The sequence below is a fragment of the Carcharhinus amblyrhynchos genome, chromosome 26, assembly GCF_965287045.1.
Source record: "Carcharhinus amblyrhynchos chromosome 26, sCarAmb.v2.hapA, whole genome shotgun sequence".
NCBI classification, from domain to species: Eukaryota; Metazoa; Chordata; class Chondrichthyes; order Carcharhiniformes; family Carcharhinidae; genus Carcharhinus; species Carcharhinus amblyrhynchos.
The window spans coordinates 16,622,764-16,694,852 of NC_137349.1; the positions used below are offsets into that span (position 1 = coordinate 16,622,764).

The 72,089-nt window shown below is 42.5% G+C and overlaps 1 protein-coding gene across 1 annotated transcript; it reads right to left on the reverse strand.

The window, feature by feature from the left end:
• Positions 1–20,437: 20,437 nt before the first annotated feature.
• On the reverse strand, positions 20,438–49,439 carry atp5f1d (ATP synthase F1 subunit delta). The gene is made up of 5 exons (XM_080212826.1): positions 49,226–49,439; positions 43,185–43,338; positions 38,230–38,318; positions 30,763–30,897; positions 20,438–20,547 (listed from the first exon to the last, which is right to left on the reverse strand). The coding sequence occupies exons 1-4, from the start codon at positions 49,355–49,357 to the stop codon at positions 30,775–30,777; spliced, it is 498 nt and encodes a 165-aa protein (XP_080068952.1). The 5' UTR covers positions 49,358–49,439; the 3' UTR covers positions 20,438–20,547; positions 30,763–30,774.
• Positions 49,440–72,089: the final 22,650 nt, after the last annotated feature.

Genomic DNA, 72,089 nt, shown 5'->3' on the forward strand with positions numbered 1-72,089 from the left:
AAATCTGGAATTAAAGGTCTTAATGATGGCCATGAAACCATTGTCGATTGTTGCGAGAAACCCATCTGATTCATTTGTGTCCCTTTAGGGAAGGAAATCTGTTGTCCTAAATGTGACTTCAGATCCAAAACAATGTGGTTGACTCTTAATTACCCTCAGGGGTGGGTAATAAAAGCTGGTCCAGCCTGCAACAACCACATCCCACGAACGAATTAGAATTTTTAAAAATTCAATAGCCTGTTGCCCTTGTTACGACCCCTGGGCGTACTGGTAAGTTTTAGAAAGATATTCAAATTTAAGTTTTAAGACTTTTACTGCAATGAACAAATTTGACAATGTCAAAATAACATCCAGTCGCAATCTATACACGAAACCGCAGAAGAGTAGTAATCTGGCTTCCTACACACTGATATTCTTCCTGGTGATACAAGCTGCATTGGGATTGTTCCGGCTAAATTGGGATTGCTCCTGTTGGATATAGGCCGCACTGGGACTTGAACCGGGATTTATGTGTTGACGTGGATGAAGGGAAGTCTTTCTCCATTGAAATGTGGCAAATGGTGAACGTAGATGATAGGAGCAGGAGGAGGCCATTTGGCCCTTTGAGTGTACTCCACCATTCGTTACAATCATGACTGATCATCCAACTCAGTAGCCTAATCCTACTTTTAACTGACAGAAAATCTTCCTTCACAGTTAGACCTTATTATATCAATGGACACCTCATTCTGCAGGGGCCAGTTCAAAGTGTCTCTAAACTCCAGGCTTACTCCCTTCTCATTCCTTTCGCAGCCCAGCAACTCCTAATCCCAGAGCTGATTTTTATGGTGAAGGACAAATTGGAGATCCTTCCCTCCAGACAAATTACGCAAATTTTCCAGTCTCATTTAAATCTTCACAAACACAGTCTCTTCAATCTGAGTGTGAGCCGCCACCACCTGTTTCAGCCAGTACAGTGGCACAATGGTTAGCACTGCTGCCTCACAGCTTCAGGGACCTGGGTTGAATTCCCAGCTCGGGTTACTGTCTGTGTGGAATTTTCACATTCTTCCCATATCTGCGTGGGTTTCCCTTGGGTGTTCTGGTTTCCTCCCACAGTCCAAAGATGCATGGGTTAGGTGTACTGGCCATGCTAAATTTCCCCTTAGTGTCCCAGGATGCATAGGTTAGAGGGATTAGCAGGGTAAATATGTGGGGTTATGGAGATAAGGACTAGGTGAGATTGCTGTCGGGGTAGGCTGGATGGGCTGAATGGCCTCCTTCTACACTGTGGGGTTTCTATGGTTCCTATAACTTGCTCTCTCTCTTTCAGATTCTTGCATACTGACCTGAGAGGCTCAGGGATTTCTTTAAAAAATAACCTGTAAGTTGAGACTACAATGGCTTTTTATGGTCCATTTCCCTCTCAAAGCCCATCTCTATGGCAACATGAATCACATGGGCCTGGTATCCAGATAGAAATGCTGATCTATTATCTTCTAAATCCCCAATTCCATTCTATCTTGGAATTAAATGCATAGTTTAACGTATAATTATTTACAAAAACTGACATTTCTGACACCCCAACATAGCTTGAAAGCTAACAGTCCATCCACCACTAGCACAGCTGCCCAGGTCATTATTTACACGTTTGAACATCTTGCACCTTCTTGCCAATAAAACAATACTTTCCCCCTTGAATCTTTAACAACAAAGTTACCTTCGCCTGTTTCGTAGAGTTCAGCAAGAAGTCTCACAACACTAGGTTAAAGTCCAACAGATTTATTTGGCAGCACAAGCTTTTGGAGCATTGCTCCTTCATCAGGTGAGTGAGGACTTATGTTCACAAACAGGGCATATGTAGACACAAACTCAATTTACAAGATAATGGTTGGAATGCGCCTTTACAGGTAATCAAGTCTTAAAGGTACAGACAATATGAGTGGAGAGAGGGCCAAGCACAAGCTAAAGAGGCGTGTATTGCCTCCAGTCAGGACAGTTAGTGAGATTTTGCAAGTCCAGGCAAGTTATGCAGGTTACAGATAGTGTGATATCAACCCAAGATCTGTGTTGAGGCCTTCTTCATGTGTGCTGAACTTGGGCTATCAGTTTCTGCTCAGTAACTCTGTGTTGTCGTGCGTCATGAACACTGCCTAAGATCAAGTGTAGTATCGATATGCTATGCTTGGTTGAAGTCATCAGGTTACATTTTAGCTTCATTTGAAGCAATTTTTAAAAGCAGCATCTCAGCCTTTTGGCTAAGATGCAACTGAGATCAAGCCTTGGAGAATGAGCTATAACTACTCCAATCAGCTTGGATCATGTAGATCAAGCCCAAGATAGGAGGTGAGAGCCCTGTCTTGTCAACTTGGATCGGGAATGTCTCAACTTATTGACACTCTAAATTGGACTTGATTTGATTGAATTGGAATAAAAACAAAAAAAAAACACTTACCCGAAGATTAAAGGCTGAATGCCTGTGACTGCTGAAATGTTCCCGACTGGAAAGGAACACTTCTGCCTGGTGATTGTCGAGCAGTGTTCATCCATCCGTTGTTGTAGCATCATCATGGTCTCCCCAATCACATTGTCTGTGCCTTTAAGACTTGATTACTTGTAAAGACTCGCATTACAATTCATCTTGTAAATTGAGTTTGTGTCCATATAGGCCCTGTTTGTGAACACAAGTCCTCACTTACCTGATGAAGGAGCAGCGCTCCAAAAGTTGTGCTGCACATAAACCTGTTAGACTTTAACCTGGTGTTGCGAGACTTCTTACTGGGCTTACCCCAGTCCAACGTTGGCATCTCCACATCATGGTAGAGTTCGGAACAGGACACACAACCTCTTTCACATTTTACCCTAAGTTAAAGAGACTGTTCCAAACATGATCTTACAAACTTCACCATTATTTGTAACAACTTCACCATTAAGACTCACACATGAAAAGAGAAACTGGCAACAATATTACACCTTTCATGATCTCAATGTTTCAAAGTGCTTTACACCAAATTAAGTGCTTTCTGAAGTGGATCCAGTGTTGTAAAGTACACAGCAAGCTCCCACAAATAGCAATGTGATAACATCCATATAATCTGTTTCAATGGTGTTCACCAAGGGATAGAAAAGCTGTTGAACACTGGAGAGAATTCTCATGTTCTTTTTCGAGATAGTGCAATGGGATCTTGGCCGCCCACCTGAGAGAGTAGACAGGTTAACATCTCATCAGAAAGGCCGCACCACTGACAATGCAGCATTCCCTGAATTAGATTTTGTGCTCATGTGAATAATGATGTTGGTCACCTGGGTGAATAACCGGAGAATGCCCGGTGACTTATGAAGTTTTTTTGCAGCAACAAGTCAATTACTTTCGGGTGAGGACAGAAAGCTGGCAAAGGGAAACACAAGTGTTTGCTTAGCACTGTTAAAAATCTTCGCTTGATCTGAGCAATCCAAATGGACACAAGGCTGCATGTTCAAACACGACTCTGGATAGCCTTATGAGACATTGACCAAAAGAAGGGTGTTGACCAAATACTCAAGTTCCATTGTGGCAACAAGGAGGGATCTCTTTATTGTCTCGTACCCAGATGGAAATATTTCAGAGACACAGAAGGTAGAAAAACAAGGTAGTGTCTCAAACAGAAGCAAATGTCAGTTGCCTTTCATACTGTCATCATATTGGGCAATACAGTGGTTTTATATCATGGAGAATAGTGCCATTAAAGGGAATGTGTTTAGCAAATGAGAAGTTCAACTCAGGCCATCCATATTATGCCTGAAAAACAAGCGGGCAGGAATTAAAATTGGGCCTCTGCTGCTCCAGACCTATAACAGCCATATTCAGACCAGCTTTTAGATCACTAAATGGGCACGAGGCTGCTATGCTGTGCAAACTATGCAGTGGTTAGCATTGCTGCCTCACAGTGTCAGGGATCCAGATTCAATTCTGGCCTCGGGTCACTGTCCGTGTGGAGTTTGCAAATTTCCCCGTGTCTGCATGGGTTTCCTCCCACGGTCCAAAGATGCGCAGGTTAGGTTGATTGGCCATGCTAAATTGACCCCAGTGTCAGGGGGATTAGCAGGGTAAATACGTGGGGTTATGGAGATAGGGCTTGGGTGGGATTGTTGTCAGCACAGGCTCGATGGGCTGAATGGCCGCCTTCCCCACTGTAGGGATTCTATGGTTCTATGAAACCAGGATCCTGTGCAATTGTATGCTCCAATGCAAAGTTCAACTAAGTCTTGAGCAGCTTAATCAGTGAGGGCACTTGAGAAAAAGGCGCAATAACATTGACCGGTGGAGTATATAGACCACCAACTAGTGAAAGGGATGTGGAGAAATAAATTTGCAAGCAAGTTACAAGAGACATGAAAGAATTATAGACTAATTGTAACGGCAGACTTCAATTATCCAAAGGTCACAAGCTTATAAGAAATGGGAGTTCTCCTTTTTAAGGTGGAACTTATGAAACAGATTTTTATGGAGCATTTATACCACGGCCACACTCTGCCTCTGAGATCACTTCCCTTCCAATAGGCCCTAATCATTGGCAAGCCCCATGCAAAAAACAACCAACTTTCAGCCATGCCAGCCATACCAAGCTGAAAAGTGGCCATTTGGCCCCTGTAGTTAAATTGTTTCAGGTCCTCCACCAATAATATTGTGCTCATCTGAGATTCAGCTTGAAAATCTCCCCCTGAAATGAGAAGAAAGAACAAAGAGAAGTACAGCACAGGATCAGGCCCTTCGGCCCTCCAAGCCTGCACCAATTATGACGCCTGTCTAAACTAAAACCAAATACACTTACGGAATCCACATCCTTCCTCTCCCATCCTTTTCATGTAGTCATCTAATTATCCCTTAAACGCTGTTATCATACCTACTCCCACCACCAACCCGGGCAGCGCGTCCCAGACATTCACACTTTCTGTGTAAAAAAACCTTCCTTGCACATCTCCTCTAAACTTCTCCCCACTCATCTTAAACCTATGCCCCCGAGTAATTAACTTTTCTATGTTAGGAAAGGGCATTTGACTATCCACTCTGTCCATGCCACTCCTAAGCTTGTAGACCTCTATCAGGTCACCCCTCAACCTTCGTCATTCCAGTGAGAACAAACAGAGTTTATTCAACCTCTCCTCATAGCTAATCCCCTAATAGCAAAATAAGGTTCCCCACCAGCAATGTCAAACTGGAAAATGATGCTGAGAATGCCTATGTCTGCTGCAATCCCATTCCCGGGTGGTGGATGGCTGGAAAGAAGCTTCATAGTCACCAGACATTCTCCGGTTATTCACCTAGGTAACCAATAGTATTATTCACGTGAGCACAAAACCTATGTTGAAACTTTAGTGCAGTGGAGTGGGTGGAAGCAAGCACATTAGCAACGTTCTTGACGGACACATGAACGGAAGGCGAACAGAGGGATAGAAACTGCATCTGGAGAGCAAGTAGTGGGTCCGAATAAGATTAGGAATTGATGCAGGCTTAGTGGGCCAAGGGGCCTGTTCCTGTGCTGTGTTGATCTTTATCCAAATTTGTTTTGTATTACAGGCAGCAAGATAGGAAGAAGATTTACATCTTAACACGTGAGGGCTTGAATCAAACCCAAACCAGGAACTGAAAGGACATTGAGCTGATTCTCGCAGCAGTTGGTTTCAATTTCAGCATGAATCATTTTGTTTTCAGATGTGGAAGCAACACTTTGCAGAGACTAACCGCAAGCTAGGGCCGCAGGATTGCTCAGTGCTTCACTGCATGTAAAATGTACTGTCATTGGTTTAGAAGCATTTTGCTTTGGGACCCTTACTTTCAAAGTGACGAACCAGCGATGCGATGCGCTCCCAATTGGAATGGGGGCTCCGATTTTATTGCTTTACGTCAGACTGCCGCACGGCTGGTATCACACTGCTCACCGCACAACAAACACTGAAAGTTACAACCTTCTTTCACTGAGTGTCGAACGTTGTGCCAATTCATTCAGCAGGGGTAATAAGACACTGTGGGTTGAGCATTGCAGGGCACCGATCTGCAGATAATGCAAACTAAGTGCAGATAATGGGTAGAACCAAGACCCAGTCTCCATCTAGCCTGGAGTCTCATTCATATCGCTGCCTGCTTTAGGGGTGGCACGGTGGCACAGTGGTTAGCTGCCCCACAGGCCCAGAGATCCAGGTTCGATTACCAGCTTGCGTCTGTGTGGAGTTTGTACATTCTCCCCATATCCGCCTCCGCGTGCTCCAGTTTCCTTCCACAGTCCAAAGATGTGCAGGTTAGGTGGATTGGCCATGCTAAATTGCCCTTAGTATAGTGACTAGCTAGGGTAAATGCATGGGGTTATGGGGATAGGGCATGGGTGGGATTGTTGGCATGCAGACTCACCAGGCTGAGTGGCTTCTTCCTGCACTGTAGGGATTCTATGATTCTGCTTTATGCCCCCCGAGCAGGTTGTTGGCAGGTGACTAATTTCTAGTGGCTGGGGCTGTCATTTGGAAGAATCTATCGGCAGCACCTTGGCCATCTAAACAAAACAGCCTCATAAGTTCGATTTGATTTGTCACACGCACTGGGATGCAGTGAAAAATATTGTTTCATGCATGAGATACAGACAAAACACACTATTCATAGAGTACACAGGGGAAAAAGGATAAGATAGGGTGCAAAATACAATGTTACAGTTACAGATAGGGTGAAGAGAAAGTGTACAGATGGCACCAACACAGATTGGACACAGGCGATTGCTCTGTTAAAGAAGTATACTTTGCATCTAATTTGCACTGAGGAGGCAGGTGTAATGCGTACCTCCTATGGCTCCTTTATCGCTGAGTGGCCAGTTTCCAGCAGGGAGGAATTTTATTTGAGTTTGGGTTTTATTTTTAAGATTTGCGTAAATATCAGGTTGCTTTGCAAATATTAGTAGCAAGCACTCTTGAAGGCAGTGATCTCAATTCCAACTCTTGGCAGCATGTTTCACCTGTGTTTGGCAGCAAACCACCATCAGCAGATACAGTCCATCAAGTTGCCTCATTTGCGCAATTGGTCTTTGGATATTTTTAAAAGCAGATTTGGGAGGCACAGTGGAAAGCACTGCCGCCTCAGCCAGGGACCTGGGTCCAATTCCGGCCTCGGGTGACCATCTGTGTGGAGTTGGCATGTTCTCCCCTTTTCTGTATGGTTTTCCTCCAGATGTTCGGTTTCCTCCCACACTCCATTTAGGTTGACTGGCTATGCAAAATTGCCCCTTATTGTAAGGGGGTTTAGCAGGATACATATGTGGGATTACAGGGATAGGGCTTGGGTAGAATTGTCATTGGTGCAGAATCAATGGGCTGAATGCCCTCTTCCACCATTGTGGGGACTTTATAGTTCTATGAACTATCAAACACTTAAGTGACAAGTATGTCCATTGCAGGACAGCACGGTGGCACAATAGTTAGCACTGCTGCCTCACAGCACCAGGGACTGGGTTCAATTCCCAGCTTGGGTCACTGTCTATGTGGAGTCTACATGTTCTCCGTGTCTGTGCAGGTTTCCTTTGGGTGCTCCGGTTTCCTACCACAATTTGAAAGACTTGCTGGTTAGGTGCATTGGCCGTGCTAAATTCCCCGAAAAGGTACCAGAGTGCAGCAACTGGGGGATTTTCACAGTACTATGTTTCAGTGCTAATAAACTTGTGACTAATAAACTTTACTTGTTTTCCATTGCAAGGGAGGGATTTTTTTCCAGCAAATAAGTGAATTTGATACGAGTTTACTTTGAAAAATATTGTGGTATTTTGTCTATATATATCTTTTAAAATGACATTAGGCCCATAGAGAACTCTGCCTTGAGGCTACCACTATCAGCATGAGCTCAACTTCAACTCCCAGGCATGCATGCCTGGATGGTAGCAGGCAGCTGTTAGCAAGCGCAGAAGTAAAAAATAAAGTGAATCTGACCAGACATGATATTTGGGAGTTGTGCACATGATTCACTGAAAAAAAAGTAAGACTTTTGCACATGGCAAGACCTTGCTTCTCTGCTGCAAATCATACAACACGGGGCTGGTTGTCACAGTGGTTACCACTGCTGTCTCACAGCGCCAGGGTCCCGGGTTCAATTCCAGAGTTCGGGTCACCGTCTGTGTGGAGTTTCCCCGTATCTGCATGGGTTTCCTCTGAGTGCTCTGGTTTCCTCCTACAGTCTAAAGATGTGCAGCTTATGTTGATTGATCATGTTAAATCGACCATAGCGCTAGGGGATTAGCAGGGTAAATTTGTGGGAGTGAGGCCTGCATGGGATTGTGGTTGGTGCAGATTCAATGGGCCAAATGGCCTCCTTCTGCATTGTAGGGATTCTATGATGATATGATGTGGGAGCTTTGAGCTGGATTTTATCTGGGTGTGTTCTAGCAGCAATTCATTAATTAACTCTCCATTTATGGCTTTGCCTTGTAATTAAAACTGCACTTCAGTTGCAATAAAATCAAATGGAAAATGACTTGAGCATGGCTCATGGGTTCAAACACAAAGATTTTTCTATATTTAACAATGGATTAAGCGAATTTTCCTCAAAGCTCTTCTAATGCAAGTGATAGGAATTTTAAGAGCCTTGTTCTGTTTAATAGCTCAATGAACACTTAAGGCAATTCAAATTTTCAAAGGCCCTGCAATCAGCAAGTTGAAAACTGAAATCGAATGCAGTGCTCAGAGTGTAAATGTGACTGGGTGAACCACTCCAAACTTCAGGCCTACACCCTGTTCCAAATCCCTAAGGCTCAATCACAATCACTCATGTACGATTCACCCTCTGCGTCATTGAAATAACATGGTGGGTTCCAGACCTTTGTAATGCATCACAATAGAAACATCCTTTGGTGTCTGGAGCGGCATTGCTATACTGGCGTGACTGCCCAGCCAAGGAACCCACAATTTAATTTGGGTGTGAACAGCACACATTGACTCAGTGCAAACAGTACTTAGAATGTTCAATCACTTTCGCAATAAGAGCTTTGCCGCTTTTTTTCATCCCTTTCAAAAGGCACCCAGTACTCTGAAAGGCTGAATTTGCTGAAATTTGGGGAAAGACCTGCAATCCTACCCTACAAATGCTTTTATCTATTTTGACTCCTTATAAAAGGTAACTTCAAAACACACCCCCTGTTCAGGTTGTGGTAGAAGTGCTAACTGTATCAGCCCAGTTGATTTACCTTAAAGATGGACGCAGGAAGGAGGCCATTACAAATTTCATCTTTGTCAGAAGCGTTTTTGTTTATACTTTACACCCCAAAAGCACACATTTGAAAAAAAAGCACACAGTTTGTTCTCCTTTAACCATCCTAAGCACTCACAGAAGTTGCATTCATTTCTGGCCAAGATGCAGAAATGAAATTTAAACAACTTCTATTCGTATAGTCTCCTCCACAATGTCAGAATAATCCAAATAACATATTTCCTTATTTATTAGTATCATAAGTAGGCTGACATTAACATTGTAATGAGGTTACTGTGAAAATCCCCCAGTCACCACACTGTTTGGGAACACTGTTCGTGCCTGTTCGGGAACACTGAGGGAGAATTTAGTGTGGCCAGTGCACCTAACCAGCACTTCTTTCAGACTGTGGGAGGAAACCCACGCAGACACGGGGAGAACGTGCAGACAGTGGCCCAAGCTGGGAATCAAACCCGGGCTCCTGGCATTGTGAGGCAGCAGTGCTAACCACTGTGCCACCAATTTAAAGTAATGCTGGAAAATCTCAGCAGGTCTGACAACATCTGTGGAGAGATATTAGGGCCAATGTTTCAAGTCTGGGCTAGATTTGAAACATTTAGCTCTATTTTCTCTCCACGGATGCTGTCAGACCTGTTGAGATTTTCCAGCATTTTCTGCTCCGGATTCCAGCACCCTCAGTGTTTGCTTTTATCAGATCCAAAGTACTTTGAAAGGGTGGCCAGTGTTGTTCCTTGGACGAATATGCTGGTTAATTTCACACCAAGTCCCACAAACTGCAAAAAGTTAGTCTGCTTGGATAATGTTAAGGGACAGATGTTAGCCAGGAGCTCTTGAATATGGCCAGAGGATTTGGTGGGTTGCATTCACCAGAACAGGCAGTAAGTGCCCTTTAATGTCTCGTAAACACCTCCAGCAGCACACCGAAGGGTAAACCCAGATTATGTGAAGCCCCAGAAAAAAGGTGGGAATATTGTGGAATATTCTCATGACCGTGTTACTCAGCTCAGAGTGTGACCAGCCAGCCAAACTGACTGCACAGGCTCCTAATATCTTTTGATATTCTATTAACAAATTCACCCAAAGCTCTTCTTTCACAATGTTACACAATTGTTAATCATTTAAAATACAGTTAAGAACTGCGTTAATCAAAGTGCGTCTACAAGGATGTTGCCTGGACTAGTGGTCTTGAGTTGCAGGGAGCAGTTGGCCAGGCTAGGGCTTTTTATGCCGTGGAACGCAGGAGAATGAGGGGCGACCTTATTGAGATGTATAAAATCATGGGGGGCATAGATAGGATGAACACACATGCTGGAATTTTACCGCCTGGCCCATTCGAGCTTTGTAATATCGCACCCGAGGCCAACAGAGAATGCCAACCTGCGAGCCTCGCCCGCCCCACCAGTAAAATTATGGCCATAGTCTTTTTCCCAGAGAAGGGGAATTGAAAACTGAATGGCATAGGTTTTAAGGTGAGAGGGGAAAGATTTAAAAGGGAACCTGAGGGGCAACTTCTTCTAGCAGAGGGTGGTGCATATATGGAATGAGCTGCCAGTGAAAGTGGTTGAGGCAGGTTCAATCACAACATTTAAAAAGCATTTGGATACGTACGTGGATGGGAAAGTATTAGAAGGATATGGGCCAAACGCGGGCAATTGGGTTTAGCTGGGAGAGCACCACAGTCGACACAGGCCAGTTAGGCCTAAGGGCCTGTTTCCATGTTGTATTATTCTATGACTCTTTGCATCAAATCCAGTAAGCAACTTGTTAGAGAAAATTAAAGTCTGCTGCGTTGAACCTTACTCGGATTGTAACAAAAGTTCTCACCTTCAAGCTACTGTGGTGTAAATAACATTTTTGAATGTCAGGATTGTGTTAAAATGGAACAAATGTAGGATAGAAGCTGATTTCTTCAATATCCATAAATAGTGCTGAGTTAATTTATCATGAACGGTGGAACAGGCAGATCATTTAACATGCATAGTTTCACATATTATGAAGGTGCAAGAAAAACACATAAAACTGCCACTGATCTACCAAGGGCGGTGCAGAGAAATTTTGAAATCACCCTCAGGACAGGAGTGGTGAATAATCCAATGAATATAAACGTGAATTTTAAGAGTGTGAGCAGTGCATTGCCAGATTCCCAGCCTCCTGTGCAAATTCTCTGAATCCAAAGATGTGGATTGGGCCAGTGCTTGGCTTCCTTGAAGGGAGACAGATGAGCAGATTTTGATTATGAATAAATTAAACTGTTAGGACTGCTGAATAAACAGAGACACCATATGGCTGGGCATGCCAAAAGCTCTGATAAGCTTTAAGGGTTCGGTGTGATGCATTGAGGTCATTTAAGTGACTGCTTAAACTACAATATTCAGCGCATAATTCAACTGGATCGTGTCTTGCTATAATGCAAACCTACATGATTGCAGCCATGTTAGATTAGATCAGGTTAGATATGGAACTAGAGAAAGTCAATAATTGATTTAAATATCTAAGACTGGTCGTTGTAGTACATGTGGGTGCCGGCGACGTAGGCAAAGTGCGGACTGAGGATCTGCGGAGGGAGTATGAGAAGCTGGGAATGGAATTAAAAAGTAGAACCGACAAGGTGGTCGTCTCTGGGCTACTGCCTGAACTGAGTGCAGACGGGCGTAGGGTTGACAGGATAAAGGAAGTGAATGGGTGGCTCAGGGATTGGTGTGGGAGGAATGGGTTCGAATTTATGGGGCATTGGCACCAGTATTGGGGTAGGTGGGACTTGTTCGGGCGGGATGGGGTTGGTCTGAATCGTGCTGGGACCAGAGTGTTGGCGAATCGAGTAAAGAGGACTGTAGACAGGGCTTTAAACTAATTAGGGGGGGGGAGGGTGCGAGGGTAGGTGACGCTACGAGGTCTAAAGTTAAGGATAGGGTACAGGTAAGGGAAGAGGCCGAGGATGTCCCAATTGGTGGCGTTACGGCAAATAGGGTCCAGGTGAAGGCTGGGATGAAAGCGCTTTATCTGAATGCACGAAGCATTCGGAATAAAGTGGATGAGCTGGTGGCGCAGATCGACACAAATGGATACGATCTGGTGGCCATTACAGAGACGTGGCTGCAAGGTGACAGGGACTGGGAGATGAATGTACAGGGCTATCAAGTGTTTAGGAAGGATAGGCAGGAGGAAAGAGGGGGTGGCGTAGCTCTGCTGATTAAGGATAGTATCAAGGTGGTAGCAAGGGATGATATCGGAGCCAAAGAGCAGAACGTGGAATCGTTGTGGGTGGAGATTAGGAACAGCAAAGGGAGGAAGACGCTGGTGGGTGTCGTCTATAGGCCCCCGAATAATGATCTGGAGGTGGGGCGGGCTGTTAACACGCAAATAAGTGCGGCGTGCAGGAATGGGACGGCAGTAGTTATGGGAGATTTCAATCTGCATATTGATTGGTCGACCCATGTTGGACGAGGTGGGCTCGAGGAGGAGTTCTTGGAATGCTGCCGGGATAATTTCCTTGAACAGTGTGTGTTGGAGCCGACGAGGGAGCAAGCTATCTTGGATCTGGTGCTATGTAATGAGGCGGGTAGAATTAGGGACCTTGCGGTGAAGGATCCTCTTGGAGAGAGTGATCATTGTATGGTGGAGTTTCTGGTGCAGATGGAGGAGGAGAAAGTGGGTTCCCGGACACGCGTCCTTTGTTTGAATAGATGGGAGTATGGTAGGATGAGAGAAGAATTGGCGAATGTGGACTGGGGGAATGTGTTGGAAGGTAGGTCTGCTGAGGAGCAGTGGAGGATCTTTAAGGAGATCTTTCTTGGTGCTCAGCAGAAATTTATTCCGATGGTTAAAAAGGACAGTAGGAAGAGAGGTAATAAGCCGTGGATAACGAAGGAGGTGAAGGAAAGTGTTAAATTAAAAGCGGAGGAATTTAGAGTAGCTAAGAGCAGTGGGCGAGAAGAGGATTGGGAAAGGTTTAAATGTCAACAAAGATTGACAAAGAAGTTGATAAAGGAGGGTAGGAGAAGCTATGAGGCTGGGCTAGCACTTAATATAAAAAAGGATAGCAAGAGTTTTTATAAATATATAAAAAGGAAGAGGCTGGCTAGGGTGAACGTTGGTCCTTTAGAGGATGAGAAAGGGGAGCTAGTGGTAGGGGATGGGGATATGGCGAAGGTCTTGAATAACTTTTTTGTTTCTGTCTTCACGGAGGAGGACGTGAATAATTTGCCGGGTGTTAGCGATGGAAAGGTGGTAGGAATGGAGGGTCTTAATGACATTACTGTTACTAGAGAGGTAGTGCTCGACAGACTGGAGGGGCTGATTGTGGACAAGTCCCCAGGACCGGATGAAATGCATCCGAGGGTTCTGAAAGAAATGGCGGAGGTGATAGTGGATGCCTTGGTGGTTATTTTCCAGACGTCGCTGGATTCCGGGGAAGTGCCGGAAGATTGGAAAACGGCTAATGTTACGCCGTTGTTTAAGAAGGGTGCCAGGCAAAAGGCGGGGAATTATAGGCCGGTTAGTTTAACGTCTGTGGTAGGTAAAATGTTAGAATCCGTCATTAAGCAGGAAATTGCGAGGCATCTTGAAGGGAATTGCTTGATAGGGCGGACGCAACACGGTTTCATTAAAGGGAAGTCGTGTCTGACAAATTTACTGGAGTTCTATGAGGATGTGTCTAGGGCAGTGGATAGAGGAGAGCCGGTGGATGTGGTCTTTCTGGATTTTCAGAAGGCGTTTGACAAGGTACCTCACAAGAGGTTATTGCAGAAGGTCAGGGGACATGGAGTTGGGGGTAGGGTGTTAGAGTGGATAGAGGATTGGTTGTCAAATAGGAGGCAGAGAGTGGGGGTCAATGGGTGCTATTCGGATTGGCGGATGGTGACTAGTGGGGTGCCCCAGGGGTCGGTGCTGGGGCCTCAGCTATTTACCATTTATATAGATGATCTGGAGGAGGGAACCGAGTGCAGGGTGTCGAAATTTGCTGATGACACCAAGATTGGGGGAACGGCAAATTGTGCGGAGGGTGTGGAGAGTCTGCAGAAGGATCTAGATAGGCTGGGCGAATGGGCCAGGAAATGGCAAATGGAATTTAATGTTGGCAAGTGTGAGGTGGTCCACTTTGGTAGGAAGAATGGTAGGAAGGACTATTACTTACGTGGCGAAAAACTGCAGCAGGCGACGGTGCAGAGGGACCTCAGGGTCCTTGTGCATGAATCGCAAAAACCCAGCTTGCAGGTGCAGCAGGTGGTCAGGAAGGCGAATGGGATGCTGGCCTTCATAGCGAGGGGGATTGAATATAAAAGTAGGGAGGTCTTGCTGCAGCTGTATAGGGCATTGGTGAGGCCGCAGCTGGAGTACTGTGTGCAGTTTTGGGCGCCGCACCTGCGCAAGGATATTTTGGCCCTGGAGGGAGTGCAGAGGAGGTTTACTAGGCTGATACCGGAGTTGAGGGGATTGAGCTATGAGGAGAGGCTGAATAAACTAGGCTTGTACTCGTTAGAGTTTAGAAGAATGAGGGGAGATCTCATTGAGACGTATAAGATGATGAATGGGATGGATAGGATAGAGGTGGAGAGACTCTTCCCGCTCAAAAAAGACAGTAGGACTAGGGGGCACAGCCTCAAGATAAAGGGGAGGCGGTTTAGAACGGAGTTGAGGAGGAACTTCTTCACTCAAAGGGTGGTGAATCTCTGGAATTCTCTGCCCGTTGAAGTGGTGGAGGCTGCCTCGCTAAATATTTTTAAGAAGCAGGTTGATGGGTTTTTGATAAGAGAAGGGATTAAGGGTTATGGGGAGAGGGCGGGAAAGTGGAACTGAGCCACGACAGATCAGCCATGATCTTATTGAATGGCGGGGCAGGCTCGAAGGGCTAGATGGCCTACTCCTGCTCCTATTTCTTATGTTCTTAAAATCAGATGCAAATAATAAAGGCATTTTATTTCTATTTTCCTGTAGACATCCCTGGCCAAGAAGATGGTAATTACACAATCCCAGTTTTCCATTCCAAAACCAGTTGCTAGGGGGAGATGGAAAGCCATATCAAAGTGTTCTTCCCTCAGTATGGCATTTCCCAATAATAATAATGGTTTTGTCTGGGAATTCACTGCGTGGGGGAAGAATAGTCCTCAGACAAAGAATTGGTATTGTCTATCAGCACTTGGGTTATTTGTCCTCCTGTATTTCTTAAGTGTGTATTTCTCAAGTGTCCAAATCAGGAAAACAGGTTTGGAGGCTGCTGCTGTATTAACCAGCACAAAAGAATATAATTAACATGTGCAGCCAAAATGATACAGTCATCAAAGCTTGTGTTGAGGCTGAGCCAACTAAAGTGAATTTACCAATGATCAGTTTCCAGCATGACCCCATCGGCTAGCAAACAAAATGTAATTGCAACGTTTAAGCAGATGGGAGAGGGTATGCTCAGAGATACAAAATCATAGAATCCTACAATCCCAAAGGTACAGGAGATCATTCGGCCTGTCAAGTCTTCACTGATAACGATCACACCCAGGCCTTATCCCCATAGCTCAACATATTTAGCCTGCTGACACTAAGGGGCATGATCTATTAACCTAACCCACACATCTCTGGAGTTCTTTAAAAAGGTACAAAAGTTTTAATTTGCTGGAAAGTAACATTATTAAATATTTCCTCCATTGTGTGCTCTATTCTTCCTGACAAAATGCATAACCTCACACTTTCCCATGTTGTGTTCCATCTGCCACTACTTTGCTCACTTTCCTAATCTGCCCAAGTCCTTCTGCAGCCTCCCTACCTCCTCAATACTATCTGTCCCTCCATCTATCTTTGTATCATCTGCAAACTTAGCCACAATGACCTCAGTTCCTTCTTATATAATTCCTTGGTGATAGCTCATAACAGTGAGGGAGGGTGCAATCAATCACTGGGAAGATATTTAGCCTGAAATTAATTGTCCCCCTGAAATGTATCTGACTGGCTAACGTGATGCTGTTCAGAACAGGAAATGAACAGTAACAATGGTTGTTATGGTAGACCAACCATTATGAATATAAAAATGTAGGCCATACATGTAAGCACTATAAAATTATGCATCACAAATACTGTAGGGTACCAGTGAAACACCATGACAAATTAATGTTATAAATAAAAATGCAATTGTAACTGAATAAATGTTGGTTTAATTTTAGGGTACAGACAGCATGTATAAGTGAAGATAAATATTGGACCCTGAAATTAAAACAATTGTATAATTGTTTCTGACCATACATTACTCTAGTTATTACGTAGTATTCTGGACAATATTGTCACACTACTCCCTTAAATGTGTCAACAATTCCATCGAATCCCTAGTGCAGGAGGAGATCATTCGGCTCATTGACTCTCCAAAAGAGGATCTTACCCAGGTCTATTCCCTATCCCCACACATTTACCACGGCTCACTACCAAATCAATACACCTTTGGACACCAAGGGGCAATTTAGCACGGCCAATCCATCTAACCTACACATCTTTGGATTGTGGGAGGAAACTGGAGCACCTTGAGATTGCATGTGCTCCCTCACAGAAAGAAGTCTCACACCAGGTTAAAGTCCAACAGTTTTATTTGGTAGCGAATGCCACTAGCTTTCAGAGCGCTGCTCCTTTGTCAGGTGAATGGGAGCTCTATTCACAAACAGGGCATATAAAGACACAAACTGCATTTACAGACTAATGATTAGAATGCAAGTCTTTACAGCTAATCATATCTTAAAGGCGAGTGGAGACAGCATTAAGCACAGGTTAAAGAGATTGTGTATTGTCTCCAGACAGGAAAGTTAGTGAGATTTTGCAAGTCCAGGCAAGTCGTAGGGGCGACAGATAGTGTGACATGAATCCAAGATCCTGGTTGAGGCCGTCCTCATGTCTGTGGAACTTGGCCATCAGTCTCTGCTCAGCGACTCTGCACTGTCGTGTGTCGTGAAGGCCACCTTGAGAACATTTACCCGAAGATCAGAGACCGAATCCCATGACCGCTGAAGTGTTCCCCAGCAGGAAGAGAAGTCTTGCCTGGTGATTGTCGAGCGGTGTTCATTCATCCATTGTCGTAGTGTCCACATGGTCTCCCAATGTGCCATGCCTCGGGACGTCCTTTCCTGCAGCGTATCAGGTCCACATCATGACTCACACACAGACACAGGGAGAACGTGCAAACTCCAGTCACCCAAGGCCAGAATCAAACCCAGGTCTGTGACACTGTGAGGCAGCAGTGCTAACCACTGTGCTGTTATGTATTCCATGTTACAATCAAGTAAAAGAGGAATCAACTGGATTAACATAAACTTCTGCTTTCTTATCTTTGATGTTTTTTATAACCTGCACAAATAAAGGTTTGTACATCTGAGTGTGATGAATATTGCTCACAGTCTGTCATAGTTAGGCATTTAGATAACTGCTGCAGAAAACAAAAATAAATCTGGAACACTGGGGGTGTACTGACGTAAAGATTATCACGTACAATACTTGTGTCATGTGTTGGAGATATATTTAATTTGGAATTAATTCCAAAGCGACAGCAGAAACTTCAATTGACCAGAAACCAGAGTAAACAATCTGCAATCAGCTATAATCAGAATTGTACAAGGTGAGGTCACTCAGGTGTGTGAAAGACAGAAAGGGCAAAATTTTATATTTAAAAAAGAAACATACAGGCACCAAAAATCAATAAAGAAAAAGACAAAGGAAATTATGATTTTTGTCATTATCATACCTCAACCTACTACAAACAAAAGTGCTGGAAAAACTCAGTAGGTCTGCAGCATGTGAAAAGAGAAAAAAAGGTAACATTGAGTTGAATGTGAAGAAGTTGTTTCAGACGCGAAATGTTAACTATTTCTCTCCTCAGAATGCTGTCAAACACAGAGCAGCTTCTCCAGCACCCTTTTTATTTCAGATTTCCAGTAATCATGGTATTTTACTGTCTTTTTAGGTGTGAAATATGTTTGCAACTGATTCAATTTTCAAAATATTATCAGCATTGTACTCATCTTCAAATTTAATCATGCAAAAATGTAATTTAGACTTAAAAAAGTGCTTACAATACAGAATACAGCTTCATAGAATCACTGCAGTACAGGAAGCCATTCAGCCCATCAAGCCTACACTGACAACAATCCCACCCAGACTCAAAACCCCATAACCATACATATTTACTCTGCCAGTCCCCCTTACATGAAGCTGTGATTTAGCATGCCCAATCAACCTAACCCGTGCATCTTTGGAACATGGGAGGAAATGGGAGCACTAAGGAAACCCACGCAGACACTGGGAGAACATGCAGACTCCACACAGACAGTTATATCAGGCCAGAATTGAACCCAGGCCTCTGGTATTGTGTGACAACAGTGCAAACCACTGTGCCACCAAATTAATTGTGGCATTGGATAAAACAAATAAATGCACTCAAAAGTCTCAAGTTGACATCTTGGAAGCTATCTTGCTGGATCACTATATGAAACTATCATGCAAAGCTTACTTCCCCTTCACACCTCATAACATTCCCTAAAAAGTAGGAAAGTTGGCTGACAATTTGAAATCACAGTGGATTTTAAAATGGATAGTTGAAACATCGCAAGGTACATTTTCTGAGCAGATTTAAGACAAAGCATTTTACAATGCTAAGTTTACACATGCCAAAATTAACTTAGCAAAACAAAGCAGAATAAAAGACATGATCACAAAACAAGATCTAGAACTTTCCAGTAGCATCATGCTAAATCTAACTTGGAAACAAAAAGTATATTAGCAGCAATATGAGACAACTGGAATGTTCAAACCAATCAATTTTTGTACAAATGTAAAAAAAGTCATTTTACTCCCCAACCCCCGAGGTGATTAATTAAAAATCAAATTCTTAGCTTTCTAGCTGGTTTAAGGCAGCACTTCCCACGTTGCAACCTCTTTAGGGGCCTCAAAAAGAGCATATGGCTCTCCCTCCCCCAAGATTGCACCCACAGATGCCCAGGCAACTTCCACTCTACCCCTTGCCATACTTTGCCTCAGATTCTCTCTCGAAGTGATGGTATTGACAGGTGGGCAGGGACGCTTCAGAAACATCTTGTGCAGGCCGCAAACCCCAAATAAGCAGCTGCCAGTCCTGCGCTTGCACAGAGCTGGGTTACAAATGGAGGTCTCCACCCAGTGATAAACCCAGGATAACAGCTGCCATTTTATTGGGGTAAAATGCGACACAGTGCATGTGTAACCTTTCCGGGCCAGGAAACAGAATGGGGCCTTCGTTGATTCTTCTGTGATGGGGAATATGGAGAGTTTGACTGAAACTTACTTAAGACATGTAATACCATTTTTATGAATGAGACTGAAATGCAGGTTTTCACATTGAGGGTGGCACAGTGGCTAACGTTGCTGCCTCACAGCACCAAGGACCCAGTTCAGTTTCAGCCATGGGTGGCTGTGTGGAGTTTGCATGTTCTCCCCACATCTGCGTCGGTTTCCTCCACACACTCTGGTTTCTTTCCACTGTCCAATGATGAGTGGATTGGCCATGCTAAGTTGTCCCTTAGTGTCCAAAGGGATGTAAGTTAGGTGGATTAGCCATGGTAAATGCGTGGGCTTATGGGGATAGGGTGGGGGCCTGGGCAAAATGTTCTTTGAGAGTCGCTGTACTCAATGGGCCAAAATGCCTCCTCCTGCACAAAGGGTCATCTAGACTTGAAACGTCGGCTTTTTTTTCTCTCCTTACAGATACTGCCAGATCTGCTGAAATTTTCCAGCATTTTCTCTTTTGGTTTCAGATTGCAGCAGCTGCAGCAATTTGCTTTTATCCTCCTGCACTGTTTGGATTCTATGATTCTATATGTATGTTGCAAACTTTATTATATATGGAATGTTATAATGCTGCTTCCTTGCTGTTTTGTTTTTGCTGGCATCATGCTAATATTCAAATATTAAAATGGAGTCATATGGAAAAAAGTTTGGGGCCCTCCATTAAGCAGCTGAGCTATACAGATCAGTAAGGACCAGGATTTAATTTGTCATCAATGCACCAGTTGATCTCAATTGGAGTGGTGGTAGAGGCAACACTTCACCTCTGCAATAACTAAGCTCAGCTGTAAAGTTCCTCAACTCTAGCAACCTGCTAACACTCACCAACTCAGTTACAAACAATGGTCTCTTGGACAAGTTACCTTGGAAGGGTGACTTACACCAATGGAACAATGGCTCAGGGTGTGATGGGAGAAATAAAAGCTTAAGAATATGTTTTCCAGAATTAAGAAAGCAAACAGATTGGTTGATCATATATTTATTTTTATAAATTCGTCCCATTTAACTGTACACAGTGTTGTCTTCTTCCCAAATGAAGATCAAACAATCAGCTTCATGACACACAGTTCGCCCTGTCAACATAAAAAAAGCCGTTGAGGAAATAATTTAACATACAGGTGAAGAGAACAAATGCAAATCCTATACAAAGCATTAAAACTGATCAATGTCATCTACATTGTGATATAACAATGCAATCCATACTTTTTTTTGGGTTGAGTGCTTGCACTCATCAAGTTGCAAGGATTAGTAATGCAAATGTAATAACTTGCTACTTCAGCTCCAGCAATCAGAAAACACTGTGATAAAACGCCTGGTTTTCAAATCTGGTAGGGTACTGAATTTGGGTAGTTTCACACCAACACCAAGACTGACATCCCAGAATGGAAGAGATGCTAATACCCACTAAGAGGAATGGCTGAAAAGTGACTTTTTACCAGTCACCCAATTGCCCCATCCCCAATCAGAGTCGATGCGAGCACTGACTATAATTAAAATCCATAACAAAGTTGTCCTAAAGGATTCCGAGGACATGAGCTTTTAAAAATAATTCAGAGGCTATTGCCCATTACAAAACAACAACATAATCACCAAATGTCAGTAAATTTGAAAATAAACATACAATCTTTTGGTACTCAACATTTAGTAATTACACAAATTTTACTTGCTCATAGGTTTTCCCCTAGGTTCATTTCTCAGTTCCAAAACATTTAATTTAGTATATCTTTTATTCATTCATGGGTCATGGGTGTTGCTAGCTGGCCAGCATTCATTGCCCATCCCTAGCTGCCCAAAGGCAGTTGAGAGTCGACCACATTGCTGTGGCTCTGGAGTCACACGTAGGCCAGACCAGGTAAGGGCCACAGATTTACTTCCCTAAAAGACACTAATGAACCAGATGGATTTTTCTGACAGTCAACAATCGTTTCACGATCAGTAAAGTCTTATTTCCAGATTTTGTTTTGTCAATTCAATTCAAATTCTACAATCTTTGCCTTGGAGGGATTTGAACCTGGATCTGAGACATTAGCTGAGTTTTCGGATTGATAGTCTTGCGATTATACCATTAGATCATTGCCTCCTCTTAATGAACGTATAAATAAGAGTGTTGCTACAAAATAATTTAAACCACTATGTAATCATATTAGTGAGATCAGATATTTTCCATATTCATCAATTCTGAAAGACCTGGAAATGACCTGGTGTTCTGAAGATGATGAGAGAAATGATCAAAGTCCCACCTCAAATAATACCTCCTCACACCTGACTTACCAAGGGTCAAATATAAAAGAGTGATATGCTTTTTGCAGACTGAAAATATAACCTATTTTGATGCATGTCGCATTTAAAAGCAAACACAGCTCCTTATGTTTAAATGGGTTCCCTCAGCCTTGCTGACAAGTGTCACTTTTAACTATTAGCCTGACAGCTCTGATATGCACATACAAATTACACTGTCACAGAGTCAGAGATTAAGCCAATGTAATTTATTTGATGGCACAGTAATCAAATAAATCACACAATATCATAATCTGGTAATTAAGCAGCATATTAGGCAAAAAATACTGTACATTTGGGTAAAATGACCTCAAATTTTCCAACTGAAAATTTAGATTGCTGTAAAGGGTATTGGTAAAATGATTTAATATCTCCTACATACTGACAGAAATTAGGAAATTAATAATACTAGAAATAAACATGGAAATTTTAATTTCATACAACTTAATTCAGGTCAGTGAATTGAGCAATGCCAGGAGCCTGACCAGCAGTCCACGAGACATACCATGAACAATAAAACAATGCGCTATTAATTAGGTTAAAATATTGCTAAAAGGATCAAGTGATCTGGAAAAAAAAGAATTTCATACTCTGAAAAAAGCTCCTAAAACAAGAATTTGGAATCAACTGAGCTCAAACCATGAACTAATCTTCTCCTTTATGACACCATCTCAAACCAAGCAAACATCTATTATATCCTAGCATGCAAATTGCAGAATCTTGCTGAAGCCTATGGAAACTTACAGAACAATGAGACATTGATCAGAGAAATCTGACATGTAATCTACCTGCATGTATTCTGATTGTATACAGCAGATTGTAAGTATTCAGCAAACTATTTTGAATTAAGACAATTTTCAAGTTTGTGAATAATTGTCAATTGGAATGGATTGCCAGTAAGGAGAACTGCAACTAATTACAGGAAGATATTAATAAATCTGCAGAATGGGCAAGTAATTGGAAAATGAAGTTCAACATAGATAAATGTGAGGTAGTACATTTTGATGGGACGAATAGGGAGGTCACGTTATATGGAAGGTGCAAGTCTCGGAGGAACAAAGAGATCTTAGAATACAAACACATCAATCACAAAGAGATGGACAGTGAGTGGGCAAAAAAACTGGGTAGATGGAACAATGTAGGAAAATGGGAAGTAATGCACTTTTGTAGAAATAACAAAGGGGCTGAACATTTTTTAAATGGAGAAAGACTACACAAAACTGCAGCACCAAGCAATTTGGTAGGGGTGTTCTCCTATATAAATCACAAAAAACTAGCAAGTTTAGCAGGTAATTGAGAAGGTAAATATAATTATGGTCTTTACTGCAAAGGGAATGGAGTATTGAAATAGGGAAGACTTGTCACAACTTTACAACGAATTCCGTGAACAGTTTTGGTTCTCTTATCTAAGGAAAGATATACTGGCACAGTGGGCAATCCAGAGGTTCATCAGGTTGATCACAGGTATGGGAGGATTTTATGGAGAGGTTAAGTAGGTTGTGCCTCTACTCATTTGAGTTTAGAAAACTGAGAGGTAGGTTTATTGAGATATACAGCATTCTCAAAGGGCTTGACAGGATACTTGTTTTCCCTTGTGGGGGTGTCTAGGACCAGAAGGCATAATCTCAGAATAAATGGTTGCCCATTTAAGACAGAGATGAGGAGGAATTTTCTTCTCTTCAGGAGTAGTGAATCTGTTGAAATCTTTAGCCTTAAGAGGGTTGTAAAGTCTGGGTCGTTAAGTATGTTCAAAGTTGAGGTGGACAAATTTTTAATCAGTATGGCAATCAAGGGTTATGGGGGATATGGTGGGAAAGTGGAGTGAGGATTGTCATATTAGATATCATTGAATGACAGAGCAAACTTGATGGGCCAAATGGCCTACTTTTACTCCAACATCTTATGGTCTAAGGTTTCAACACTAAGTGCCAAGACCTAAATGATATAAACCAAACAGAGATATAGAATGAAAAAGTAGGGAAATTATGCTAAGAATGTTGTAAAGCATGCATTTCTGATTGCCATATTAGAAAAACTAGAGAGCCTTGAGAAGACGAAAAGATGATCAATAAGGGTGATACCAGAAAAGTGTGGGTATACATATTCGGGAAGTGGCCCCAGTGAGCTGCACAATGGTTAGCACTGCTGTCTTACTGCACCAGAGACCCAGGTTCAATTTTGGCCTCGAGTGACTGTGTGGAGTTTGCATGTTCTCCCAGTGCCTGCATGGGTTTCCTCCGGGTGCTCCAGTTTCCTCCCACAGTCCAAAGATGTGCAGGTTAGGTGAACTGTCCATGCTAAACTGCCCCATGGTGTCAGGGAGATTAGCAGGGTAAATATGTGGAGTTATGGGGATAGGGCCTGGTTGGATCGCTACTGATGCAGTGTGGATGGGTCGAATGACCCCCTTCTGCACTATTGGGATTCTATGATGACTTATGATTCAACAGAGAATGGTGATTTTAGTAGAGTGGTGAAAATGTGGAACTTGCTACCACAGGGAGCAGTTGAAGCAAGTTGTGTAGATACATTTACAGTAAGAGACAAACATACAAGGTAGTAAATAGATGGGTTACAATGATAGATTTAGATGAGAAAAGATGGCAGAAAGCTCAACTACAGCACAGACACTAGTATGAACCATGTGAACCAAATGGCCTGTTAATGTGCCCTATATCCTGTGTAAAGTACAAAGTTTGGCTAATTTTTCCAGGAGAATAGTTGGCAATATTTTAGCCGGAGAAAAAGGGTAAAAGGGTAAAATTGTAGAAAATAACTGGGGAATAATTTCAAACTTCCAGGTTTTAAGAATGCTGCAAAATTATTAATATTTCATTATGCATAATGAATGGCCAGTTCTAAAGGTGTAATCTGTTCTTGGCTGAAAATGCAGTTTACCAGTACGGGCCAGTCAGATTTGTGTTAAATCCTACAGCACTGCTTAAAAGGCAGAGAATTCAGGCTACTTTCTCTCTGCCAATTAATGCTACCCAAAAACAGACCAACCAACTTGTTATTCACCTCGCTGCAGTTTGAGATCTTGGTGAGCACAGAACAGCTGTCTACACTAACTCATTGTTTGTGAAGTGATTTGAGATCATTCAGAGACATGACAGTGTACAAAACAAACATACATTTTCCCTGTTAAGTTCCTGAACTGAAAGATTTGAGAAAAACTCCAAAATTTCTGATCTACATACACAGCAGATGCAAAGCAAACTCTTAGATAAAGGGAAAATACTATGGATGCTGGAATCAAAGAAAAACAGAAAACGCTGGAGAAACTCAGCAGGTCTGACAGCACCTGTGGAGAGAGAATACAGCCAACCTTTTGAGTTCGGCTGACCCTTCGTTAGAGCTCTGACAAAGGATCATCTAGACTCAAAATGTTGGCTCTATTCTCTCTCAAAGCAAGCTTTTGTTTTGCAAAATCTAATTTTTTTTTAAAACAAAATTACGCTGCAATTTAAAAAATAAAGATCAAGATGCTACGTCGGATCAGTTCAGAGCTCAACTTCTTACAGGACAGCTTTTTCATAGGTTCGACTAATTACAAATGTTGCTCTTTGAATTTCCCTTCAGATTTATCCAAAGATACTGACCACTACACAAGAAATTATCTACAACAATTGTGGAACAATTTTAACCAATTACATATTAATTACACAATGCAAATTCAAAGTAAACGTTTGAACCCCGCGAATCTTAACTTCTTAAAAAATTCCTCATTCTGTCCACTATTTGTCTCCAGGTTCACAAGATGCAATGCCTCTTCCTTGGACAAATAGAATTAATAACAATTATAATTTTTTAAAAATTAGTCTTGCCTTAAAAACAGATCATTTACATCAGTCGTATGTTTTTACTTATGGCGTGGTATTAAAATGCTTCCAATAATCAATACAACATTAGACGTGGCATTTTGCAGTGTCAATACCATGATCATTATTTTATTACAGTATTTTCTCTTTCATACTCTTATTTTTCTAGCTTGCCATTGCCCACAACCTTTCTGGTACCCCCTACAAATTGTGAGACAGGTGAAGCCAAAAGAAAGCAGTTGTATTGTTGTAGAACAGCTATGATTATTATGGACAATAGAGCAGTTTTGCTATTTCTCCTTTCATTCCACCCCCACTTTGACAAGCAGCTCTATCTCTGCAATCTTGTGATTAAAGTTCAGGTCAACAAAATTACTGAGCCTGTCCCCTGCTCCTGAAGATTACTGCATGCACCCTAAGCATCTTCTTCCAATGTGTGAAGATTGACTGAGCATTTCTGGGACATTCAACAAATGCAATGATCACAAGTGATCATGTAAATGTACTTTCATCAGTAGCCTCCTTGACATTACAAAAACAGAAAATAGGTGCAGGGGTAGGCCATTCAGCCCTTCAAGCTTGCAGCACCATTCAATATCTACCATTCTGGGAATCATTCTGGCAAATCTTTGCTGGACTCCCTCGGTAGCAACAATGTCCTTCCTTAAACTAGATGACCAAAACTTCACACAATACTGAAGGTGTGGCCTCACCAAGGCTCTGTCTAACGGCAGCAAGACATCCCTATTCCTATACTCAAATCCTCTTGCTATTCAAATCCTCTTCCTCATCGCCTGTATGCCAACCTTCAGCGACTGTTCCATCATGACACCCAGGTCATGTTGCATTTCCCCTTTTCCTAAATTGCCACCATTCAGATAATTTTCCTCACATTCATCCACATTATATTGCATTTGCCAAGTGTTTGCCACTCAGTCAGCCTTTCCAAGTCACTCTGCAGCCTCTTAGCATCCTCCTCATAGCACACACTGCCACCCAGCTTACTGTCATCTGCAAATTGAGATATTACATTCCATTCTTCTGTCCAAAACATGATGTGAACAGCTGGTGTCCCAGTAATGAAACCTGCAGTACCCCATTAGTCACAGATGGAATTTAACCAGGACAAATGTGAGGTGATGCGATTTGGAAGGTCTACTGCAGAAGGAAAGTACACAGTAAATGGTGGAGCCTTAGAAATATTAGCATACAGTTATCTGACGGTGGCAACTTAGGTGGTCAAGAAGGCATATGGTATGCTGCCCTTCATCGGAATTGGAAAATCATGTTGTAGCTGTATAAGACTTTGGTTAGGCTGCAGTTGGAATACTATGTACAATTCTAGTCGCCACACTACCGGAAGGATGTTGATGCATTGGAAAGGGTGCAAAGAGATTTACCAGGATGTTGCCTGGTTTGGAGCTATGCACTATGAAGAAAGGTTGAACAAACTTGGGCTGTTTTCACTGAAGCATCAGAGGATATTGGGGGACGGGGACGGGGCGGGGGGGGGGCACGATAGAGGTTTAGAAAATTATGATAGACTTGGATCGAATGGATAGTCACAGGGTCAAGTACTCAGGAGCATAGATTGAAAGTGAGTGGGGAAAGTTTAAAAGAAATGTAAGGGGCAAGTTTTTCACACAGAGGGTGGTGAATGCCTAGAATATGCTGCTGAAGGTGGTGGTGGTGGAAGCAGATTCCATGACAACGTTCAAGAGGCATCTGGATAGACACATAAATAGACTGGGAACAGAGGGATATGGACTTCGTAAAGGCAAGAAAATGTTAGGTTACAGTGATAGCTGTGGGTCAAAGAGCTGTTCCTATGCTGAACTGCTCTTTGTATCCACTGTCAACCCCTTAAGTACCCTTTGCCAGCTTATCCTAGCCAATGCATGTCTCATACCATCAAAGTTAGCTTTCCTTAAGTTCAGGACTGTAGTCTCAGACTTAACTGTGTCACTCTTCATCTTAATGAAGAATTCTACCATATTATGGGCACTCTTCCCAAAAGGATCTTGCACCACACAGTTGCTAAATAATCTTCGCTCATTACACAATACCCAGTCTAGGATGGCCTGCTCTCCTTATTAGAATAAGGAAATCTGACTGATTTTCACCCACTTCTTAGTTCAATACTCAAATATCAATGCAGTTGGGCAGAAAAGGAGTAAAATGGAATGACAGCATGTATTGAGGGGAAGGGGGGGTTCAAGCATGGCAATGGGAGGATAATGAGAGGTCTAGATGAACTGAGGGAGCTTGTCCAGAGATGCCTGAAGATGAAATTAAGCAGCCATATGGAATCCATATGGCCGAGACACAGAATAGGGTAGCACTGTGGTTACCACACTTGCCTCTCAGCACCAAGCAGCCGGGGCTCAGTTCCGGCCTCAGGTCACTGCTTGTGCGGAGTTTGTACATTCTCCCCATGTCTGTGTGGGTTTCCTCCAAGTGCTTCGGTTTCCTCCCACACTCTAAAGATGTGCGGATTAGGTTCATTGGTCATGTTAAATTGCTCCTTAGTATCAGGTGGATTGGTCGGATAAATATATGGAGTTACGAAGACAGGCCCTTGGTGGGATTGTCGTCGGTGCAAGCACGATGGGCCGAATGGCCTCCTTCTGCACTGCAGGGATTCTATAATTCTAATGCAACAGTTCAGATGAGCTAATTTAGCAAAAAAACAAAAAGATCATCCTCAAATAAAAACTGGTTTTGTTGAGACAGTCACTCATGGGAAAAAAAATCCACATTAGCTTTTTGAATGTTGGAAGGAAAATAAAACATCAGTTACAAATAATGTATCCTCCAGGAAGGACAAACTTGGATACCACAGAGAGATTGAATTATATAGCACAGACCTTACAAAATGTGTCATCTAGTGGTGGAACTTTAGCAATGCAACCTCATCAAAATCAAGTAGCAGTGGCTAAAACATGCAAATATGCATGAATTATTCATGTATCCCCAAGGCTCAAATTGTGAAAATCAGTGTGCATAGTATGTAAGCCACAAAGATGAAAAATGTTCAGATGCAGGGCAATGGCAAGTTAGTTGATTTTGGCCTATGTAGCTGTAGGGCGTGCTCCTGAGTTAGTTGCTGCCCAAGATGCGCACTTCGGCTTGCTGTCTAGTGACAACATCCAAGGCCTCTCAATCCCGTTAGAAAGTATGTCTCACCACCTGATTTCACGTCAGATCTATCACAGTTAAAAATCGAGTGGAAACCTGTATGCTGCAGTTATTTACAACTCTTCTTACAAACAAGATTTCCAGAGTTTAGCCTTCTTAATTAGTTTTAAAAGCGTCACATCTTTGCTGAAAAATGGACTGGAATTCAGATGACGGAAAAGAATGTTAAGCTCGTTTTCAAAGGAACACTATTCCTTATAGGCCAGAGGAAGGTTCTAAAGCACTATGACAGATAACCAGATGGAATAGCTCATCTCAAGGGATATGAAAAGCTAAACACCTAAAATATAAATATACTACATTCCAATTGTTCAAAAAACAAAGACTAAATTGTAAAATTCTAAAGCAAAATTACACCGTATTAAACCCTTTTTATGGCACCAAAATCATTACCCCATCTCAAAAGGATTCCAATAAATAGCATGAATACATTTGGAATCAAAGAGTATTCTGCAGAAGAAGAGTGATCAAAGCCTGGCAAGCAGCAACTGGGGCCAATAAAACCGCTTTGAACTTGACATATGCATTTCAAAACCGTAGAAATCACATTCTTCATGATAGTGGAGGGGGAAACACAGCATTATTGCCACAGCAGTGAGGCTTTTCATCATGGTTTGAGTCACTGCATCCACTGTTTGGCAAATAGATTATCACACGATTCTAAGAAGCAGAGCCCCTGAAGCTAAAAGTACACCTGTACAAATGATGCCGTGCAATGCTTTCACATGCAAAAGCTTTAAGGTGCTATAATATTTTTAGTACAAGAAGCCTCATCTTTTATTATGACCATTCGACTTTAGAAAAAAAGATTACTTTTTAAATTGTCTCTTTTAATTCGAGGTAAAATAGATTGGCCTGGGAGAAAAGTTGGCGCTAAGTTGTACTGAACTCTTCAACAGGCCCACATGATTTGACTGACATGAGGATAAGTCCTATTGCAAGTCAGGTACTAGCTTTAACATCTGACCATCTCAGAGAGAAGCAGCTATGAGCACATATACAGACTGTCAGATCTAAAGTTGGAGGAGGTGACCCACAACAGTGTTGCTATGCTCGCAGAGAGAAAAAAGATTACTTTTGGGTTATTCACTAAGCTGAGGGCTGGTGATGACAGAACCCATGTTTGAGGAAACCAGCAATGTGAAGAATTAAAGACCAAGGAATTACCAGAGCGTACGTACCTTGCAACAAGAAATCTACTTGATTATACACAAAGGGCTGATCAAATGGGACTTTCTTTAAAGAATACTGGAAGATTCACTTTAAAGGAAGCATCCTGTTATAGCCAGGAGGAGTTGAACTTTAAACTCAAGGCTACATGTCTACCTAGAATGCAGCATAATATAAATTGCAGTGAGGGGTTTCTGGTTATGTTAGACGTTAAGGAAGGAGATACATGTTCTGCATTTTATTGTACTGCTTGACTATTAAGTAATGTTTAGTTAACATTGAATTTGGTTCCTTTGTTAACATAAAAGCCTTAAAAGTGAAATCTTGTACAAATAGTCACAAACTTGTATCTCTTTTTATCAGATAAAAATCTCTACTAGGGTTGCAACACTACTTGAACCAAAAAAACCTTGGTTTAGACCCCCGGACATACTTAGATTCAGATTGTTTATTTAAAAGATACTGAGTGACTGCATGATTTTATTAAAAAGCTGGACTCGATGTTTTTGCACTTTGTCTGAAAATAGTAACATCAATGGACCACTAGCTCATACAATTCTGAAATAAGGATTTGATAATTTTTACCTTTATAGAAAAGGCAAGATGCACACACCAGCAGACTCATTCTTGACATTTATATACTCAGAAGTGAAGACATGCACTCTATGCTCTTGCTAAATGCCATCTTTCAATTACTGCAACTTAACTGCCAGTTGTGCAGTCGTTCAATTTTTTTTTATATAAAACAATCAAAATCTGTCCAGAGGGTCCAAACCAACAATGCAACCACAAAGGCATTGCTCAATTCAAACAAGCTCTTACCTATTAATCAAGTTATTCCAGCGCTTTTATGATTGCTTCATTAGCTTCTATGCTAATTAAGGCCTCAGCCCGTTGTACCTCATCAGAGGCTGATGATAGTTCAGCATTAGCTTTGTCCAGGTTAGCCTTTGCAGCCTGCAACAAAAATTCAACATTTTTAACAACCCAGCAGTTACCTCCTCAATAGAATAATGCAAAACTGCTTTGCTGGGGCAGATCTGACACAGTAAGTGGGTACTTATAGTTTATAACCCATTTAATTGGGCCATTCAACAGGAGTTATATTTCCACACATAATTACTAGCACAAAATTAAATAGCAATGGTAGAAAGGAAAATATGTAAGCAATATTCATTAGATAGTGCAAAATCTGACCCCCCAAAAATGACATTTTGCACAACTAGCTGTACTTTTACATGCGAATCTTTATTCAATCCAGTTTGGAAATACTGTTGTCAGTTTATACCATTCCAATGCAAGGAAAACACAAACTCACCATGGCCAAGGTGAAAATGTTCAATGTTTGAGAGTTTAATACAGGTATTCACATTTACGCCTCAAAATCAACAGGAAAGTGACACCATTTCTTAATAAAGAATGGATCTACTTGACTACCAATTTTGTTTAAAAACTTAATTTCAGCAAAGACTGCGATCCATAACTGGAATTTATAACTTGGGCCCAGCTCAAAGTATACCCCATATAAGCCAGAGACTGCAGAGTTTATATTTTTCTTAATTGAGAAACCAAGATGAAGGGTAAAAGTTCACAGTGCAGGGCACGACTAAGTTTACAGTTAATCATAGGAGTGTGGATTCAATCAGCTCTGCCCCATTTGCCATGCAAGGAATTTTTCATTGAAACACTGATTGTAGCAAGCCCTTTTTTGAGAACTGCACAGATGACATACATTAAGCCACTGGGAAAATAACAGCACTACCAAATCCACGGTACAGTACAAAAGCTTAGCATTAATAGAACATTAGAGTAAAACTCCAAGCTCATAAAGGATGGTGGTGTTCTTCAGAGACCCAGCAAGCCATTTCTCAATTGGCTTCCAAATAATATCCATTTAGTCTCCAATGACAGTAAAAGCCTTGGCCAGGAGATTACAAGAAACAGTCTAATTGAGTTCAGTTTCTCTGCTTGTGAAGTGCGCCTCAATTGATGCCTACTAAAAGCATAGCTGCAATTGCGAATTTGTGGCACCATTACTCAGACACTGCCGTTATATCCTCTTAGCGTCACCAGCCCTTGAAGCTCACCAGATAGCAATAAATAAGCTAAAGGCACAATAATCTCACACATGCACACACAATCACAATTTAGTACTCTGCAGGCAACTTTGAAATATCACTTCAATAACCATCACGGTGATGCACAGGGTAGTAATATTATACAGTCCCTCTTCTGTAACTTTATCCAATATCATTAGCAAAGAATCCCATGCCTCTCAACCAATGTTTTTGTCTTCAGAAGAGTTTTGGTGAATAACCTTTATGGACTGAAGGGCGGTATACCGTAGAGTTCTACAAGGTTCATTACAATGGCCATTGCTGTTTTTAATCTACATTACCATTAAAAACTTTGACTCGTGGGATGGGAAGGCAGTTACAATGCACAATTTCCAAATTTGCACGATATATTGATGACGATAATAATAGGCTTCAAGTGGATAGACAGGGTGGTGGAATGGACAGATACATGGCAAGTGAAATTCAATGGAAAAAAAAATGAGGTGATACATTTTGGCAAGAAGAATGAGAAGAGACAACACATGTGAAATAGCATAATTATGAAGGGGGTGCAAAAGGGGGAGGGGGGGGGGCGCCTGGTGGAGGCCCTGGCCTCTGCCACCTTCGAAGATTTGTGCACAGCAGGGCAACTAATCAGTTAATAAATTGGACACAATATTCAACCAATTGAAGTACAAAATCAGAAAGTTATGCTAACCCTTCATGAAATATTAGGTTGCACTGGCACAATATTTTAGGAAGAATATGAAGGCTTTGGAGAGGGTACAGAAGAGATTTGATAGTGTCGTTCTGGGGTAAGGGACTAGTTACATGGAAAGGCTATTGAAGTTGGAGTTCTTCTCCTTCAATCAGAGAAAGCTAAGAGGAGATTTGACAGGGACAGTTAAAACCATATAGGGTTCAAACAGAGTAAAAGAGAAGTTGCTTCCGTAGGCTAAAGATCAATAACCAAAATTTATTGCCAAAAAAACAGGTGACACTCAGGAAAACCTTCTTTTAAAAAAAGGGATTAGTTGTTATGAGGGAACAAGGATCTAGTGTGCCAGCATGTCAAAGATGTAGTGCATAACCTCCAATCACGAAACATGAAGAGTAGTAAATCCATCAAGAACAGTACTAGAGTAGACAAGAAGAGGTCCCAGAGAGAGAAAAAAAAAATCAGGAAAGTAGCCATCTAGAGGAGACCATCCCTGATGGAACCATTGGGAAAGAGAATTAAGAGACTCTAAACAGTAACAAAGGCTGCAGTTGGCAAGCTTCAAGTAATAAGCGCCCAAGAAAAGCCATAGAGATCCAAGAAGGTTGGGCAATGGTAACCCTTTGGAGCAATGCTGTTCTGCTCAGTGTGCCTAAAGAGCTGAAGTTGTGTAAATGCTGGAGTACTGACATAGCAATCCAGGCAAATGAGTTTTGGGGAAACAAAATTGAAACTCTCCCTGAAACTGAGGGAGACCGACCACTGAAGGAATTAATCCCAGGCTAGATCTTTTAGGCTGAAAACTGGAATCACTTGTGAGTGTGTTTCAATGAGATTGGATAGCTCGTGATGTTTAGCTACATCTGGGAGGGTTGCTATGAAATTCATGGGTATGTTTTGGTTGCATTTGCCATTTACTGTAGAGTGTTGTTTTCAACCACAGCTTGTCTGTTAATTCACATGTGCCCCATGTTAACCCTGAATGTTGGAGGAGTAGATTGATATTGTAAGGTGTTTTATGTTTCTGACCTTGCATAGTAAAATTCATTTTTTTGTTTAAATGACGTGGAACCTTGTGGTTCTATTCTCTTAGCAAGTGTCTGGAATTTCAAACTTTATTTGCTTTTAACAATTACTGGTTTCAAACGGGAACATAGTACAAACTTGCTTATCTGGTCAAGGATAACAAATTGGGCTCCCTCTGGGATTTTCAACCCACAGGCAGATATGAGTGTTGGCGCATGCTAAGGTTAAGGCTGATATGATTTTCACGGTGACTTTATCCCCTAAGGGAACAATGGATATAGATTCAATAGTAGCCTTCCAAAACGGAATTAAAATGGAATTGAATGAACACTTGGAGAAAGCATTGTCAGCATATGGGGAAGAACAAGAGGAACCAGAGGGCACAACCTCAGGCTAAAGGGCCAATCCTTTAAAACAGACACCCTCTTCAACCAGAGGGTGGTGAATCTATGAAACCCTTTGCCGCAGAAGGCTGTGGAGGTCATCGAGTGTCTTTAAGGTAGAGATAGATAGGTTCTTGACTAATAAGGGGATCAGGGGTTATGAGGAAAAGGCAGAAGAATGGGGATGAGAAAAGTATCAGCTATGATTGAATGGAGAAGCAGACTCTATGGACTGAGTGGCCTAATTCTGCTCCTATGTCTCATGATCTTGAGAGCAGCAAAGTAACAGTTTAAGGAGATATAAAAATAGAGTTTCAAGCCCAAGTCAAAGTTTCAAACTCTTCATTAAAAACTTTAACTGATACCATGTTTGACGTTTTGTGCACATATTGCATGGTCAAATAAATCAGTAAGCAGACCTGCGCATCCTTTTAGAATTGGAAATCTTATTAATGCACAGGATGCTTGGAGCTAAAATTAAAAGGTCAACAGTTCCATTCAGCACACAAAAAACACTGCTTTCATTTGTCAGTAGATACTTCTTCCAGGCCAACAGATCACAAAAAAGCAGGTTGTGTTGAGGTTAATTCACCCAAACTCACTCAACGGCACAGGTAATCAAAAGATGCCAGGCTTCACATTAGCACAGACGTTAACATGAAGGATATTCTCATATGAAAAAATAGCAATAGGCTGGGTAACCTCGAATTAAATTGTACAATAGGTTGTCTTGTGAAGAAATATAGTGAGCTGAGCAAGTTACACAAGACATCATGGCACAATTTCACACCATAGATCACTCATCTGAGTAATATTCATTGCAGGGAAAGGTCTTTTAAAAACTGAAATGGTCACAGTGTTGTGTAAAAATTGAGGGGATGCTCAAAATATTTGTTGGTCTATATAAACCAAAAATAAGGGGCTCTGATAGTTTATCCAGTGACAGTTAAACCATTAACTTAACTGATACCCCAGGTTATAAATAATCTGATTGGTCCCATGATGCCATTGTTGTGGAAGTGAAAATGAGCAAAGGTCCCCTTATCTAGTGACATTTGTTGGTCAATAAAGTGAGAACAAATTACATCAGTAAAAGGAAAAGCGTCAACAGTTTACATAGCTACAAAATGGCAAAGGAAAAAATACTTTACTTGCAACTCCAATGAGTCAGACACAGTAACACTCTATGTGACCTCTAATTTATAAGTGCGTCTCCAAGACTACATTTTCTATTATTTAAAGCAAGTTAACAGAAATAGCTACCTCAGCTAAACTGGCGGTGAAACAAAGTGTTTTTGAAAGCCTTATTTAAGGGATTTTAAAAACTTTGGAATCAGAACACGCATGAAATATTGCAGCAATTGTTCCTTCAATGCCTTCCTTTCAAGTACAAACTTTGTGGATGGGATATCAATTTCAAACTTGCAAATGCAACCCACAAATAATTGTAAAAAAAAAGGACAAGGACATTCAATTGCTTATTCAGATATAAAACTATTGAAGACAGTAAATTCAATGATGTGCTTAGATTCGGATTCATTAACAAAACATGTCATGTGTCATAAGAGTCAAACTTATCTAACGTTGAGAGCAGAAGTCAAGAATTTCAACCCCTGATGTGCTTCAGAACAATTGTGCACGTGCAGACCAGGAGCAGGATACACATGTGCAGATCAACATTTTTACAAACTTTTAAGTGAAGAAGGTTGAAGAGAAACTCTGATAATCAAAGGAGGCTCAAAAGAAGCCCTGAAGATCCAAGGAGGCAGCTAAAATTTGGTCATTCCATACTTTGGACCTCTGAAGCAAAAATACCACTTTGGAGCAGCAATGTTCTGCTCATTGCAGCCAAAGATCTGAATTTGTGCTTGGGTTGGTACTTGAGTAAATACGTAGGAATCTGGGGGAATGGAATATCAGGGGATGAGGCTGAAATCCTGCGTAGTAGGCCACTGTTGATGTCATTGAGTTGGAGAAACATTTTGAGAGAATTTCCAAGTTAGGTCTTCAATGGTGAAGAACGGAAACTCTCATGACAGTGAAACTGTTGCAGTAAGACTGGTTTGCCCAGTGGTGTTACTGACGATGGGTTAAGAAATCCATGGACTCTGACCTGGTTTCACCTGTCATTTATTGTGCAGTATGATGTGTTCAACCATAGTTTGTCATAATTCATAAGTACCTCACATTAACAGATCAGATGTTGTGAACTGTTTTAACTTTGACCTGGTTTAGTCAGTTATTTTTGTTTGTTCAAAACCCACGGAATCTTGTGGCTTTACTCACCGAGCAACTGTTTTGAATCTCAAACTTGGTTGCTTTAAACAAAACATTATTGGTCCCTGAACAGATCTTAGTAAAAGCCTGGAGGTCTGACCTAGGCTGATCAGTAAAGACTATTAAAAAAAGCCAAACTGTAGCATACTATTTTGAAAGTCTTTGGATTCTAAAACACTGAACAGGCCAAATTCTTGCTCAAAACGGCATAAAATGCATTCTCATCAGGGAGGGTGCACTGGCGCCAGGGATTTTACATGCCTTCATCTTGTAACCTGTTACATCTTGCAGACCTTGCCATAGTCGGCAGGAGTCCATGTGGGGCTCTAGATTGGTCTGGTACTGTCTTTTGGCATCTTTGATAGATCTCCTTAATCATATCTGGCTTTCTTGTATAGATCAGGGTCATCTGACATGAATGCCTCAGATCTGGACTTCAGCAAGTAGTGGATATTCCTGTTCATGGTTTCTGATTGGGAAACACATCAGATTTGCTTCTTTGGCACACAGTTTCCTGCACAATTACTAATGAAGTCAGTTACTATAATGGCGTACTCATTCAGGCTGGTCGCAGAGATTTTAAATACTGACCACTCTGGCTCTAAGCAGCCCCGTAGGAGATCATCCGATCCCTCAGACCAACATTGCACGACTTTCTGTGATGAATTCTTCCATTTCAGTTTTGTAAGCCGGGAGCAGGAGCACAATTGCAATCTTGTGGTCTGATTTGCCAGAAGTGTGGGCAGGCGATGAATCGGTAGAAATGTTTGATATCTGTGTACCAATGGTCAAGGATGTTGGACCTCTGGTGGGAGAGGAGACATATTGGTGGTATCTTGGTAGGACGCTATTGAGCTTTGTCTGATTGAAGTCCCTGGCCACAATGAACAAGGCCTCAGGATATTTGGTTTCAAGGCTATTTGTAATGCTGCATATTTCATCCAGCGCAGTCTTCATGTCTGCGTGGGGTGGGATGCAAACTGCTATCTGGATAACTCTTGCAGAAGGCAGTAGGGGGTGGCAGTTTTGCGTCAGGAATTCTAGGTCCGAGAAGCAGAAACTTGCCAGTGTTGCTACGTCTAAGCACCATGACGTATTGATTGGGAGGCAGATTTCGCCCCCCCCCCCCCCCAGCCTTGCCTGAGGCCACTGTACAGTCCACCTGGTGGATTGAGAAGCCCTCTGGTTGTACGGCACAGTCTGGTGAAGCAGCAGTGAGCCATGCCCGCATGAAACAGTGCATACAGCAATCTCTCGGTTCTCTTTGAAAAGTGAGTCTAACTTTAAGTTTGTCAGCAGTTTTCCAAAGATAGGACATTTGCCAGGTGTAAGCTGGGGAGGGAGGGGTCTTGAGACCACCTTATATCACTCTCACCTGCAGGCCTGCATATTTTCCACACTTCTTGGAGTAACTGCTTCTTTTTAGGCTTGGGAGATGGTGAGAGTAGTATGCGGTGTTAAGGGTATTGGTGCATCCATGAAGGAGATCGTCGACTTCAGGAAGTATAGTGGGGTACATGCCCCTGTCTACATCAATGGGGATGAAGTAGAAATGGTCAAGAGCTTCAAGTTTTTAGGTGTCAAGATCACTAAAAACCTGTCCTGGTCCCTCCATGCTGGATCACTTCTCAGAAAAATGCTTCAAATCAATAAACACGTAGTCAGTTTACAAGCACTGGACAATAGCACCCTTAGAAGATATCAAAATTGCCAAGTCAATCTGGAATGTCACAATAAAGGTTCAAGACCCAAGCAGAGCACATTAATATCTGACTGGACCAGGGAACATTTCAATCTTAATTGACAAAACACAGAAATTTGTACTCACAGTTAAGTCTAATTCATCTAGAGCTGCTGCTTCTTCAGCCAAGAGTTGAACTGATGAGTCCGCATTCACCGTCACAGAGCCACTGCTCACTAGAAATCAGCAAACAGTATATTTCAATTGTGCAAAACCCCCAATCTTTGTGCTCGATTATTTCTGGTGCAATACATTATGTTTTCTCTTGCAACTCTGGTCATTAATTTGTTTCCATTACTTTTGGACTTGAAGTTTATTAATTAGTGGCACAAGTAGGCTTATGTTAGCACTGCAATAAGGTTACTGTGAAAATCTGCCTAGTCGCCACACTCTGATGCCTGTTCAGGTACACTAAGGGAAAATTTGGCATGACCAATGCATCTTACCAGCACATCTTTCAGACTATCGGAGGAAACAGTGTCTGTGGGTACCCGAAGGAAACCCACAGACACAGGGAAAATGTGCAGACTCCGCACAGCCAGTGACCCAGACTGGGAATTGAACCCAGGTTCCTGATGCCGTGCTATTCTCAAACACACCTCTGGCAATTATTATTCTTAACATAATACATTCCACTTAGAACAGCACCCTGCAGTGCCACAGAGTGATTACTGGTTTTAACACAACAAACCAATACCATAAAGACAGGTTCAACCACATCATTTTGGCAGCAGTCTCTGAAAATGTTAATAAAACACGAACACAGCAAAAATCAAAAACAGTATTGAGGAACAGAAATAACTAACATAGTTCATAAGACAATAAATTTCCACCCACTCAAGCAATGATACCCATACTTTATTTCCTGGAATTTTCCAGAATTAGCAGGATTTAAAAGCACGTTTGCATAAAGGTAGGCATTGTTAATTAGTTAGTTACAAACATGTCCCTGCATTGTCAAGTGAAACACGCACAAGAAATTAACAGCTGTAGAATTATAAATTGTCAAATTAGTTTTTGAAAAGATTACGCAATGAGACTAGATAAATCAAAATTATATAGAATCCATATATACCATAAACAACTAGTTCAAATGGGACAATGTGTATTTTCACAGAACGCATGCACGGTTGCGCGGGAAAGAAACGGTTACTGTTTTCAATAGTATGCAAATACCAGCACATTATTTTGGAAATACTGGGGGCCACAAAGCAATAGGGTAGTAGTATTACCGCAGACTAGTAATCCAGAGACTCAGGATAATGTTCTGAGGACCTGGGTGCAAATCCCTCCTCGGCAGATGGAGAAATTTTAGTTCAATAAAAAATCACGAATTAATGACTATGAAATCATTGCTGTAAAAACCCATCTGGTTCACTAATGTCCTTTAGAGAAGGAAATCTTCCATCCTCACCTGGTCTTGCCCATGTGTTATCCCAGATCCACAGCAATGCAATTGATTCTTACCTGCCCTCTGAAATCACCTTGCAAGCCACTCAGTTCAAGGGAATTAAGGATGGGCATCCAATATTGCCACAGCCAGCAATGCCCACACCCCGTGAAAGAATTTCACAGAATCTTTACAGTGCAGGAGGCGGCCATTCAACCCATTGAGTCTGCACCAGCAACAATCCCACCCAGACTCTAACCCCGTAACCCCACATATTTACCCTGCTAACCCCTCTGACATTAAGGGACAATTTATCGTAGCCAATCAACCTAACCCACACATCTTTGGACTGTGGGAGGAAACTGGAGCGCCTGGAGGAAACCCATGCAGACACAGAAATTTAAAAAAGGAAAGCAAAAGCCATTTGCCCTTTTCAGATAATAGATGAACATTGCCCAGTTCAGCAAATAAAACATCATCAGTGTCCATTCAACCTTCCTATTGCATGCCATTTTAACTCCACACCTCATGCCTCCATGTCTGTCCTTGGCCTGCTGCAATGCTCCTGGAAAGCCCAGCATGAGCTGGAGTAGCAACACCTTATCTTCTGGTTGCAACCCTCAAGACTCAACGTTGAATTTGGCAAATTTAGAACATGACCTTTCTCCTTTATCTTAAACCCTTGATTTTTGATATCCCACGCACATAATGCCTCAATGCAACCCCCTCTGCCCCTCCCACAACAGGCTACCTTACTTTAATTCTTAAAGTTGCTACTTTTTGTTGCCATTTCTACAGCTCTTAGCACATTCTCCCTCCCTTCAATTCTGATAGAGTCAAAGGACTCAAAATGTTAACTCAATTTCGCTCCTTACAGACGCTGCCAGATCTGCTGAATTTTCCCAGCATCTTCTGTTCTTGTTTCAGATTGCAGCATCTGCAGTAATTTGCTTATTTCAATAGATGGTTGGTTTTGCTGCAAGGACAGTTCATGGATTAAAATTAAAATTCCATTCATTCATTTTAAAATGCCAGCAAGGCACTCAGAATTTCCAATGATAGAGGGAGCTATGGAAGATATGCTTTTATTGTAATCTGTCAGAAATGCATTTTACAGAAAAAATGTTACTGTAGAAAGTGCATTTTAGCTATTGCCTTCATTTTAGAGCATGGGAGAAAAATAGCCACACCGTTTATTTTGTGCAAAAATATATCTGAACAACAAGGTCAAATAAATTGTCAAAACTGAATACAGCCATGAATACATGAATATATCTCGCACCTAATATCAAAAGGATTATATCTTATTTTGCAGTTCCTACTTAGCCGCCTCCTCTCCAGTAGGCACCATTTCATGCAAAAAACTTGTTTCGGAGTTTAAGCAATTCATCGGCAACCAGCTATTTAACTGCGAGGACCACAATCCTTATTTTCCCCTGCTCATATATAATTTAATTATTGTCACATGTATTGGGATACAGTGAAAAGTACTGTTTCTCTCATGCTATAAAGACAAAGCATATTGTTTATAGAGAAGAAAAAGGCAGGGTTCAGGATAGACTATTACAGTCATAGCTAGGGCGTAGAGAGAAATCAGCTTAATGTGAGGTAGGTCCACTCAGAAGTCTGATGGCAGCAAGAAAGAAGCTGTTCTTGAGTCAGTTGGTACATCACCTCAGACTTCTGTATCTTTTTCCCGAAGGAAGAAGGTGGGCAACAGAAAGTCCAGGGTGCACAGCAGCCTTGACGGAGTCAGTGGATGGGAGGCTGGTTTGAGTGATAGTTCACAACCCTTTCTAGTTTCTTGCAATCATGGACAGAGCAGCAATCATAACAAGCTTAGATACACAATAAAAAACATCCTTTCTGGGTGTATCTGTAAAGATTAGTGACAGTCATACTGGATTGTGCACTTTTCAGTGGAACCACTAGGTAGAAAGCAGGAGAATCTTGCTGATTTACCTAATCAGAAGTACTGAAGGGACATTTTAGCCTATTTAGTTCTTAACATGCTATGCCCAAATTTTACTCAATCAGGAGACTATTGTCTGGATAAGTTAGCTTATCTGCAGCTATCAAATTGTAGCTGAAATGCAAAAACATGACAACATTGACAATCACATCACACGGTATTGGGTACTGAAGAACTGCTGCTTTGATTTAGTTTATAGTTAATCAAATCTCAGTTTTTTAAAATCTCATTTCCCCAAAAAGTAAAACAAGGCCAGCAACAGTTTAAAAACTGATAGAAAAAAGGGTCTTGTGAGAATATGAAGAGAAACAACAAAACAATCATAGAATCCATAGTGAAGAAGCCATTTAGGCCACTGAATTTCTGACAGTATCTTACCCAAGTTCTCCCCGCCACTGCTCTATCCCTGTACATTTACCATGGTTAATCCATGTAACCTACACAACCTGGGACACCAAGGGGCAATTTAGCATGACCGATCCACCTAATCTGTATATCTTTGGACTGTGGAAGTAAACTAGAGCACCCAGAGGAAACCCACGCAGACAAAGGGAGAACGTGCAAACTTCACATTGATAGTCACCCAAGGATGTAACTGAATCCAGGATCCTGGTGATGAGAGGCAACAGTGCTAATCAATAAGCCATCAAAATTAAAATATTGACAATCTTTTAAGGAATAGAATCATGAAAGCTTACAGCACAGGAGATCATTCAGCACACTGCTAGTTGAAAGGGCTGTCATGCTTTTTTTCTTTTTTCTATAACTCATCCTCAAGCCCCTGTTCAACATCTTTTTAAAATTATGAACAGAATCAGCTTTCACCATTTTTTCAGGTACAGTGTATCAGATAATTAAAACCTGAGTGAAAAATAAGAATGAAAATTCTAGTTGTTTCGCAGGTTTGGATTAAATGAAATCCGGGGTAAGAATTAAGAAACAAAACGAGATAATATAGACAATAAGGGAGAAGGCAGCATAATTTAAATGCCTTGTTAATACTCTGTTACATGGGTTCAAATCCCACCATGGAAGGGAATTTAAATTAATAGCTCTGGAAATAATAATTTCCTGGGCATCATTAGTTAGCTATCACTGGTTACTCCCAAAACCCATGTGATTCACTAAAATCTTTTAGGGAAGGAAATCTGCCATCTTTACTTGGTCTGGCCTACACGTGACTCTGGATCAGCAGTAATATGTCTGACTCTGAACTGTCCATGAATGCGTACTTCTATTTTAGAATCTATTCCTTTTTATACTAGTTTCACATTTGAAAAAGATGTATATTCATTCGCTTTGATTCTTATTCACTAAATGTGCCAGTAAGTACTTGTACTTGAAAGCTTTTCTGCCAGGGAATAAATCACCATAGCAGGTAATTGCATGCTGTATAAGAGCCTGTAATAGTGCTGGCATTGTTAATATTATAAAAGGTATCAATGCAAAGAGCTGCACAAGGATTATCAACACTTTCAGTACTCAACTTACTGAGAGATAAAAATACTTAGCAATACAAATCCTTCATTTTACTGATGTCTATCTGGTTTAAAATACCAGTGTTAATTGCCTATAGTTTATACAACTGACAGTAGAAAATGACATTGAGAATTTATTTTAATTGTAATAATGAAATTCCATTTTAAAATTGCTCTACTTCACATACAGGAATTGACATACCAAAATACTTGCTCTGTGCACCCTCTTCATCAAACACAGTTACAATTCCAGGCTTTAGCACCTGTAGCGTGGGTACATGGGCAGGGAGAATGCCAAAGCTTCCTGTCATTGTTGGAACATCAACTTGTTTCACATTGGCTTCATTATAAAACACCTGATGAGAAAAAAAAAGGTAAAAGCCTCAAGTCTCCTCACCCCTCATTTCTCCCATCTTAGTCAAAACTCTAATAAAATTGTAGGTCAGCGTTATAAATCTAACATGAGTAACATTCAAAAACTCATCACTAGAATCATTGCAAATAAATTGTAAACTGAAATATAAGTTTTCTATAAAACAAATGCTGAAGGTCACAAGTTCCATCTTCAGACTATGCCAAGCTAATCTCTGGCACAAAAGTAGAATCATAGAATCCTACATTACAGATGGAAGTCATTCAGCCCATCGAGCCTGCACTGACAACAATCTAATCCCTCTGACACCACAAGTAAACTTAGCATGGCCAATCCACCCAATCTGCATATCTTTGGACTGTGGGGGTAAGTTTTAAAGCTTATTTGTTAGTGTCACAAAGTAGGCTTACATTAACACTGCAATGAAATTACTGTAAAAATCCCTGAGTCACCTCACTTTGGCATCTGTTCAGGAAACAGGAGCACCCAGAGGAAACTCAAACATTACTGTTGATCTGAATCGCAGGGATAATATAGACATGGAGGCAATTTAACTCAAGTCCATGCCTAATTTAGTTGCCACACTGTTACTGGAAATTTGTGCCTAGATATTACAGCAGAAGATTGAGATCGAATTCCTCCAGGCATCAACTTATCCACAGATAGTTAATGTAATCTCCAACATGAAGAATGACCACTTGTTTAGATACAGGAATACAACAAGTGCCACTGTTTCTATCATTTACAGGAATCTGTAGAAATTTTTTAAAAAGTGCAGCACTCAATTTTCCTGAGACAAAACTACACCACCAGATGGCTCTCTTTCAGTTGAGGAGAATATTCAGATCTCCATACTCAGAGCTAGGAGTATTTGCTTTCTCAAAAACTAGGAGTGACATCAATTAATCCTACTTTTGGAGACACAGCTAGCACAAAGGACAATAATTGTGGGGTTGTTGGGGGCAATCATCTCAACCCCAAGATACCACTCAGTAGTATTCCAGGCCCAGAAAGCTCCAGCTAACTTAATTACCTTCCCTTTGTCATAAGGTCGGAAGTGGGAGCTTCACTAGTGATTTATGTTCAGTTCCATTTGCAATTCAAATAACGAAGCAGTCTTGCCCACATGCTGCAAGACCTGCACAACACTAGAATGATAAGTGGGAAGTAACATTCATGCCACACAAGTGCCAGGCAGTGAACATTACCAACAAGAGAGTCTAAACAATTCATTTCAATAGCATTACCATCACCAAATCCCCTACCATTAACACCTTTGGGGTAAACATTGACCAGAACTTAACTGAACCAGCCACATAATTACTGTAGCTATCCAAGTACATCAAAGACTGAGAACGATTCACTTCCTGACTTTTCAATGCCTGTCCATCATCTACATTGGTAAAGTCTGAAATATGATGGAATACTTTCCACATGCCTAGATGAGTGCACCCCCAAAAACACTGAAGAACTCAACACCAGCCAGGAAGCAGCAGCTGCTTGACTGGGACCTCAGCCGCTAGCTCAAACAATTGCTCTCCCTTCCCCTCCCCATAGCAACTTGCCAAGATGCCTTTGACAGAACTTCCAAACCACTGATCCCTGTCTCCTAAAAGAACAAATCAGCAGATGTATAGGAATGCCATTACCTGCAAGCATCCACCAGGTCCCACATCATCCTGATTATTTTAATACCACGAGGTCAAAATTCTGGAACCCTCCCAACAGTACTATGAGTATAATTACCCTATATGGACAATAGCAATTCAAAGTGGTGGCTCATTACCACTTTCTTAAGGGCAACTAGGGGTGAGCAAATGAATGCTTTGCTTGCCAGCAATACCTACTTCCCATGAATAAATACACTATCAGATCCTGTATTGCCGAATCTGTATTTGAGTTATATATGCAAGAAGTAGGGCCACTCAGCCCCTCTAGCTTGCTTGACCATTCAATAAGATCATAGCTGATCTAACTGCAACTTCAACCCCAGATTCCCGCTTACCTGCCCCCTCCTCCAAATAATCTTTCACCCCATTTATTCATTTGCCTTAAAAATATTCAACAACTCTGCTTCCATTGCCTCTGAGGAAGAGAGTTCCAAAGACTCATGACAAGGAAAGCAGAGGATGATGTGTTGAATGTGGAAGCTGGTGATTAGACAATGATGACAAAGGGAACCCTGCCATGAATCTTGGAGAAGTCTCACAACAACAGGTTAAAGGCCAACAGGTTTATTTGGTAGTAAACGCCACTAGCTTTCGGGGTTTGCCCTTTCATCGGGTGAGAGGAACGAAGGTGGTGAGCGGAGTGACCTGACAAAGAGGCAAACTCCGAAAGCTAGTGGAGTTTACTACCAAATAAACCAGTTGGACTTTAACCTGGTGTTGAGAGACTTCTTACTGTGTTTACCCCAGTCCACCGCCGGCGTCTCCACATCATGAGTCTGGGAGGGCAGGGAGAGGGAAACCTGCCACAATTCTAGGAGGGAAAGCAAAGGCAATCCTGCTTCAAATCTGGGAAGGAAGGGAAAGAGAACCCTGCCTTGAGTCTGGGAGGGAAGGGAAAGAACATAAGAACATAAGAAATAGGAACAGGAGTAGGCCATCTAGCCCTTCGAGCCTGCCCCGCCATTCAATAAGTTCATGGCTGATCTGTCGTGGCTTGGTTCCACATTCCCGCCCTCTCCCTATAACCCTTAATCCCCTCACTTATCAAAAACCCATCAACCCGCGTCTTAAAAATATTTAGCAAGGCAGCCTCCACCACTTCAACGGGCAGAGAATTCCAGAGATTCACCACCCTTTGAGTGAAGAAGTTCCTCCTCAACTCCGTTCTAAACCGCCTCCCCCCTTTATCTTGAGGCTGTGCCCCCTAGTCCTACTATCCTTTCTGAGCGGGAAGAGTCTCTCCACCTCTATCCTATCCATCCCATTCATCATCTTATACGTCTCAATGAGATCTCCCCTCATTCTTCTAAACTCTAACGAGTACAAGCCTAGTTTATTCAGCCTCTCCTCATAGCTCAACCCCGCCTCGAGTCTGGGAGAGGGGTCGAAGCGTACAGCAGAAGTGAGACATAGGATGACAAAAGTATGGGCCCTGGAGGGAAATCGTAGTTGGGCAGACATATCAGAAGCAATAAAAAAGTGACACTGTCAGGTACAACATGGATTAGGAACAGGGAGGGAAGAAGTGCAATCATGCAGCACGGATCAGTTGACAGTGGATCACGGATCAGTGGGTATTATTCGAATTCCACTATCTCTGGAGATAGGCTGAGAAGTTAAGGGAGGAAGGAGTCACACAGATGGACTGCATGAAGGCAAGGAAAAGATTGAAACAGGAAGTAAGGTTCATGAATTCTGCCAGTTCCAAGCAAAATGGCACCAACAATACTGGACAAAATGATCAGGGAGGGGACTGGGACTGAAACAAAGAATGTTCTACATAATATCATAAAAAAGGCATATCAACAAACCATATGGCTTCCCATAATGACTCCTTTCAATTGGAGGTGAGTAGAGTTAAAGGAGAAACTGTTCACAGAGGGAACAGGTCCAGTTAGGCCTCTCAAGGAGAAGCAGAAAGCCCACAGGCCACTTATTGAGAGATAGAGATTGGACAACAATGGTGAAGTGTTGGTGGTTAGGGTCAAAATACTGTTAGTCACAGGAGGAAGAGATTGGACAAGGGGATGAAAAGAAATAAGTTCAGTGGGACAAGAATAGAGTGAAGCAATGGATTTACAAACAAGGGTGTCCCATTCATGGATTTTAGGAAGGAGTTGGGCCAAGGCTGTGCTGGGTTGGGGGGGGGAATTCATGGAGGGAAGATCTTCAGAGAATGAGTTCAGTGACCATCTTGGAAACATGGCTTTCTGTTCAGTGGTGATTTCATAGTCCACAGGGAAGCGAGGAGGAAGTGTCAAAGAAGTGTTCAAACTCCACAAGACAGAGGTTGGTTCATCATACAGCAGCGTCACCAACCTTGTCAGCAACCACAAACCTGTCAGCAGATTTAACAACAATGCAAGCGTGCTGTGGGTTGTACTAGACAAGTTATGTTAAAATTGTGTTGAATCTTGGCTAGACCACACCTGAAAGCACTGGTCATAATGATTGTTGTTGTATTATGAAAAGAATCTCAGGCATGGGGTTAAGGGTTTAAAACATCAGGAAAGCAGAACAGAAGTTCTCTTTTCTTAGAAAGCAGAATGCTAAGGAAATGCCTTTTGTTTTGTTCTTGAGATGTGTGCATTGCCGATAAGGATAATGTTCATTGCCCACCCCAATTGTACTTAAAAAAGTGGCGAGGAACCAGTACAGTCCATGTGATGTAGTTATATTTTTCTGTAGCAGTAACGGTACAACTGAGTGACTGGTTAGATCATTTGAGGGCAGTTAACCATATTGCAGTGGGTCTGCAGTCACATGTAGGCCAGACCAAGTAAAAACAACAAATTTACTCCCCTGAAAAACATTAATGAACCAGATGGATTTCTATAACAATCTGGTAGTTTGATGATTATTATTAATGAGACTAGCATTTCATCTTTCATCCCGATTAATAGATAGAGTTTTGTCTGAAAAAGAGTGAGAAAATGTTTCCACTTGGAAACCAAACCAAAACCAGGGACCATAAGTATAAGGTGATCCCCAATTAATCCAATTGGGAAATCAGGAGAAATCTCTTCACCCAAGAGGACGCAGCCCGGTGGTTGGCACTGCTGCCTCTCAGCGCCAGGCTCAATTCCCAGCTTGGGCCACCATCTGTGCAGAGTCTGCATGTTCTCCCCACGTGAGTGTGGGTTTTCACCAGGTGCTCCAGTTTCCTCCCATAGTCCAAAAATGTGAGTTAGGTGGATTGGTAATGCTAAATTGACCCTTAGTGACATGAGAACTTGCAGGGCAAATAAGTGGGGCTACAGCAATAAGGATTGTGATTGGCGCAGATTCAATGGACCAAATGGTCTCCTTCTGCACTGTAAGCTATGGTTCTATATTCAGAGTGGGAAGAACAACAAAACTCACTACCAAAGGGTAGTTGCAGAAAATTCATTCTAGCTACGTAAACTGAAGAATAAGGAATATAAGGACATATTGATGGGTTCGACAAAGTAATGAGAGAAGGGCAGCACCACTGCCTCTTGGCACCACAGATCCAGAGTTCAATTCCAGCTTCAGATAACTGTGTGGAGTTTGCAAGTTCTCCCCACGTCTGCCTGTGTTTTCTCTGAGTGCTCAGGTTTCCTCCCACTGCCCAAAAGATAAGTGGGTTAGATGGATTGGCTATGCTAAATTGCCCCTTGGTGTCAGAGGAACTAGCAGGTTAAATGCATGGAGTAACAGGGTTAAGGCCCGGGTGCGTTTGTCGCCAGTGCAGGATCAATGTGCTGAATGACCTACTCGTGCACTGTTGGGATTCTATGAAGATTCATGTGGCACAAATTTAGGCCTACCACAATGTAGAATTGTGTGCAGGCTTCAAGTGAATGACACGTAAATAAAACATCTAATAAAATTAAAGCAGAAGAACACCTGAAAATGTAGGGATATGGGGACAGGGTCTAGGTAGGATTGCGGTCGGTGCAGACTCGAGGGCCAAATGGCTTCTTTCTGCTCTGTAGGGATTCTATGATATCTCTGAAAAGCATTGCAAGAAAAAAAAGACTTACAAGGGCAATAAGAGGATATAATGAACAGGTGTGGTGGGCTGTGTTCTCCAAGAGTGAGGAAATGACCTGATAAAGGTTGGGGCTGTATTTTTTGGTGATGTTTGGTCAAGCTGAGCTACTTCTGCTGCAGAAGTTATGGGTAGCGGTGGATTGCAGCTCAAGGAGTGCGGTGAGGCCCAGGCCTCGGCCTTACCTCGGTGGGAGAGGCGAATGTAAAAGACATCCCGGCGGCCGATGGTGCTGCTTCGGCATAGCCCCTGGCGAGAGCTGCCCGGGCCAAACGCAACGGCCTAGGGCGGACGATGGAGCGGAAAGCGGTGAACATCCCGGGACTGGCTCTCCCTCACAAACTGACCCACAACCGGAGCAAGGACAAGCCGCTACCCAGCCTGCCCCACAAAACCCACAGCGCGCCTGCGTGGACCGTTCTACCCAACCACCCCCGCGCAGCGGCACATTCCCACAACTGCGCACGCGCAGACGCAGAGTATGGACGGACCTGGCAGTTCCCAACCGCTGAGCACACACAGGCCCGGCAGCCTGATTTTTTTCCCCCCCCACCACCACTACGCATGCATGGACCTGGCACTTTCCTACCACTGAGCATACGCAGGCCCGGCAGCCTGATTTTCCCCCCCCCCACCCCCCCCACTACGCATGCACGGACCTGGCAGTTTCCCACCACTGAGCATACGCAGGCCCAGCAGCTTGCTTTTCACCACCATTGCGCATGCAAGACCCGGCAGCCTGGTGTTTTATTTTTTCCCCACCACTGCGCATGTACAGATCCGGCCGCCCAATTTCCCCCTACCATTGCGCATGCACAAACTCGGCAGCCTTATTTTCACTATTAATGCGCATCCGTGAACCCGACCAACCATTCATTCACGGCCACATCACTACGCACGCGCAGACCCGTCCTTGTCCTCGTCCCAGTGCATTCTGGACTCTGTAGTTCCTCTCCTCTTTGAGAGGACCATCCAGCGCAGTGCAGCGGCGGACCCCTGTCTGGCTTTGGCTCCCATGGTGAATAGGATCATCTGAAAGGTTACAGCACAGAGGAGGCCATTACTGTCTCTCTACAAGAACAGCTCAGCTCATCCCTTTCACCCTTACAACTCTCCAATGTTTTTTAAAATCATTTGTGAGAGATGGGTGTCACTGGCTGGCAAGCATTTATTGCCCATCCCTAGTTGCCCTCGGAGGACAATTAAGAGTCAGCCACTTTGATTTGATTTATTATTGTCATATGTATTACTATACAATGAAAAATATTGTTTCTTCCTTGATATACAGACGAAGCATACCATTCATAGAAAAAGAAAGGAGAGAGTGCAGAATATAGTGTAACTGTCATAGCTGGGGTGTAGAGAAAGATCTACTTAGTGTGGGGTAGGTCCATTCAAAAGTCTGATTGCAGCAGAGAAGAAGCTGTTCTCGAGTCAGTTGGTACATGAGCTCAGACTTTTGTATCTTTTTCCTGACAGAAGAAGATGGAAGAGAGAATGTCAAGTTTTAAAGTTTATTAATCACAAGTAAGGCTTACATTAACACTGCAATGAAATTACTGTGAAATTCCCCTAGTTGCCACAATCAATGCACATACCCAGCACGTCTTTTAGACTGTGGGAGGAAACTGGAGCACCCAGAGGAAACCCCATGCAGACACAGGGAGAACATGCAAACTCTACACAGACAGTGACCCAAGCTGGAAATCAAACCCTGGTCCCTGGCGCTGTGAGGCAACTGTGCTAACCACTGCGCCACTGTGCTGCCCCAGAGTGTGTGAGGTCCTTAATCATTACTGGGGTAAAACTAACCTGGTCTAATCCAAATCTAATCCCAACTCACGTTCCCTATTAGTGGGTGATCAATCCAATGCTTGGTGAATTCTGCTTCACAATGATAGGAAGAGCCGACATCAAAGGATCAAAAAGCAACATCGCTATAAACACTTAGCTGCCACAAGCCAGTTTCTATCTAAAATAGATAGAAATCAACCTAACAGGGTTGTTGTGGTGTGAGATTTTAACTTCCTCTATATTGACTGGGACTCACTTAGTGCTAGGGGCATGGATGGGACAGAGTTTGTAACAAGCATCCAAGGGGGCTTCTTGAAACAGTATGTAGATAGTCCAACTAGGGAATGGGCCTGGTATTGGAGAATACCAATAGCCCAGCCAAGCGGTTGACGTTTCAGTAGAGGAGCAGTTCGGGAACAGTGACCACAATTCAGTAAGCGTTAAGGTACTGATGGATAAAGATGAGCGTAATCCTCAAGTTAAGGCGCTAAATTGGGGGAAGGCTAATTACAACAATATTAGGCAGGAACTGAAGAATGTAGATTGGGGGCAGATGTTTGGGAGGCTTTCAAGTGTAATAGGAGTTCAGGACTGGCATATCCCTGTAAGGATGGAGGATAAGTATGGCAAGTTTTGGAAACCTTGGACAACGAGAGATATTGTGAGCCTAGTCAAAGAGAAAAAGGAAGCATTTGTCAAGGCTGGGAGGCTGGGAACATCCCAAGTCTTTATATATATATATATAAACAGCAAGAGGGTAGCCGGGAAGAGAGTTGGCCCACTCAAGGACAGGGGAGGGAATCTATGCATGGAGCCAGAGGAAATGGGCGAGGTATTAAATGAGTACTTTGCGTCAGTATTCACCAAAGAGAAGGACTTGATGGATGATGAATCTGGGAAAGAGTGTGTAGATAGTTTGAGTCATGTTGAGATCAAAAAGGAAGAGGTATTGGGGTGCTTGAGAAACATTAAGGTAGACAAGTCTCCAGGGCCTGATGGGATATACCCCAGAATACTGAGAGAGACAAGGGAGGAAATTGCTGGGGCCTTGAGAAAAATCTTTGTATCCTCACTGGCTATAGGGGAGGTCCCAGAGGATTGGAGAATAGCCAATGTTGTTCCTTTGTTTAAGAAGGGTAGCAAGAATAATCCAGGTAATTACAGGCCGGCGAGCCTTATGTCAGTGGTAGGGAAATTATTGGAGAGGATTCTTCGAGACAGGATTTACTCCCACTTGGAAATAAGTGGACATATTAGCGAGAGGCAACATGGTTTTGTGAAGGGGAGGTCGTGTCTCACTAACTTGATCAAGTTTTTCGAGGAAGTGACGAAGATGATTGATGAGGGTAGGGCAGTGGATGTTGTCTACATAGACTTCAGTAAGGCCTTTGACAAGGTGCCTCATGGCAGACTGGTGCAGAAGGTGAAATCACATGGGATCAGAGGTGAGCTGGCAAAGTGGATACAAAACTGGCTCGGTCAAAGAAGACAGAGGTTAGCATTGGAAGAGTGTGTTTCTGAATGGAGAGCTGTGACAAGTGCTGTTCCTCAGGGATCAGTGTTGGGACCTTTGCTGTTTGTAATATATATAAATGTTTTGGAGGAAAATAACTGATTTGATTAGTAAGTTTGTGGACAACACAAAGGTTGGTGGATTTGCGGATAGCGATGAGGACCTTCAGAGGATACAGCAGGATATAGATCAGTTGGAGACTTGGGCGGAGAGATGGCAGATGAAGTTTAATGCAGACAAATGTGAGGTAATGCATTTTGGAAGGTCTAATACAGATAGGAAATATACAGTAAATGGAAGAACCTTTAGGAGTATTGATAGCAGAGGGAGCTGGGTCACTGAAAGTAACAATGCAGGTGGAGATGGTAGTCAAGAAGGTATATGACATGCTTGCTTTTATCGGCCAGGCATTGAGTTTAAAAATTGGCAAGTCATGGCTCAACTTTAAGGAACCTTAGTTAGGTCGCTCTTGGAATATAGTGTTCATATAGTGAGGCTGGTTTACATGATGGATTATGTGCCCAGAAACACGGGCTGTGGTTCCAGAATCACATTGCTGTGGGTCTGGAGTCACGTGTAGGCCAGACTGGGTAAGGATAGCAGAGTTCCTTCCTTAATATAGTGGAATATAGTGGTCGCCACACTACCAAAAACATGTGGAGGCTTTGGAGAGGATGCAGAAAAGATTTAACAGGATGTTGCCTGGTATGGAGTGTATTAACTATGAGGAGAGTTTGGAGAAACTTGGTTTGTTCTCACTGGAACGACAGAGGTTGAGGGGCGATCTGATAGAAGTCTACAAGATTATGAGGGCATGGACAGAGTAGGTAGTCAGAAGCTTTTTCCCAAGGTGGGAGACTCAATTACTAGGTGGCATAGGTTTAAGGTGCGAGGGGCAAGGTTTAAAGGAGATGTATAAGGCAAGTTTTTTACACAGAAGGTAGTGGAAGCAGATATGATAGCGAAGTTTATGGGGCGTCTGGACAAATATATGAAGAAGATGGGAATAGAGGGATATGGTCCCTGGAAGGATAGGGGTTTTAGTTCAGTTGGGCAGCATTGTTGGTGCAAGCTTGGAGGGCCGAATGGCCTGTTCCTGTGCTGTAATTTTCTTTGTTCTCTGTTCTTAATAATGCTGACTGCTTTTCCAAGGCAGTGGGAAGTGTAGACAGAATCAATGGTTGGGAGGCTGGTTTACATGATGGATTATGTGCCCAGAAACATGGGCTGTGGTTCCAGAATCACATTGCTGTGGGTCTGGAGTCACGCGTAGGCCAGACTGGGTAAGGATAGCAGAGTTCCTTCCTTAAAGAACAATAGTGAACCAGATGGATTTTTATGACAATCAACAATGGGTTCATAGTCATCAGTAGATACTTAATTTCAGATTTCTTTGATTGAAATCAAATTCCACCACCTGCCGTGATGGGAATCGAGCCTGTTCTTCAGAACGTTAGTTAAGTGTCTGGATTAAAAGTTTTGCCTTGCATTATTCTTTTCGTCAGACACTTTACAGCAACATATAGTTGAGATGGACTGCTGTTCCCTATATTCAAGTGTATTCACCTTTGTAATGTAGGAAGCATGGCAACCAATTTGCATACAGCAAGGTGCCAGAAACAGTAATGAGCTAAGAGAATCTCTGACAGTTCTGCCTTGTTGTGTCAGCCAAGATTAACGTGAGTTCACTACCTCCTGACTCAGAGGTGAAAGTAATGCAGCTGAGCTCTCTTGCAGCATTATTTCATTTAACAGTATGACAGAACACTCCAGAATTGCAACAAGGTACAATGCTACTGTGTGAATAGTGCTTCATAGTTCATCTGGACAAAGAGTATGTAATGGTTACTAAAACAACAAGCACACTCATTTTAAGAGGACTAACACAGTGATGGAGAATACTTGCATAATACTTGGAGTAATTGCTATCTACAAGCCAAATAAATCTTAAAAAACCTATCTTGTTTACAGGTCAAAACCATCTCAACTGTTGGGGTGGAAATCAGGAAAGACAATGGACCCTCCAATGTAAAGGAGGTGATGTCCATGGAAGTGTATTAGCTTTAGGAAATGGTTTGCTGCTCACAGCTGGGTGACTATTGTTGCTGATTTCCCCAATGGCACTTAGGGTGACCCCAATACAAAGAATTGCAGGAGTGCTTTGACCTCCCCTGGCAGCAGCTAAGGTCGGGTGTCCCTCGATGGTGTATCATAGCAAGGCAGTTGCGTCTGGGAGATCATGAAACATGTGCATTAGAATCTGCCTGTGTGCATCTCGCATTCCCGGGTGTTGTGTTCTGTTTACGACCTTAATACTTTTCCTGCTGCTCTCCAACCCATGTTTCTGGGCACACAATAGCTTAGCTGGGCATAAAATATTCACAAGAACAACGTCTAACTTTGAAGTGAAAGGTGCTTCGGGTGATGAAATTGTGTATTCTTGCAAGATAAATAATGTCAGATTTATTCATGAAATCTCTGTTATGGCCTGATCACAGTAGCGATCAGTTGCATTGGTATGAAAGCAACAGTTCCATCCAATCAGGTTCTAAGTGATTCAGTAATAAAGCTTTGGCAAAATTTAATGAATTTTTAATATAAACCTTAATTTACCATTTATTCTGTACTATACTCGCCATCAATAATTGATGTCTGTCTGACACATTTTGCAAGATCAGGCAGACATAACAGGGGCGGCATGTGACGCAGCACTGCTGCCTCTCAACACCAGGAATCTGGGTTCAATTCAGGACTAAGGTAACTGTCTGTGCAGGGTCTGCACATACTCCCCGTGTCTGCGTGGGTTTCCTCTGGGTTGTCCGGTTTTCCCCCACAGTCCGAAAGACGTGCTGGTTATAGGTGAATTGGCCGTGCTAAATTCTCCATTTATCTGAACAGGCGTCAGGGTGTGGCGACTAGGGGATTTTCACAGTAACCCCATTGCAGTGTTAATGTAAGTTTACTTGTGACACAAAATATATGCTTGATAGCAATACTTAATTTGAATTATGAAGCTGACTAAAGAAAAGTTGAAAGCAAGTGTGTAGGTAGGTCTGTGGTATTAATGTTGTTCCTTGTATTCTCAGACATTGTTCAGACTCATCACGGCTACATGACTTTATAATGTTTTCTCACTGGCAGAGATTCCAATTGAAATGAGTCCGAATTTGGCATGTCCGCTCTGACTCTTATGAGCTTTTAAAAACGCACCATAGAAAGCATTCTTTCTGGTTATATCACAGCTTGGTATGGCTCCTACTCTGTCCAAGATCGCAAGATGCTATAAAGGGTAGTGAACGACCCCCAATCCATCACGCAACCTAGTCTCCCATCCATTGACTCTATCTACACTTACTGCTGCCTCAGAGAAGCAACCAACATAATTAAGGATCCCAAGCACCCTGGACATTTTCTCTTTCACCTTCTTCCATCAGGAAAAAGGTACAAAAGCCTGAGTTCATGTACCAACTGACTCAAGAACAGCTTCTTCCCTAATGCCATCAAACTTATCAATGGACGTACCTCATATTAAGTTGATCTTTCTCTACACCCTACTTATGACTGTAACACTTTATTCTGCATCCTCCTCTTTCCTTCTCTATGTACAGTATGCTTTGTCAGTATAGCATGCATGAAACAATACTTTATACGGTGTACTAACACGTGACAATAATAAATCAAATCAAAAACCTGCCTCAATTCAGTCTGTAACGTAATACTGTCTATAATTTAGTTGCCATTTAGAAATGCATTTGCAGTATGACGACTCCCTCAAATAGCAGTGCTCTAAGCCAGGCCACCAATTGGGGAATGAAACACCATTTTGGTTTACTTTCGAAGGCAAAAGATTTTGTTTTAACAACACTATGGACTTGACTGTATAATCAGAAACAACACTTTGGTAACGTACTGGGAGAGTGCGACATTGCCAGGAAGTTCTGTCTATTGAATGAGATGCTGAGCCAAGGTCCTGCCTACCCTGGTGGAAGTGAACAATCTCATGACACTTTTGATTGAAAAACAGGGAGTTCTCCAAGACGTTTTGGTTATCTTTCATTCTTAACCATTAGCACCAAAACAAAGTCATCTGATCACTGATACCTTTGACATTTGTGAGATTTCACTGTGTGCAAATTGGCTGCTGTGCTTGCAATTCACAAAGACTATGGGGGGGTGGGGGGGGGGGTGGGGGGTGGAGGGGGTGGAGGGAGTTTTCCATCCTGCCCACTACGAATCCCATGGGAGCAGACCATGCAAAGGTCCGTTGACCTTGGGCAGGATTTTCTGGTTTTGGGGAGAGCACAGCTGGGAGATCCCACCATATAACTCAGGGTTGACAGTTATGAAGCTTGTCACCATTCCGTTGCTATTTCTCCCCAGTGACTCCTGCAGAAGCTGCATGTTAGTGTGCAGGAGAGGAAGCGCGTTTATTTTTTAAACCATAGAAGATCAATTAAAATCAAGAAAGGTTCATAGGTCCATCATGCCCACTTTTGTAATTGTAATAACCTTAATATAAAACAGGAAACATTTGAAAGATCTGTTCTTATTTCATTTGTGTGAGGGCTGATTGTGATTCTGCTCTAGTTCGAGACTGTTCAGGATGTAACAAACTCATTTTTACTGAATGGTGTCAAATTTGTAGAACCATAGAATTCCTACAGTGCAACAGGAGGCCATTCAGCCCATTGAGTCTGCACTGACTCTCCAAAAGTGCACCTTGCACTGCCCTGCCCTATCCCTTCTAACCCTATATATTTACCATGACCAATCCACCTAACCCACCCATCATTGTGACATTAAGGGGCAATTTAGCATGGCTAGCTCACCTAACCTGCGCATCTTTGGACTGTGGGAGGAAACCGGAACACGTAGAGGAAACCCACGCAGATGTGGCGAGAACATCGAGCTCTGCACAGTCACCAAGACTAGAATCAAACCTGAATCTCTGGCACTGTGAGGCAATAATGCTAACCATTGTGCCACCATGCCTCCATTTGATGGTTTGCTTAAATCACTGCTTCACAGGATATTGTGTTGCACATCTGTTTACAAAATTGGTAAAGTCTTAACAGATATTAATTTTTAAAATCTTTTCTTTCATTTGATTTATTATTGTTACATGTATTAATATGCAATGAGAAGTATTGTTACTTGCATGCTTTACAGACAAAGCATATCGTTTATAGAGAAGGAAAGGAGACAGTGCAGAATGTAGTGTTACAGCCATCACTCGGGTATAGAGAAAGAGCAACTTAGTGCAAAGTAAGCCCATTCAAATGTCTAACAGCAGCAGGGAAGAAGTTGCTCTTGAGTCAGTTGGTACGTGACCTCAGACTTTTGTCTGCTTTTCCCGACAGAGAAAGGTGGAAGAGAGAATGTCCCAGGGTGCATAAGGTCCTACATTATGCTGGCTGCTTTTATGAGACAGTGGGAAGTGTAGACAGAGTCAATGGATGGGAGGCTGGTTTGTGTGATGGGAAGTGCTCATCAGTGGCAAGTCCATATTAGTTGTCTATCCCTAATTGCCCTTTGAACTGAATGGCAGGCCAAGCCTTTTCAGAGGACAGGGCAGCTGCGAGTCAAACACATTGCTATGAATCTGACGTCACATGTAGACCAGGGCAGGTAAGGATGGCAGAGTACCTTCCTTAAAGGGGCATTGGTGAACCAGACGATTGTTACAAGAATCAGCAACAGTTTCGTGGTCAGTTACTGAGAGTAGCTTTATATTCCAGATTCATTAATTGAATTAAAATTGCACAAGCTGATGTAGTGGGATTTGAACCTAAGTCCCCAGAGCATTAATGTGGAGATGCCGGTGTTGAACTGTGGTAAACACAGTAAGATGTCTCACAACACCAACAAGTGCAACAGGTTTATTTGGTAGCAAACGCCACTATCTTTTGGAGCACTGCTCCTTTGTTGGGTGAGTGGGGAGTTCTGTTCACAAACAGGGCATATAAAGACACAAACTCAATTTACAGAATAATGATTGGAATGTGAGTCTTTCACAGCCAATCAAGTCTTAAAGGTACAAACAATGTGAGTGGAGAGAACGTTAAGCACAGGTTAAAGAGATGTGTATTGTCTCCAGACAGGACAGTTAGTGAGATTTTGCAAGTCCAGGCAAGTCACGGGGGTTACAGATAGTGTGACATAAACCTGAGATTCCAGTTGAGGCCGTCCTCATGTGTGCGGAAGTTGGCAATCAGTCTCTGCTCAGCGACTCTGTGCTGTCGTGTGTCATGAAGGCCACCTTGGAGAACGCTTACCTGAAGATCAGAGGCCAAATGCCCATGACCGGCTAGACAATCACCAAGCAAGACTGTTCTCTTCCTGTTGGGGAACATTTCAGCGGTCACGGGCAGTCAGCTCTGATCTTCGGGTAAGCGTTCTCCAAGGCGGCTTTCACAACACACGACAGCGCAGAGTCACTGAGCAGAAACTGATAGCCAAGTTCCGCACACATGACCTTGGGTTTCAACCAGGATCTTGGGTTCATGTCACACTTTCTGTAAACCCCACGACTTGCCTGGACTTGCAAAATCTCACTAACTGTCCTGTCTGGAGACAATACACATCTCGTTAACCTGTGCTTAACACTCTCTCCACTCACATTGTCTGTACCTTTAAGACTTGATTAGCTGTAAAGACTCATATTCCAATCATTATTCTGTAAATTCAGTTTGTGTCTTTATATGCCCTGCTTGTGAACAGAGCTCCCACTCACCTGATGAAGGAGCAGCGCTCCAAAAGCTAGTGGTGTTTGCTACCAAATAAACCTTTTGGACTTTAAACTGGTGTTGTGAGACTTCTTACCCAGAACATTAGCCAGGGTCCCTGAATTACTAGTTCAGTGACATTACCACTACACCACTGTCTCCTCTGCAGCTGTATAGGGCATTGGTGAGGCCGCAGCTGGAGTACTGTGTGCAGTTTTGGGCGCCGCACCTGCGCAAAGATATTTTGGCCTTGGAGGGAGTGCAGAGGAGGTTTACTAGGCTGATACCGGAGTTGAGGGGGTTGAGCTATGAGGAGAGGCTGAATAAACTAGGCTTGTACTCGTTGGAGTTTAGAAGAATGAGGGGAGATTTCATTGAGACGTATAAGATGATGAATGGGATGGATAGGATAGAGGTGGAGAGACTCTTCCCGCTCAAAAAAGACAGTAGGACTAGGGGTCACAGCCTCAAGATAAAGGGGGGGCGGTTTAGAACGGAGTTGAGGAGGAACTTCTTCACTCAAAGGGTGGTGAATCTCTGGAATTCTCTGCCCGTTGAAGTGGTGGAGGCTGCCTCGCTAAATATTTTTAAGACGCGGGTTGATGGGTTTTTGATAAGAGAGGGGATTAAGGGTTATGGGGAGAGGGCGGGAAGGTGGAACTGAGCCACGGCAGATCAGCCATGATCTTATTGAATGGTGGGGCAGGCTCGAAGGGCTAGATGGCCTACTCCTGCTCCTATTTCTTATGTTCTTATGTTCTCTGAACTTTGTTAACTATAGGGTATTGGTGATGAGTAAAGACCAACATTGACCAGCAGAGGGATCCCTGGCTCTATAAGATTGACCAATGTTTTGAGATGATCAGATGAGATAATTAAATTCTTTTAATTTGTGTAGCCCATTTCAAAATAACTAGCCTGATCTTTATAAAATAATAATTATTCACTTTGACACAAAACAGAATTAACATTATTACCACATGACACTTGCAATCATGTAGGTCATACTTAAGCAAATGGAATATTTACTGAACAGCAATTGTTTCACCTCCTGCCACCAACCCCCCCCCATTTGCCCGCACCTCCCCTCCCAACACCCGCTCTCCACCCCCTCCTAACACACACACACACACACACACACACACACAGGCTGGAAGGCTGGAATTCTACCGGCACACCCATTGTGACTCCAGTCAAGTTCGGAGAACGGCATTCTCCGTATTCCTCCAACAGGATTGTACGAACCTTGGGCAGAAGTCCTGATAAAATTCCTCCCACTATGTACCATTTGGTGTGAGATCATGGGGGTGATTCTCCCAAAAGATTCCAAGTGTTGAATTTGTGGGAAAACTGGAGTAATTGATGCTGGTTTTTTTCAGTGGAAGTTCACACAAGAATCTCCCACACTCTGTGCAATGCAGAGACCATCAGCATGAATATCATTAGATTTCCGGAGGCAGGGCCTATTCCCACCTGGGAGGCTGAAACCAGCCGACCTCTGAGCATGTGCAGTGGCCCCAAACTGTCAGCCTCCCCCTTCTGGCCAGCACGGGGCCCCCGCAGTGCTACCCGCCTCCAAACCCCTCACACCCCAATCATGACCCCCCTCCCCAACCATTCCTGGGCCAGCCTCGACAACCCTCGTCTCGGCCCGGCCTGATCTCCAGCAGCTCCCTCCAGCAGTCCTGACCCTCCCAGCAGGCAGCTCCTCTCAGCAATTGCGGATCGATTGGAGAAGGTTGGATTGTTCTCCTTGGAGAGAAGACGGAAGAGATCTGATTCATACATTATCTACCTTGCTGAAAAACACCTTTCCATAAAATTAGTTACCCACCCCCACCACCTGAAGATTCAGCAGGGAGTACATGCCTGCTAATACTGGCTGTCCCGCAGCCATTTAACTCTCTAACCCTCTGAGGAGAGCAACCTGGCGATGTCCCATCCCAGCGAGCTGCCCGCAGCTCTACCTGTCCCAACAGCACCAGAACTGGGTAGTGGGGGCTGCTGGAACTGCAAGCTGTCCCTCAAAGAACTTCAGTGCATCCCCAAGCCAGGTAAATTCCCAGGTACTAGAGCAGGGAGGGATCGGCCAGCCAAGGGATGGGTCAAGGAGGGAGGGGGCACAGGTTTTGGAGGCTAGGCAGGAGGAACAAAGTGGGGGAGGTGGTAACAACTTGGGAAGGGAAGGGGGGATGGTGTGTTGCCCCTGATGAGCAAAGGACATATCCTAAATATTAAGTCACCCCACTTCCTTCCTACCTCTCCAAAAATATTTATCAAAAGCGGGCTCTCCACTGATTCTTGCCTGCCTATACCAACCGTTTTATGGTGTGGGCAGCAAGCAACACAGGTCAATTGGCTCGATTGCCCGGTAATTACTTTTCTAAATCATGGACAGACTGCCAATTTCACAAACAGCTTTTAAATTTAAGTTCCATCTTTCTTTCTGTGCAACCAAGGATAATAAATTTGGCAACATAATTGTCACAAACAGAATAATTTGGATTTAGAATTCAAATTAGTATCATGTTGTTCTGTTTTAGGATTACAGTCTGACAATTTCAGCTCGCTCCAGCTTGAAGTACAATTTGAGTAACATTCCACGTTTGACTGTAGTACACTCTGATTTCTCTTGATCCTGTAAATATTCTTTTTCCACGTTTGACTGTTACAAATTCTGTTTGACAGTGTTAAAACGTATATACTGCAAGACATTACAGGTAAGCTTCCAGCATCAAGTCTATCCTCATTTCAGAAGAAAAGGTGTGTCCAAACATTTTGCAAAGTGCTGACTTTCAAACTAATGGATGAAACTTTTTTCTACAAGAACAATCGGTGAAACTGGTGAAAATTGCACCCGGTGATTTCCATGAATACACAAAATCAGAGCAAAAGTAGGCCATTTGGTCCCTCAAGCCTGCTGCATCATTCAAGAAGACCATGGCTGATCTGTTTGTGTTGAGTTCCACATTCTCCATTCTCCCTCACAGCACCAGAGACCTGGGTTCAATTCCAGTCTGGGCAGGTTCAAGCCAAGTCTAGCTAATGTCTGCTGTGGTGAGGTCAGTGTCAGATACATCGATAGAGAGGTCCTTCGAAAGTTTGAATCTCCCGGGTAATAACATCAGGACCTACTCTGGGTCTTGAAGCTCAACAATGGTGAATATCTGAAAGTTTGTTGCTATTTCAATCAGAAGATCCAGGCCAAGATTTTTTAAACCAGTGCAGAAGTGCACCTAAACTCAAATTCCATTGAATGCAATTTACATTAAAAGGTCATGATCTTTTGCACCAGTTACTCGCTTTTTTAGCTGAATTCTGACAAATAAAGATAATGCAACTGGATGGGTTCTGGCCAAATATTTAGTAATTGAAAAATGGATTTGATTAATAACAGCCAAGGTGTAATGACTTCAATCACGGCATTGAGGTTGGCCTATTGGAGTTGGAACTCCCCAAATAAGGATCCAATTGATGGGCCAATCAGGGAGTCTTTGCCTTGTAGTTAACTGGGACTGTCAGTTCCTCTGGCACCCCCGGAGGTAGATTGCTGATGGTTAGCACTCTGCGTGCTGCTGTTAGAGTTGTAAAAAAAGGGATTCTGGTGACTTCTGTCTACGCAGATTTATTACACTAGGCTGTAGCATGCACCCTAAACACAACTCCAGCGCATCAGCATATCCTTTCTCAATGGATCGTCAGTGTCAAGGGGGATTAAATTATCACCATCAGGCAACCCAATCTCAATTCAACCCCATGTCTGTCTGAATTTACCCCCCTGACACTAAAGGTCGATTTATCATGACCAATCAACCTAACCGACATATCTTTGGACTGTGGGAGGAAACCGCAGCACCCAGAGAAAACGCACGCAGACACGGGGATAACATGTAAACTACACACAGACAGTCACTCAAAGCTGGAATTGAACCCAGATCCCTGGTGCTGTGAGGCACCCTGTGCCACCCTGCCACCCCAGGTCAGAGTAATCCAGGCTGTGGCTGGTCTGCAGTCTGGCCTGCTACTGCATGTGGACAAGGATACCCAAATCCTTCTGTACTGCAATCATCTCCATTTAAATCATATTCTTCTTTGCCATCCTTCATTAACCGGGTGGCACAGTGGTTAGCACTACTGCCTCACAGCATCAGGGACTTGGGTTTGAATCAGGCCTTAGGTGTCTGTCTGCGTGGGTTTCCTCCAGGTGCTCCAGTTTCTTCCTGTAGTCCTAAGATGTGTAGGTTAAGTGGATTGACCAAGATAAATTGTCCCTTACTGTCCCAAGATATGTAAATTAAGGGGATTAGTGGGGTTAATGTGAGGATCATGGAGATAGGGCAGGACTGGGCCTGAGTACAAAGCTCTGTCGGAGAGTCAGAGCAGACTCAATGGGTTAAATGGCCTCCTTCTGCACTGTATGGATTCTGAACCCCTGACTCACAATCATAATAGGGGATCTGGCAGCATATTTGTAAATGTCATTCGTTACCTCAGTCCTTTAAAGTATAAGCAGGTTATTGTTATCAGTCAAATCTGAATGGGAAAAATAATGTCAATTGATAACAACAATTATAAAAATAAAGCTCCTTTTGCTTGATTGAACTTTCTCCCAATAGAAATTAACTGTCTAATAATAGGATTTTGTTTCATACATAAATAATCTTTTAAGAAATTGAGTGAGGGTGCAATCTACTGTGGTACAAAGCTCAGCAGTGAACAGAATCAATCAAATATTTAATCCCAGGATTTAAGAACAGATGAGCTTGGCGAAGACAACATCCATTTTTATTTTGTAAATTTCGGTGCTGAGTAACATCTGTTACATTGCAAATAGTCTAGAATGAAATTATGAACAGAATCAAATGCAATATATTTGGATTTACGTTGTATCAATTATCTGCAAAAAGTTGCCTTTGCAGTGAAGTTGAAATGTTTAGCAAAGACTGATTTGTGATTATTTGCAATGAAATTTGCTTTGAAAACCAATAGCCTATACATTTTGCACTGTTTGTCAAAGAGATATCCCAGTTTATTGTGTTTGACAGTCAGAAAACAATATATTCACCCATTGTTTTAACTGGAAGCTAAGTTCCAGTGAATTCAAAGTGTGTTATGAGTATCTCATTCTCTGTGAATGTTAATATTTTAGAGATAACATTCAGCTCTGGAAAGATTGAAGTTATGGGGAGGCAGTGGTGTTGTTTTATCATCCCTCGGCTAGAAGTTGATGTTCTAGAGTTAATGTTCTGTGGATCGGGGTTCCAATCTTACCATGGCACATAGTGAAATTTGAATTCTATAAAAATCTGAAATTAAAAATCTACTGATGACTAAGAAACCATTGTCGATTGTCAGAAAAACCCATCTGGTTCACTAATACTCATTAGGGAAGGAAACTTGCCATCTTTACCTGGTCTGGCCTTTTTTCTGGTTGTATCACAGCTTGGTATGGCAAATGCTCTGCCCAAGATCACAAGAAATTACAAAGGGTTGTGAACGAAATCCAATCCATCACGCAAACCAGCTTCCCATCCACTGATGCGGTCTATACTTCCTGCTGCCTCGGGAAAGCAGCCAGCATAATCAAGGACCCCATATACCCCGGACATACTCTCTTCCACCTTCTTCCATCAGGAAAATGATACAAAAGTCTGAGGGCACATACCAACCGACTTAAAAACAGCTTCTTCCCTGCTGCTGTCAGACTTTAGAATGGACCTACCTCGCATTAAGTTAACCTTACTCTGCACCCTAGCTATAACTGTAACACTACATTCTGCAATCTCCCCTTTCCTTCCCTAGGTACAGTACACTTTATCTGTATAGCATGAAAGAAACAGTAATTTTCACTGTATACTAATACATGTGACAATCATAAATCAAAGCAAAGCGACTCCAGACCCACAGCACTGCGTTTGACTCTTAAAAGCCCCCTCAATTAGGGATGGGCAATAAATGCTGGCCCAGCCAGTGAAACCCACATGCCACAAATGAATAAAGAAAGCTGTAGAAAATGGAATAAGTGTGACTGAAGCAGCTTGGAGTTGGTGACATGTAAAAGGATGGGAACATGTTGGTGAAAGTGGTTAAGAGCTTGAAAGATAAGAGCCATAAAACAGTAGCTGGAGAATTGGGGATGTGATGTGTAGGGCCCAATGAATTTTCACTGAGATACATTTTTGTCTTTATAATGGTGTGATAACCTTCAAAGATTTTCTTAGATTTTGTTTCCATACTGTACCATTCTGATATAATAATCTGCAATTCTTTAACTTCATTTATGGAAAGAGCTGGTGTTTCTATCATACCAGGCTGCTTACCAAGAAATCGCAACTTGCTTCCCAGTTAATGAATTACTTGTATGTTGTTTCAATTTTCCCACAGTCAGGTCCCAACAACATCAAGGGTGGGATTCTCCCCAAAAAATTCTAAGTGCCAAATTTACATAAAAACTGAAATAAACTCTGTTGCTTTTTCAACTGGATTTTCAAAATGAATCTCCCACACCCTGTGCCCTGAGGAGTGCACGAGTGTGATTCATGTGAAAAAACACTGAGCCTATTCCCAATGGAGAGGTCGGCAGCAGAGCAGAGATCAGTGCATGCGAAAAAGCCCTGCACTGCTGGCCTCCTGATTGCTGGCCAGCACTGTGACCCCACATCGCTGGCCGTGCAAACCACCACCACCCCCCCAACCCCTCCAACCACCCAATGTTTGGCCTCCTGGAGGTGATGATGTGGGTATGCCGGCGTTGGACTGGCGTAAACACAGTAAAAAGTCTGACAACACCAGGTTTTAGTCCAACCTATTTATTTGATAATATACTCGCAAGCTTTCGAGGGGTTACCCTCTTCGTCAGGTGAATGGAGAGTTCTGGCCTCCTGGAGGTGTCCAGGCGAGCCTCAACAACCCCCCTGTTCCCCTCGCAGATCTTGAAGCTGACTATTCACCTGTTGTAGGTTATCGCAATTGGAATCACAAATCAAAACATCTACTCCTCACGGACAAGTCGAAGACTGACTTGTATTTTTTTTTACTTATTTGCTTTTGGATGCAGTTCTCATTTCTAACCTGTGTGAATGTATATCCACATGCTTTACTGTTTTCCTCATGTTTATTAACCAATAAACTCAGTCTTTCTTTTACTCAAGAAAGCCTGGTTAAATTGTCTCCTCTTAAATCGTAGATATTGGGACTAGGTGTCTGCAAGGGAAGGGATTCTGGTTAAATTAATCTTACGCCTATCCAAGGGGTTTGAATTAAAAAAAAACAGGATTCAGTTCAACCCTTCTCACCCAGGATGTAACAATTTGGGGGGGGTTACCCCTACTGGAATTCAACAAATTGGGGACAGAGCCTGGGGCTCAATCATAACAAATAGCACAAATACAATTTGGCAAATTAGAAAATATAGGCTGATATCATCTAATTAATATTGGTTAGCTGTAGCTAGATACTCACCATTCCATTTACCAACAAATCCAGTTGACAGACATGCAAAACAATGATAGATTTTGACACGACTTATGTCAATGCATCATGTTTTCGTAACAAATTCAAATAAAAAATTAATAAGCACTTACCGACAGACTGCTTCTGGTTAAAAATATTCTGCAACTGAAGTAATTTTGTTTTTCCTTGCAGTCAGCATGGGCACGAGTCAGAACAGTTCAGTTATGATCAGGTTGATATAGAAAATCTAACTGACGGAGAAACAATGGAGAGTCAAACATAAGTCACTCCAGCACATTGACATTTATGCGGAGTCATTCCAACCTTACATTACACTTTATGGTTCCATTAACAAATAAACTCCATTACATTGTATCCATTAATACAGACACTCAAACCTCTTCTTTCTTTCTACACAAATGCTCCAACTTCATATTCACACACTCCACTCCTACACTAATGCAAAACATTCAATCTCACATTGACATCATTAAAGCTGTTCCAGTATTGCTGCTATTAACATTTCAGCTATTACTGCCATAGACAAATATATCCCGAATCTAATATCTTCCTCAATATCGCACACACTCCAACTTTACCCTATCATTAACCAGGAGGCTGCTAACAACAGAATTTCCAAATGCACACTTCACTACAAGCAGTGTTAAGTTTTACTGTGTCCTTTCCATTCACTGGACACTGAGAGCTCTGGTTCCCTCATTCTGGTTATATCCTTTCTATATGTATCTCTTCTCTCCCTCTACTCCCCCTCTCCAAGCTCAGAATTGTGGCCTGTCCCTTCCCAATCTTCAAATGTGGCTTCCCTCCTCCCCAGTCCTCAGAATTGCAACCTCCCCCATCTGTCCAAACCTCCAAATTGTGACTTTTCCCATCCATGACCTTTGAATTGTGGCTTTCCTCCATTCCTGACCACTCTCTGGTCGGGCGTTTTGGGGGGTGGAAGGGTGGAGGTGGGGAGGGGGGATGCAGGCCACAGCTTGGATGTTAGGGAGTAGGAAATCCTCAGCTGATTCATTCCCTGTGGAGAGAGAAACTGAGTTAACATTTCAGGCGGGTGTCCTTTCATCAGGTTTGTTTGTACTTGCTACGTATGCAGAGGAAAACGGTAAAAACTAAAGAACAGCATTGGGAATTTTATACTAGAAGAATATTATGAATCTTAAGTTGTACCTCTAAATGTAAATAGGTAAAGACATATTGAAAGTTTAGCTCAGTTGGCTGGATGGCTAGTTTGTGTTATATGAGGATTGTCAACCGCGTGGGTTCAATTCCTGTTAAGTCCCTACCTTCTTCACCTTGCCCCTCACCATTATGTGTGGTGATCCTCATGTTAAAATCACCACCAGTCACTCAACTGTGGCCCAGATGGTTATTGAAGGTCTAAATTTAAGGTTGAATTTGGACAATAATTCCTTTGAATAACTCAGTAGAGGAGAAGATTTAATTGATTGGAGATTAGTGCTGATGAATGGATCTTCATTATAATTGTCAAAAGTAGGATGGATAAAATAATTGGCCAAGAGGGGAGGCTTTCTGAACCTTTCATTATTCCACCTCTTTAAAGCCAAGTGCTTTAGGGCCACAAGACCAACATTTCTGTCTCAGAAACTCTTTCTGAATAACTCCTGCAAAGAATTAGTAACATTCTTTATCATCCCTGGTCTACAGTTTATAATCTAGGCCTAAATTTAATCTGATATACAAAAGATCCATGGAGGTAACAATGGGCTGAATCTTACTGGCTACCAGCAGGCAGGAAAGCAGGTGGGTTATTCTGTAAATCAGGGTGTTGTATCATCAGCGCTATACCCACTGCAGATCCAACTACCTCAGCCCCCTCTATTATTTTACGGATGGCCAAGGTGGCGTCCATGCACCATTGGAAGACCTCACTGCCAGCGAAGCTCTCATAGGCATAAGAAAATGATATCTGCCTACCAGAGACATGAATGTACTAAGTTTCCAGCATTTTCTCACAAAATTTGCCGCATTTTGCATCCAAGATGCTGAAACCTTAGCATTGGGCATGTCTGCTCACAGTGTCTGTACCTTTAAGACTTGATTACCTGTAAAGACTCGCATTCCAACCATTATCTTGTAAATTGAGTTGTGTCTTTATATGTCCTGTTTCTGAACACAGCTCTCATTTTACCTGATGAAGGAGCAGTGCTCCAAAAGCTTGTGGCTTGTGCTACCAAATAAACTTGTTGGACTTTAACCTGGTTTTGTGAGACTTCTTACTGTGCTTACCCCAGTCCAACACTGGCTTTCCACATCATTGTTATCATCTGTCCAGCTGTCTTCAGAAGGTGATGAAATCTGAGCAGCACCTTGTTTAAATGCATTGAATCATTGCAAATCCTGACCATGCCATCTTTCCTCACCGCAGCCACCATTACTGAAACCCATTTTCTGGTCTCACCTATAGCAGTTACGATGCCCAGTGTCATCATCCAATGCAGCTCACTTTCTGCTTCATGGCTTTGGGTACTGTTCCCCAAGAACAAACCATTGTCAAAACTAAATCATCTAGTGTCATGTGGTGTATTACTGGAAATTTGCCACTGATGCCACAGTTGAAGAGGTCTTTGTACTCTATAATTTTGTGGGCAGGATGTTATACAGCATGTGTAGCTCTGGACCAAGTTGGACCAAGCCTCAGTATAATGCTGACCCAAAAACCTAACAGTTGCCTTAAGTTCTTTGATTTGATTTATTATTGTCACATGTATTAGTATACAATGAAAAGTATTGTTTCTTGCGTACTATACAGACAAAACATAACATACATGGAGAAGGAAAAGAGAGAGTGCAGAATGTAGTGTTACAGTCATAGCTATGCTGTAGAGAAAGATTCAGAAGTCTGATGGCAGTAGGGAAAAAGCTGTTCTTGAGTCAGTTGGTATATGATCTCAGACTTTTGTATCTTTTTCCCAGTGGAAGAAGGTGGAAGAGAAAATGTCCAAGTGTGTGGAGTCGTTGATTATCTTGGCTGCTTTGTCAAGGCAATGGGAAGTGTAGACAGAGTCAGTGGCTGGGAGGTTGGTTTGAGTGATGGACTGGGTTTCATTTATGACCCTTTGTAGTTTCTTGCAGCCTTGGACAGAGCAGGAGCCATAACAAGCTGTGATTCAACTGGAAAGAATGATTTCTATCTATGGTGCATCAGTAGAAGTTCTGGTTGATTATATGAAACTTGAAGATGCTGTGTGTGCAGTGGAGAATGGCCGATCTTCAGTGTGGATGACTTGTCTTCCATGGTCATAGGTCTACCTATGTATTTGGATCCAATGCTGAAGGTAGATTTAATTCCCGTAGCATTCACCTGGGCAATACATTACACTTTGCTCCAGTGAAAGGACTAGTTGGAAAGAGAGATGGTGGCCATCTTGATTAGATTAGTGAGAGCTCTTCAGTGCATCAATGCAGAAGATACCAGGAACACAATTTATATCCTAAGGGGAAAGTTGTAATGCTAGAGCTTAATACTTGCAAGATTAAGGAGCACCAGGAAGGAAAAATGTCATCAGTAACGAATGATCAAAAGGAGTGTTCTGTAAATACAAGTAATTGAAACCTTTACTGTGGTTGGCATGAGTCAGTTTAAACAATCAGGGCCTGTGCAAGCACCAGGCAAACTAGGTTGTCCTCTAGTGTGGCAACAGTTGAGCAGGGTTGGGCGGGGGGGGCGGGGGTTGCAAAAAATGGAATGGACTATTCATGAAGCTACATAAATAAACAAACAGGCTTCAGTGGTGGGAATGAAAGTTCTAGATGCGTTACATCCATATACTGACTTACATATAGATTTCTGTGTATTTACATTGCAGCCTTTTCCAAAATATCATATTGGATTCTTCATTCTGTCGTGTGGCAGATTCACAAATTGGTACAGCTACCTGGCGATTCCAAAACTGTGAACCAGTAAGTAGATGGGCTGAATGGCCTCCTTCTGTACAGTAGGCCTTCTGTGATTCTATAAGAGTGTAATTTAATCTGGCCCAGTCTGTCGTAATGATTATTGTTTGTGTAAATTACACATAAAACATCTGTTACAGGATTTTCCACAACCCTCTTCCCTCGCATCTTGTGCAGTAGCAGAGATGACCCAGCATTAGTCAGTGACCAGATCTTCCAGACCTGCCGCTGTCAATGGAGTTTCCTATTGTTTGCACCCTTCAACGCCAGGGAAACCTTGGCAAGGGGAATTCCGCTCAGAAGTCCCATTGGTGGAAACTGCTGGAAAATCCTGCCCATAGTAATCCATAATGTGAACCATATTATACTTTAAGATATGCATTCCATCTCGTACATAACCTGTGAAAAGTGTAGAATGAGACACCACACCATCCAAAACTCTGCTGCCTGTGCCAAGACACCAAATCCCTTTTATCCCTTACTCCTGTGCTCATTGACTTATATCAGCTCCTGCTCAAGCAATGCCTCAATTGTAAAATTCTCATCTTTGCTGTCAAATCCCTCCAAAGGCCTCACTCCTCATCTCTGAAATTTCCCCCTGCCCTACAGTTTTTGGGAGATATCTGTGCTCATCTAATCCTGGCCCAACCCGATTTTAATTGTTTCACCATTCAAGATTCTATGTGTCCAGATCACCAACAACCAGTCCTGGTCGCTCTACACCGATGCTATAGTTAAGAAAGCCTGCCAACGCCTCTACTTTCTCAGGAAGCAGAGGAAATATGGCATGTCCGCTATGACTCTCACCAACCTCTATAGATGCACGATAGAAAGCATCCTTTTCCAATGTGTCACAACTTGGTATTGCCCCTGCTCTGACCAAAACCTCAAGAAACTACAAGGGTTGAGAACATAGCCTAGTCCATCACGCAAACCAGCCTCCCATTCATTGACTCTGTCTACACTTCTCACTCCCTCAGAAAAGTAGCCAGCTTAATCAAGTCCCCACACACCCCAAACATACTATCTTCCACCTTCTTCCATCAGGAAAAAGATACAAAATTCTGAGATCACACACCAACTGACTCAAGAATAGCTTCTTCCCTGCTGCCATCAGACCCTTGAATGGACCTACCTTGCATTAAGTTGATCTTTCTCTATACCCTAGCTATGAATGTAACACTACATTCTGCACCCTCTCCTTTCCTTCTCTCCTATGTACTATATGTACGGTATGCCTTGTCAATATAGCGCCCAAGAAACAATATTTTCACTGTATCCCAATACGTGTGACAATAATAAATCAAATCAAATTAAATCAAATCATTGCTGGATGTGCCTTAAGCTCTGGAATTCCCTTCCTTAACATTTCCACCTCTCCTTTGTCCTTTCAAATACTTGTCCTTTCTGGCTTTGTTTAATTTCTGTTCTTTTCCAAAGGACTAAAAGCACTAGGCGGCCACCTAGTTTGCTTGTGGTTGCATTGGCCTTGGTTGTTTAAGCTGACTTGTGCAACCACAGTAGAGATTTCAGTTATTGGTATTTATGTGTTCGTAATCTCCTTTTGATTCATTCAATATTGATGACATTTTTTAACTAGCAACCATCCTGGCGTTTCTTAATGAG

Coding starts and splice junctions, on each gene's coding strand:
- atp5f1d (XM_080212826.1), bottom strand. CDS start 49,357: ATGTTCACCGCTTTCCGCTCCATCGTCCGCCCTAGGCCGTTGCGTTTG. Junction 43,339..49,225: donor CATTCGCCTCTCCCACCGAG/GTAAGGCCGAGG, acceptor TTTTCTCATCAG/GTGTTTTATAATGAAGCCAA. Junction 38,319..43,184: donor TGCACAGAGCAAGTATTTTG/GTATGTCAATTC, acceptor GCTGATTTCTAG/TGAGCAGTGGCTCTGTGACG.